This window comes from Orcinus orca, chromosome 17 (assembly GCF_937001465.1).
Source record: "Orcinus orca chromosome 17, mOrcOrc1.1, whole genome shotgun sequence".
Taxonomy (NCBI): domain Eukaryota; kingdom Metazoa; phylum Chordata; class Mammalia; order Artiodactyla; family Delphinidae; genus Orcinus; species Orcinus orca.
The window spans coordinates 28,329,199-28,401,287 of record NC_064575.1 but is presented as its reverse complement, the minus strand read 5'-3'; the positions used below and the strand labels follow the sequence as shown (position 1 = coordinate 28,401,287).

General features: G+C 38.6%; 2 protein-coding genes across 2 annotated transcripts in view; both read right to left on the bottom strand.

The window, feature by feature from the left end:
• Window positions 1-37,666: 37,666 nt before the first annotated feature.
• On the bottom strand, window positions 37,667-52,458 carry CA2 (carbonic anhydrase 2). The gene is made up of 7 exons (XM_004276152.1): window positions 52,200-52,458; window positions 50,886-51,083; window positions 44,155-44,273; window positions 43,634-43,726; window positions 42,569-42,631; window positions 39,838-39,993; window positions 37,667-38,475 (listed from the first exon to the last, which is right to left on the bottom strand). Exons 1-7 carry the CDS (start codon window positions 52,231-52,233, stop codon window positions 38,356-38,358), a joined length of 783 nt encoding a protein of 260 aa, XP_004276200.1. The 5' UTR covers window positions 52,234-52,458; the 3' UTR covers window positions 37,667-38,355.
• A 14,221-nt stretch (window positions 52,459-66,679) lies between these two features.
• Window positions 66,680-72,089, bottom strand: part of CA3 (carbonic anhydrase 3) — a 9,380-nt gene continuing 3,970 nt past the window's right edge. The window contains exons 4-7 of the mRNA XM_004276153.3: window positions 70,771-70,863; window positions 69,641-69,703; window positions 68,618-68,773; window positions 66,680-67,661 (exon numbers count right to left, since the gene is read on the bottom strand). Coding sequence (XP_004276201.1) covers window positions 67,542-67,661; window positions 68,618-68,773; window positions 69,641-69,703; window positions 70,771-70,863 — 432 coding nt within the window. The 3' untranslated portion in view covers window positions 66,680-67,541. The remainder of the gene's footprint in view (window positions 67,662-68,617; window positions 68,774-69,640; window positions 69,704-70,770; window positions 70,864-72,089) is intronic.

Genomic DNA, 72,089 nt, shown 5'->3' with positions numbered 1-72,089 from the left:
TCTAGACGATGGAGACATTTTGAGCAAAGGCTTTGGAGAAGGAAAGTCATGTGTGTGTGTGTGTGTGTGTGTGTGTGTGTGCATGTAAGTATGTGTGTGTGTAAGTATGTGTGAGTGTGGGGGTGAAAGTGAGTGTGTATATGAGTGTATGTATGTGAGTGTGTGGGGATGTGTGTGTGAGACAGTTACTGAAATCAGTTCATTGTGTTATCAGGGAGCAGAACAGAAAAGTACAGAATGGAGGAATACATTCATAGCTGCCGTTTACTTCTACTTACTGATCAGAAATCCTGAGGTGTACAAAGAGCTACCTAAAGCCTGAAAATAAAGACCAGCACTCCTCAGATGCCTTGGCAACCGTTCCCCAAAGGCTTTTTCTTTGAGCTTTAGTTTCTTAAGTTGTGAAATGAAAAGCTGTGTCTCTGGAGTGATCAAGCATGAAGGTTCTGAGATTGGCTGCCTGGGTCTGAATCCTGACTCCAATTGTGAGTTCTAAACTGAGGTCAATTACTTAACTCTCTGGTGGGATGGAGAGCTGACTGGTGGACCATTACTGATGTCATCAACCAGAGGGCACCAGGTATTTACTGGGGCAGCTCTGAAACCTCCCATCCTCTTCCTTTTCAAGACCTACATCTTGCTTCCACATGTAACAGAACATTTGATGCTGTAAACCAAAGATTATATTTCTTAAATCTGAGCATAGTACCTTGTATTCCATGATTATTCAGAAATTTGTATAGATGACATGTGTTATGGGTTGAATTTCCCCCCCCCACACACACAAAAAAAGATATGTTGAAATCTTAACCTCACAATATGGCCTTATGTGGAAATAGGATCTTTACACAGGTAATCAAGTTTAAATGAGGTCATTAGGGTGGATCCTGATCAAATATGACTGGTGTCAGAATAAAAAGGGGAAATTTGGACAGAGAAATAGATACACAGGAAGGATGATGCAAAGACACACAGGGAGAATGTCACGTGAATACAGAGGGTCTGAGTGATAGATCTACAAACCAAGGAACACTACAGATTCCTGGGAAACCTCCAGAAGCTAGGAAGAAGCAAAGAAGGATTCTTCCTTCTGGGTGTCAGAGGGAGCATGGCCGTGCTGATGCCTTGATTTCAGACTTCCAGACTCCATAACTGCGAGACAACAGATTTCTGTTGTTTTAAGCCACCCATTTTGTGGTACTTTGCTACGGCAGCCCTAGGAGACTAATACAGCATGGTACAATTTCTTTTATTTAGTGGGTTCTTAGGAATGATCAAATGCCAACACTTCATTATTTGCTCAAAATATTTTTCATCATAGGGGAAAAATGTGGAAAGGAAGAGTCAAAATATATCTATTTTTTATAGGCTATAAGAGCCCCCAAAATGCAATAGAGAGTAACATTTTTGTCTGTGCTTAATTTCCAGTAGCTATCATAGGAAGTTCTCATGTAAATTTGGCTAAGTGGCTGTTTCCCACTGGAATGTGATCACACAAAAATAATGCAGGATCTCAGGGCTGTTCCAGTTTTTCCAAGGGAGAAAGTTGATAAGTACCCCAGTGGTTAAGAGACTGTTTCAAACTTATGTGATTGTTACAGGCAAAGAAAAGATCATAGTCATGTAAGAAGTTCCAGTGTTCCAGAATCCTGCATGTGGCTGTCTGTTGGCCTGCAAGAGATAAAATAGTTTTTAAATTGAAAAGCTTGTGGCCAAAACAAAACACCCAGAACCTAAAGCTAATGGTTTTCTTCTTATGGTATTTGTGCCCTATTATGTACTCAAAAACTTTTAAAGCCTCCAAAATCAACTCAAAACTCATTAAACATTTCTATCCTCCAAAGAAACACAAAATCTGAGACCTATAGTTTGCAAATCACGATCAAGCTCTGTATCACTTAAAACACACTCAAAATATAAAGTTTCACCTTAACCCAAAGATCAATGTTTCCAATGAATGTATCAAGATTTATTGATTCATACACTCACCTCTTCATAATACCAAGGATCAACTGAGCACCAGTTTCTTCTTTAAAAGGAAAATTATCATTCAAATATTTGTTAAGATGACATTTTAATCAGACCTCCTGAAAAGTATCCCAAGGTCAGACTTTATTTATTACCTGACATTTTAAAATAGAAATTATTTTATTGTTACATGGAATAAAGCCTCCATTTTTAAATTTTCTTTAAAAAATAAAGCATTATTTGACTTTTTGAGTATCGAGAACAATGTAAGGAATAATTCTCTAAAGGGTTTAATAAAATGCTAAACAAAGCTTAGTTTGCATTTTAATCCTGATTAAAAGCAAAGTGGCAGACTGTCTATAATGGCCCCAATCCAGAGCCCCTTCTGGTTCCCCTGGGATTTGTCACTATTTGGGAAATAATAGCTTTCATTTTCTGTTCTATTCTCACCTAAAAACTCTCCTGTACTTTTTTTGGTCACTATTACCTTTGACTCCAAATCCTTTGTCCATTAACATATTTGCCTTTGCTTCACAAATCCCTCATGACATGGAAGTCACCTAAGAGTCTTAGACGTGGCTAAAAGGGATCAAAATATACTGTAAATTTTTAACAGGTAGTAACAAAGTCTTCTTGATTCAAAATTGCCCTCTTATCCCCAAAAAGCTCTGGTTAAAAGATCTTGTAAACTAACTGAGGCAACGTGCTGCTGTTTGGCCTTGTGTTTTCTTACAGCTCTACTAAATATTACAGTGATGCAGAGGAAGGGAGTGTAATTGCTTTTGCTTTCTTTTTATGAGCTAGTTTGTAGGTCCTCCTTCTGTGCTAAATACCTTTCAATGAATATTGCAAGAGCTGTGCACAGGTTTGTACCCCTAATGAAATCAGTTTGTTAATTTTCAGTTCTTTCTCAAAGGATGAAAAAATTGCTCCGAGAGACCCCTCCAATCTGAGCACCAGATTACCTGTGCCATTAAAATATAGAGAGCACTTTCAAAGTCACTGACTTGAATTTTTAAAGGCCATTGGATGGGCTTTAATTTTCATGACTTTTAAAGTCAATTAATTGCAAGTAACTCAGATGGGTTCCGTCCCGAGACTGTTTCCACTTTTGTTAAAACTGAGTCTCCCTCTGGGTCAGGTTAGTACTTGCTTTGTTCCTACTGAAACCAACATTTTGGACTCAATGGGTTTTCTTTCACCTTATTTTCAGAAACTTTGCTACAAAAGAATTGCCTGCTCTGTCCCTGGTGTGAGATTGTGTATAACTCTTGCTTACATTCATCTACTCAAGTCAGGATTAAAGCTGGAATCTGAAACTCCTATCACAGTTTAAAATGGTGGTTTTCCCCAGAAGAAGACCTTAGAGTCATGGGCTCAGAGAGATGTGCACAAGGAAGGCAGAGAACTAGGAAACAAAGGTCAAAGATCTTCTCCAGAGGTCCCAAGTTTTATTCCAACAATTGCCTGGACATGTGGGTAATGTTGACTGAAAACTGGAATAAAGAACTTTTGGCCACTTATCCTTCCTTTATAAGTGCCTCTATATTCCAGCCCTTTATAGACTGTCCATAAGGACAAAAAATATCAAACAAATGAATACTGATCTTTACACAGCCCATGTTAGAATGTAATTTAAGAGAACTGAAAATTGTTCTGCTGTATTATGACAGAAGTGAAATAAATTGATTTTTTAACTCTCCTGAGACAAAGTTTTATATAACAGCTCTATTTATAAATAATTCACGTACCATAAAATTCTCTCTTTGAAAGTGTACAATTCGGTGTTTTTTAGTATATTCAAATGATTGTGAAACCATCAACACTATCTAATTTCAGGACATTTTTATCAGCCCAAGAAGAAACCCTGTACTCATTAGCAATTACTCCCCATTCCTCCATCTCCCAAGACCCTAGCAACCACTTATGTACTTTCAGTCTCTATAGATTCGCCTCTTTTGGACATTCCATGTAAATGCAATCATACAATATGTGGTCTTTTGTGACTGGTATATTTCACCTAGCATCATGTTTTCAAGGTTCATTCACGTTGTACTTCACTCCCTCAGTATCAGTACTTCATTCCTTTTTATTGCTAAATTGCTGAACTGAGAAGATCAAGCTCAATAGCCCAAGAAAAATTATTTGTTATATGTTTATTACCTAGAGAAGCCTTTTCACATTAGCCTGATGTGATTTGCTCTATTTCTGAGTTAAGACACAAGAGCAACTTGGTAAGTATTATCTCACTTCTGCCAGAGTCTTGACTGGAAACAGTCATGGACCAATTATGTAATTTGATGAGAGTTTAATAAAGGGACTCTTCAGAAAGTATGGGTGAGATGTGGACTCTCCATGGGGTAGTGTAACACCCCAGAGCCAGTAGGAGCAAGGGACTCTTACCATGCCTGGACCTGAAGGGCAAGGAATTGAGGCAGCAATGAGATCCCAGAGAGGGAGCTGTGGGGAGAGGACCACCTGGCAGGAGCTGGATGGTAGGAGGAGAGAGAATCGAGAGGGCCGGGAAGTTAAGGTGCTGGCAGTACCGCTCTGCCTGATCAATTGTGGCACTTCCTGGGGATCCATGTGTCCAGAGAGAAAGCTCTGCAGAGGGAGCAGATTGTGAAGAGTGAGCCAGGGAGGTGAGAGTGTGTGATTCATCCCTCTCCAGTGATGCCTCTAGATCTTCAGGAAAGCTATGAGCACCACAAGATGCTTGCCAAGAGTGTCTTTTTACTTTTCCTTTTTCATGGAAACCAGAATAAGGCTGAAATGAGAGAGCAGATTTGGGTGCAGGAATACAAAGTGAAAGGAAAAAGAGAAATCAAAAATCCACAATCATGGAGAAGGGCTTATTATTTTTCCAGACCCATGCAGATCTCCAAAAGATAAGAGGGACTGAATGGTATCAAGTGCGACCTGGGTGCATTTATATCCAAGAATAGAGAACTACTTATTTCTAGATAAAAATTATTCATAATAATAAAAGTTAGCCTTACTATGATCTCAACAAAAGATGATCCTTTAATGAAAAAAAATTTTTAACATCTTTATTAGAGTATAATTGCTTTACAATGGTGTGTTAGTTTCTGCCTTACAACAAAATGAATCAGTTATATATATACATATGTTCCCATATCTCTTCCCGCTTGCATCTCCCTCCCTCTCACCCTCCCTATCCCACCCCTCCAGGCGGTCACAAAGCACCGAGCTGATCTCCTGGTGCTATGCGGCTGCTTCCCACTAGTTATCCACCTTACGTTTGGTAATGTATATATATCCATGCCTCTCTCTCGCTTTGCCACAGCTTACCCTTCCCCCTCCCCATATCCTCAAGTGCATTCTCTAGTAGGTCTGTGTCTTTATTCCTGTCTTACCCCTAGGCTCTTCATGACATTTTTTTCCTTAAATTCCATATATATGTGTTAGCATACGGTATTTGTCTCTCTCTTTCTGACTTACTTCACTCTGTATGACAGACTCTAGGTCTATCCACCTCATTACAAATAGCTCAATTTCATTTCTTTTTAAATGCATGTATCATTATTTATTATTCAATGTCATTAGTTTTTTCCTCTTAGTTATTCCTTTAGTTTAATACTGCAATAACATTGCCTTATTCTCCCATTCATTATAAATGAACAGTACCACACCTATATTAGAGATTAAGTAAATTTTTGCTTGCTAGTTTGGAAAACCAACCACCACTTTTATAAATTTTGTTAGACTGTACATTATGATTCCAAGTAACAAACATTAAAATAATCGTTCATAATATGCCTATTTTTGAACTGGGGACTATTGATCTTAACAGCTGAATTGAAGAGGCTTGCCAGAAGAAGAGGGTCAGAAGGAAGAATGTGGGGAGATGCAGTGATTAACTTTTTATAGGGAGATAAGAAATTTAGAAAGGCAGTAAATCAGTGAGGAAAGTTTGAGTAGTGATGGTCAAAAAAGAAACTTATTGTATTGAAGGAGGGCAACATACTAGATTATATATGTCTTGTCACTGAATTTTGAAGTATCTATTTTTCAGCAAGGCATTGAGACAAACTAGATAAGAGATCATAGAATATTTACATTCTTGCAACCAACCAAAGTGAGGTTGGCCAAGTTCATAGGTGAAATTAGTCCAAATGGAGAGAGGGCTCAGCTAAATTAATTGCGTCTGCACCTTTCCCATTTACTCAAGTTACTGAGCCCCTCCTATTCTTAATTATTTTATAATAAGTAAGGCTACACCTTCTCCAAGCTTCCAAGAGCCAAACCAGCTGCAGGAAAGTGTCCTTTCCCCCAGTATCTTAGGCATCTGAACTATGCCAGTTCTCTGCAAATGGCATAACATTTTATGTAGAAAATCCTAAAGTCATCAAACAAAAACCTGTTAGAACTAATAAATGAATTCAGAAACAACCATCCTTTGAGCACTTATTCCATGCCCTGTGCTAAGACATTTACCTAATTGTGTGTTTATAGCCATGTCATGTGTAGCTATTAATTATCTTCATAATTAATATGAACACACTAGTCTTCACATCAGTGTGTCTGATCCCAAAGTGAGTGCTCTTTATCATCATAGTAAAGTTCTCTTATCAGAGAACTACATGCTTAAATTGTATTGCTTTAGACCTTTATGAATTATTTGTACTTAAATATGCAAAACTGGCAATGTTGATGATGGTTGTTGCATTAATGAAGACACATCAGAAATGATTCCCAGGTCTCTTGGTCAAAAAGTTCTTCCGAATAACTGTTTTTGTTTTATCTCAAGGACACCAAATTGCATTTATTTGATCCTGTTTTCTTCTTTGATTTGGCCTCTAGGAAGCACAGAGAAAATCATTGCCAACCTTTCACAACAAAACATATGCATTTCTGTATGCCAATTTTACCATAGATTTATTATTTTCCGGTCCATATTTTTCCTTTGCCCTAATTCTCTCATTTATTTACTTTAGTTACTTTTCATTTTGTGTATTTTTTAAACCTACTCAAATCCTTGGTAAAAAAGTATATTGGGACTTCCCTGGTGTTGCAGTGGTTAAGAATCCACCTGCCAATGCAGGGCACATGGGTTCGGGCCCTGGTCCAGGAAGATCCCACATGCCATGGAGTAACTAAGCCCGTGTGCCACAACTGCTGAGCCTGCACTCTAGAGCCCGCGAGCCACAACTACTGAGCCCACATACCACAACAACTGAAACCCATGCGCTTAGAGCCTGTGCTCTGCAACAGCAGAAGCCACAGCAATGAGAAGTCCACACACCACAAAAAAAGAGTAGCCCCTACTCACTGCAACTAAAAGAAAGCCCGAGCGCAGCAACAAAGACCCAACACAGGCAAAAATTAATAAATAAATTAATAAATATATTAATTAAAAAATAAAGTATATTAAGTAAGTAAATACAGTATATTTAATGTGATTCTTTTTTTAATGTAATATTTATTTTATATTGGAGTATAATTGATTTATAGTGTTGTGGTAGTTTCAGGTGTACAGCAAAGTGGCTCAGTTATACATATACATATATCCATTCTTTTTCAAATTCTTTTCCTATAGAGGTTATTACACAATATTGAGTAGATTTCCCTGTGCTATACAGTAGGTCCTTGTTGATTATCCATCTTATATACAGTAGTGTGCATGTGTTAATCCCAAACTCCTAATTTATCCCTCTTCTCCATATTTCCCCTTTGGTAACCATAAATTTGTTTTCTATGTCTGTGAGTCTATTTCTGTTTCATAAATAAGTTCATTTGTGTCATCCTTTTAGATTCCACACATAAGTGATATCATATGATATTTGTCTTTCTGTGTCTGACTTACCTCACTTTGTATGATAATCTCTAGGTCCATCCCTGTTGCTGCAAATGGCATTATTTTGTTCTTTTTTATGGCTGAGTAGTATTCCATTGTATATACGTACCACATCTTCTTTATCCATTCCTCTGTTGATGGACATTTAGGTTGTTCCATGTTTTGGCTATTGTAAACAGTGCTCATATGAACATTGGGGTGCATGTACCTTTTGAAATTATGGTTTTCTCCAGATATATGCCCAGGAGTGGGATTGCTGGATCATATGGTAGTTCTACATAATTCTAATTAATATATTTGGCAAGAATTTATCAAGTGTTTGTTATATTACCAGAACTATTCTAGGCACTGCATATTTACTGAAACCTCCAAAATAAAAACAGTAACATAACTATATATTATTCTGATATTTGAAATATAACTTCTTATTATTCTTATTCTGCTAGCCAAGCAATGTCTAGCCAAAAATATAAAATTATCACATGAATATACTGATTCTGTTATTCTGCTTTCTTCTATCACAACACACAATGGTCTTTAAATCTATTTTTTTAACTATAATGAATATTGTCAGTTTGAACAGTTTAATGCATGAAGCACACAGATCAGTACAACCAAAACACATTCATGAGTACAGCTACAATAGCACAAAGCACCAATGGAGTTTCTTCAACATCTTTGGAGACATTAATCAATCCTCGAAACTATTTTTTCTCATCTGAGTAATATGCCAGCAACTCTAAGCCAGAGAAGGGGAATGAATTATACTTCATCTGACCCTTTTCATCAGATAAAAAAGAAATGCAATAACAGAACCCAAATGCAGTCAGAGTTGCCTGTTATGACTAATAATCCAATTCTACAGAGAAAAGAAGAAACAAACTAAGAGATCAGTCAGGATTACCTATAACAGACATATTTAATTCAGTTTCGTTATGCTTAGGATTTATCTCACTCACTGTGTGCTCTGGCTACTTTTGAGAAAGTGAATTAATTATTAAGCAATTTCTATAAAGCTACTTGTCAGCTTTTTCATTCCGCCCCAAGAGCAATGATGCAAACAAATGCAGTCACAGAGTAGAATGAAATTAAAGTTTCAATTGATTTCAATTATTGACTACATTTCAGCTAAATAGGGAATTTAAGTTTAGTTTCCTCATCTGACTTTAATTTTCTACAAAGGAGAAAGGACAGATGTTTTAAACTTTTTGATTATTTATTTATGAAACATGTATTTTAATGCTTTTTGTACCACAGCAACGATTATCCACTGTTTTTCTATGAATAGAGACCCCTTTAATTAATAGGCTTATTGATTATTCATAATTATTCCAGAGAAGATTGATACTTAATTCCATCAAGACAAATCTCCTAAATAGTTTCAAGAAAGGACAATGGAAGTTAGAAGCTAGTATTAGAATTGTTGATCTGTGAGCATATTTTCAGTCATTATTTTAAACCATATCTCTGGTTGCCTGGTATAATGATTTCAACATTAGATAAACTACATTTTTACATTAAGAAGAAACCTGAGATATACTTACAAAAGGGACCAAAGTAAAATCTTTCTGCTGTTATCAAAATCATCAAATATTAAATTACAACCCTCGTTAGGTTTTACTCAACAGTAGAGTTGAACTTTTAAACCAAAGAATTTCTTTGCATGAATCATTTGTGCTACTCTTTCTGATCAATGTTAATGACAAATGAAAATTATAAGAAGCATTATAATCACAGTTAATACATATGCCATTTAGAGTGTTTTCTGTTGTGAGTCACTGCCAACCCTTCCCAAACAGGCTTAAACAGTAACAGGCAGTTGGTTGACTCATAGAACTGGGGTCCTCAGTGCAATACCTTCAACATTTCCATTCCATTTTCCTTTTTATTTTTTTTTCAGCTGTGTCTTCCTCTAGAATTTAGTTTTTTCTTCTGATGGATCCCCCTCAAGGAGGCAAAATGGCTCATACACTCCAATTGTCACACTGGTGCACCAAAATATCTTGGGAGAGATCATTTATTTGAGTTACTCTCTCTGAAAAGCAAGCAAATTCCTCTTCAACAAAAACTCTAATCTAACTGGTTTGAATCTAGCCACTTGCAGAATCAATTCCTGTGGCCAGAGAAAGGCCCTGATTGGCTTGTGCCTGAGTTCCTTAGCCAGTCACCGTGGCCAGAGGGGCAGGACCGCCCTGACTGTCTAAGACCAATCAAGGCTCCCCACGGGACGTGGTAGAGGGGCAAATCCCACCCAGACCACAGGCTGCTACACCTGGCAGAAGAGGAATAGATGTCAGGGAGACCAGTATGTGATCACTTCAGTTCCTAAACTTTTTTGTTGTTGTTGTTGTTGTTGTTGTTGTTCAACTGTATTCACAGGAAAAGGGTGGGGGCATAATGTGAAACCCAAGCATACGCTAAGGTAGTTATAAATAGAAGAAGCCTGAAAATTATGGTGAGTCCCAAATTCCCATTTCTGAGATTTTACCAAAGACTCAAACACTGAAGTTTGCTTGAATTCTAGATCAAAGTAAATGTGGCTTTTTATAATATTTTTTCACTGTTTTTAAGAAACTTTGCTTTCAAGAATTTACTGCATCTGGCTCTTAGGCTGTCTGTCATTCCAGAAAAATCAGCAGGCATGAGGATTCCCACCTCCTTAACAGCTTCCCGTGAGGCAGCTGCTTCTAGGTGATGTCACTTTTTGAGAATCCAAGGGCAAAGAAGCAGCTAAGCGAGCTGGAGCCTTCTCTCTGGCACAATCAGGTAATACATCCCTGTCATGGGCATGGAGACAAAGAGACCTGCTAAACCAGCAACTCCTCGTCTTCCCTGGTGCTGGAAAGTAGAAATAGATATGTTGGAGAATGCATTCAAACAAATCAGTAAGTCCAGCCTCTAAGTCCATAAGGGGCAAATCATTTCTGATAGAGAAACCTCTAGCTTTATTATTGAACTGTCCTTCTTTTCATAACTGTTAGAAAAGACCATAACAGTATCTAAGCATCTAGTGAAGGAATTCCAGTACCTCTCCTGAAAGGAAAAACATGTCTTAACCTAACCAAAATAGTAAATTTAGGAACTCAGGAATAGGAGTAGTCATTACCTATTTAGTATAAGTTATTCTTTTAAAACAGTAGAATTCGTAGTGTTTTCTATTTGAACCTTTTCATTTTAAGTCTCTTAAAATTGAGTCTCTAATAAATCCTGTCAGCGTCACGGAAAAACATCATACCCAACTATCAAAGTCCTTTAAGTAGCCGAATGACATGTCTGTTAGTGCCTAGAGCAAGTCAAAGAAGTAATCTGTCTTGATTTAGGCAAAGCTGTTGACGTTGTCCTACTTGGCAAGCATTCCTTTTGCACTTACTGCACGCTGGGCATGGTGCTTGTCACTGTCCAAATTTCCAACTTCATCACCAGCAGCACTGACTGAAGCTTGCAAGAGAAGGGTGTGAAGAATGGGAGAAATTAGAGGGGGAGAGAGGGAAGGGAGGGAGAGAAGAAGAGAGGAAAGGCAGGAGAAAAGGAAAAGGGGGAAATATTTATTCATACCTGGCCAATTAATGCTGCTAGCTGGCTTCTTTCCTTGCCACGATCTTGTTTAGTGAGAATGGAGGTGAGAAAAGGGAGAGAAAGTCAGAGGGAAATTGATAAGGAGAGAAAACTCTGCCGCAGAGCTTTCCATCACCTCCACTCGGTCAGTCTCAGGGCCATTCTTAATCCTCACACCATCCACCTCCACACCTATATTCAGTGGCACCTCTCTAGAGCTACTTCCCTCATCCCAGAGTGTTGGAAGACAACTTCAATGCCTTGACACCACCAGGGATGAAACAGGAGAAGGTATGTTCCTGGTTCCCTAAGACATGACTCTGAATAAATATTCTGGCGGCAGTTATGGTCTCAATTACTACATACAGTAGTTCTGTAGTTTATTGAATTCCCTCCCTCATGCACTGAGGCTCTACTATTGTGATTAGTCTAGGTGATGGGAGGCACTGACGAGCAAGGTCTCTCTTACGGAGCTTACATATTAGCAGGGCACATATGTAATGTACAAAGAAGTTAACAAGAAGGTATAAGGTGGTAGATTTTTTTTTTGAGCTATGCAAAGGATTAAAACAGGATAACATAATAGAATAATTAGGTGGCTACTTTGCACTGTGTGTCAGAGAAGATCTAATAGTTAAGTTGAGTCTACTAGGCAGCTGTACCCAGGGCCATTTTTCTGAATGGCTGAAGGACAAGAAGGAGCCAGCCTTGCTAAAATCAGAGAGGATAGCATCGAAGTGAGAAAACAGGTAGTGCCAATGTCCTAAGATGACAACAAATCTGACTTTTTCAAGAATCTCAAGGAAGACCAGTGTGACTGGAGCACAGAGGGTGAGGGGAGAGTGGTGTGAAATGGGGTTTGAGAGGGAGCAGCACGAAAGGCATTGTGGGAAACTCCTAGGCTTTGAGGAAGTCATTGAGTTAGAGAACTCTGGCATTATCAATAGTATCAGCTGCCAACCTTATCAGTACATATTGCAAATCTATTACATTTTAAAGAAATTTGTGGACTTTTCTGGGGTCGGTCCAAATCATGATAAGAAAGATTATTTCCATGAGAAAATGCTTTCTGAATTCCAGACAAGACACTCACACAGTCTCTTCAGACTTGATTCATTTGCAACCTGGGTGGGGAATCTTCCTCTAAAATGGCTTGGATATTGTCCCAATATTGCATCACTGTTTACCTTTCTCTTGAGGTCAGATTTGGAAAATGGATAACTGCAGATTATCTGAATGTTGTAGGCTTCGAGGAGAACCTGGCTTAACATTTCTCTCTTTACCAATGTATATGGAGCCTTACCACTAGAGAGTCATCTGTCTGGGGCTGGGTCTATAATTCTTGTTTTGTTTAATTTGTTTGAAAATGTCTTCTGACAAAAAAGGAAACAATTAATTCACACCATCTTCTCCTTCTCAGTTTTAAGTAAGACAACTTTCGCTTTGAATTTTTTCATAAACCTTTTTGACCTTAAAAAGCAATAGTAATAAATCATCACCACTTTGAAAATTGCATTAGTAAACAAAACATGAAATACGATTATATATTAAATTATTTGTGAAAATTATTCTCTGAGGTTCAATGATTTTATTTTGAGAAATATATCCCATTTTCTAGGATCAGAGATCACTCTAGTATATGCATAGGCCACATCAAGTAATTTGAAACATGTTGGGACATAAATAAATGTAAAAATGTGTTCTTCAAAAAATTAATGGCTATCTGATGCACAAAAGATTTATTTTTCATTCGGTTAAGTTACTCAGATAGAAAATGATAATATTTTTATCACTATCTTTAAATGGCTGAATCCTTATTGTAAATTATCTTCTAGGGGAAGGTATTTGGGGCACTATTTTCTCAAGACATTAGAGCAATGTAATGTAAACTTACCATGAGTTCAACAGACCCACAAATTCAGAGGCTAAATAAATTGATAAAGTAATTTAATAAAATTGTTATATGATTTTCCAGTTTGGGATATTCGTCACACATAATATTGCCATAACACTTACAAAAAACTTTATATTATGGAAAACTTCAAACATACCCAAAAGTAGAGAAAATAGTATATTGAATTCTCATATACACACCACCCAGATTCAATAATTTTCAGTATTTTGTCCATTTTGTTTTATTATTCCACTCAATTTCTGATAAGAAATTTAAGAACTGAAAAAATATATGCAATAAACTCATAGTTATTTTGAAATTAACTGCAAGGTCACTATCTTTCCTAACACTATATATCTTTTTATAATTTTCTAACTTTTAATCACAAGTATTTAGATCTATGTTTCCTAAGTAAAAATGTAAGATATAGTGACTCCTTATCATATTTTTTTCACAGCATCACACCTCTCAGTAACTTGTGGGAATTCAAAAAGAGGTAAGTACTAATTGTTTTGATGTTTCCAGCTTTTCTGTTTCAGAACCATAGTTGTAAGAGGGGAGGTTGGCAAGAGAGCAAAGAAGTGAGATAATAGCTGAAAAGGACAAAATGGGAACCATCTTATTGCTTGATGATACTCGATGAGTTTAGATGGAATGATGTTAATGATAGGAGAGCAATCTCAGGATGTGGGAATCTTTGTGAAAGATCATAAACTTCTTTGTGTGCTTGTGCCTAATGAATAATCTTAGACTTGTTTCCCTGCTCGTAGAAGCCAGTCTTAAAACCTCCATCCCTATAGCCATTATATTACTAAGGTTTCTGTTACCTCTCCCATGTATTTCTGTGATGGCCTCCTCCTGACTCTTCCAACCCCAGTACATTTTCCACACTATCTACCTTCAGTCAGGACAATGTCTCTAAAACTCAATGATGAACAGGTTTGACATTCTCCAGTGGTTCCTCATTGACTTCAGGGTGAGGCTGTCTCTTTAGTGTGACTTGGGTGAAAACTTTAAACCTGACTCCAGCTTAACTCTTTGCCACCACAGTATGTTGAATTTGTTGCATGAACTGGGAAGACTGTCCAAGGTGTCCCTTCTGGGTGAAAACTAACTTCACACCATCTATTTATTCTTCAGATTATCCTCTCACTCAGCGTCCTGACGCCTCATTGCTGTGAAGTGCTCTTCCACTGCTCCCATAGCACCAATGAGGCTATGGTGTAAAGCCTGTTGACATTCTCATTCCCCAGTAAGACAAGAACTCTCTGAGGCAGGGGCCATGCTGTACTCATCACTGCATCCTCAGCCCATGTCCATTGCTCAGCACATATTAAGTGTTCAATAAAGGTTTGTTGTAGAAATGGCTGAGTGAGTGAATGAAAAATACGATTCTGCTTTTTTCAGTAAAATAATTCCCACCAAAATGGAAATAAATAAATTTTAAACATTAAAAATTTTTAAAAAGGAAAGAATCATCATTAGGAGTATCATTTACTATAATAGAAGTTATGGTAGAAAGTTCCTTCTAGTCAAGTATAAAGTTCTAGAGCTATTTTCTTAATATATACTAATATTTTTAATATTATGTCTTCTTATCTACTTTTTAAAATAGATATATTCCAGATCTATAATCTTAACATATTATTATTCATTGTATCAAGTCCATAGCAACAATATACCTCAGTGGGGTTTCACTAGCACATTATTGTTGTAAGCTGAATAGAAGTCTTCCACCTTCCCAGCCCACATGACTTAGTGTATAAGAGCAACCAGAATAGCTCTAGCTTCCCTAAGAGACTCCTAAGAGAATGGATAAGAGGAAGTCGAGTCTATTTTTTCCTCAAGAAACCAAGCACACTTTCCCCAGAAACTGGAAAGCACAGGTTATTTAGGTTTTTGATGGAATTTATTGATTTGTTAGTGTTATGTTTCAGTGTCTCTTGAAACTTTAAACCATTTGTATTCTATACACTCCCTTACATTCTTTCAGAAATAGATGGGACATAAATTTAAAATAAATAAAGGTACAGTTTAATCTATATAAACTACAGCGTTGTCAACACTTAATCACATAATATGTTGGTGTATTTGTTTCATGGTTATGAGATTCAGTTGATCAATTTTTTTCTTACAGGATGAATCCATTACTTTACTTTGTTTATATGATATTTATACTTTCTTACCCTAAGTAGAGAATGTGACTGACTGCTTCATTTAAGTAGCCCTGATCTTAAAGAAATGCATAATAGAGAAAAGATATGAAAAAATATGCCACTTCTTTAAGTTCCTGGGGGAATATACAGCCCTTTCAAATACATTTAAGAATAATTTGTCTACAATGTTATAATTCAGCCTATAATTTATTTTTATTTTCAGACCTTTGTTATCATTTTCTTTATTATATTTGCTCTTCTGCCAAAAATAAAGCTTGCATATATCTGACAATATGTATTTTTAATAAAGTTATGGAAGAGCTTTCAGCTTTGAAGCACATAGGATTTGATAAAGTTCTTCCAGTCTTATTTTAAGAATAATAGTGAAGATTCTATGATTCAGACTGAACAAACATTTATTGAAAAGCTACATGTTCCAAGTGCTTTCTCGTGATATCTCATGTGATCTTTATAACAATGTGGTGAGGAAGGTATTATTAGCATCTCTGTTTTACAGATGGGCAACTGAGACTCATGGGAACTAAGTTGCTTACTGTTACACAACAGAATGGAAAATACCTATGAAGCAGCCTGACACATGGTAGGCATTCAGTAAATACTTGCCAAGCCGGAAAATACACTGCATTTTGAGACAAATACTGTTTCTTTTCATCATTCTCAAATCCCACCACACTAAATGAGTAAACATGAGGCTTAGCAAACATTCTGACTCATTTATGTATGTAATTTTGTAAGTAATCTGTTATTTTATCTGAACAGGATATTAAACTGTCTGCCATTTTAAAAAAAACTCTTTAAGCATGTTTGAGGCCAATCTTCTCAAATTATATTGTATTTTTAGCCCAACATATCTCTTTCCTTTATTGTTTTATTGAGGTATCTAAGAGAAATTGTTTCAGCCAGAGTAGTTTGAGATTCTTTTAGTCAATCTAGAAAACCATCTCCTATGTTTAATCAATGCTTACCTGTCCTAACAGTGAAGTTTGGGATTTGCAAATGGCAAATTGCTTTAAGGTCAGTCTTCATGTTTTACTAATTTTTTCCCCCCAAGCTCCTAACACGGTGCCTAGCATATCATAGATATTCAATAAATATCAGATAAATGAAATGATGGATGAACAGTTTCCATATTGAATGTCACACACATATTGAACAAGTAATTCCTCCCTGAAATGTTTCTTTGGGTTGGATTCAATAAGGCTAGTTAGGACAATGTTCAAACTCTACTACTTGCTTACTGTGGGAATTTGATGTATTCGTATAACAGCTGTAAGCCTCAGTTTTCTCCTTTTTAAAATGGTAACAATGAATTCTATTCACTGTAGTGACAAATGTTTTGTAAATGTCTGGGAATGCTATGGGGGAAAACAGATATTGGAAGCAACTTAGAATAAATAAACTGGTTGTCAAAAAGTACAGATTTCAATCTCTTAATAAACAAGCTCTTCTATGATTTGGATTTTGCCTGCTCTTTGGCTTCAATTTCAACCTCCAACCCCCTATTCCTTCCCCACCACTCCCACTACCCACATATTACACATACACACACTCACACACACACTCACAGGCTATGCTTGAATCACACCCACTTGCATTTTCCACAGACTCCTATATTCTCCTTTATTTGATGACTTTACATATGCCATTCTCTCTGCGTGAAAGTCTCCTACTCCCCTTTATTTACCTAGTAGGCTCCCAGGTTTTCCTGGAATCTAAACTCAAGCATTATCTTCACATTTTAAAGCCTTTCCTGACCACAGTTGAAGTTAGAAGTGCCTCCTCTGCTCCCACAGAACCAGATAGTCATTACCACACTGGACTGTGATTGGCTGTGGGCTTGCTTGAGAGCAGAGACTCTGTCTTTCATCTCTCTCCCTCATGCTGAGCACAGTTCTTAGAATACAGTAGATGGACAATACATGTTTCTCAGGTCAAGTGCATAATTAATTAACATAGAGAAATGTCATATGCGAAGATATTCAGCAACCCATACACACATGGCAAAATGGCCCCGGGGCTGATTTTTGGTATCACATGCATCTGTTGCCTGGACATGTGTCACTCTGTCCTCCAGGACAATGGCTTCCACCTCCACCCTTCACATCCTCATCCACCATGAAGGTGTCACCCTCTACCAGCCAGCTTAACATCAGATGCTAAGTATGTCTCCACCCTTCTCCACTCAGTAGGAAAGTCTTTGGAATGTTGGCTTTATCTTTTGAAAAGTTGTCAAGAACAATCCTAAAGCTGTGTAGTATTTTTCACCTGCATATCTTTTATTTTAACCATGTCTTAAAATGTGTTACATGGAAGCCCTGAGTCCCTCAACAGTGATAAATCAGTCTGTTTGGAAATAAATATGTAAAAATAAAAGGAAAATTAAAGTAGTTGAAAAGTTTCGATTTTTATGAACCCATATATCTCCAATGAATAAATATAGATGAACAAGTACTACTTAAAACAGTCTTATAAGAATTAATAATCATAAATCCCAATTTTTACTCTGTCTTTGAATTGGTTGTGACTTGGTTTTAGTCTCTCATACATGTACATTTCTCCTGTTTATAAAATGGAAATGATTTAGGTGTATCTATTATAAGGCATGTTCACTTTCTGCAAAATCGCACACTAAAAATAAGAGAGTTTATGGGAAGAGTAGGATCAGGGAAGATAGTTCAAAAGCTATGGAACTTTTGCAAACAAAGCACTAATAAGGGCAGTTAACAATCCTAATAGACATATGAACACAGTTACATGTCCATTGGTACTTATGCCCTATCAATTGATCTTTGCAGCCTTAACCCCTGGTGCTTATGCTTCCCTTGTGAGGTAGAGATCCTGGAGGTAGACCATTCTGTCAGACCTTGTAATGAAAATTAAAAATCTAATTCAGAGTGTAACCTTTTACATTTTTCCATTGTTTTAATGCAAGGGAAATGTCTTTGCATCTTCTTCATCTAAACTCAGTTTCTCCAGGAAGCTTAATGTAGAAGAAAGCTTAGGAGTTCTTGAAGCCACTAAACCAACCTCTACTTGCAGTTCTGTAGATTTCCAGTTCTTCCTAAGGTCTCCACAGATAGCTCCAGCTTTCTCTTTAATTGAGAGAAAAACTGCTCCTGATGGCTTCAAAACATTAACCTGATGAGAAAAATCATATAAGAGCCATTCCATGACTGACATGTTATATAGACGTTATTTTCCTATTTACCAAGAGTTAATGGAGTAATTAGTACAAAGCAGCACACTTTGACGTAGAACAGATTGTAGTTCTAAAACCTTATTTAATTGATGAACAAAATAATCAGCGGGTGCTTCATGAGATCATGTCAGGAAACTTTGCAAATTCCATGGTACAACTGTATTATGCAGCAATATGCAGTATCTCTTTGGAGCCACACAAATAACAATCCTTGCAATCACTTCCACTTTTACATGGAAAGGAAATGTATTGTTAGTTATGGTAATTCTACCCTGGTACCTTCCCAGAAAGTTGTGTGCTAAATATATTCAGACAAAAACAATGAAGACTTGCTCAAATGTTGCCGCTGGTGTTCTCTTGGGCTTTTCAATGAATACCTTACTGACCAAGGAGGACACAGTTCTAAACTCTGCAGCTGAAAATGCTTCCATAGTGGTCTATCAATTTATTTCCCTCTGGGATGAGGACATTTAGATACCATTGGAAATGAACTTTGCTGAATCGTGCACAAATAAAAATCACCTCTCTCTAAGGCTACCAACTAGACTCAAAAACGGTTGGAAAATAAAGTGTGATACTGGGGTGCATTGGTAAAAATAAAAGAGTGTTCTGTTACAGCCAGCATATTTTTAATTTTATTTTTTTATATCTGAAACTATGTTACACTTCTGGAAACTATGTGGCAACTAAGTAGTATTCTTATGTAAGGCTCCTGTTTCAGAATAGGTATTTAGAATTCATATCCTTCCGGATTAGGTAAATATCTATTGTATTAGGTGCTATGTGCTCTTAATCCAGCCACTCACAGAGTTACAGATTTGCTGACTGTTAAAACAGATTGAACTTTAGGAATCAATTAGATCATCTGAAGGTCCTTCTCATAGGTCACAAAACTGGTAGAGGAAATAATGGTGGGACATCACAGTATTTCTTGCGGAACATAACTTATTTCATAACTTGCGAGAACAGGAAGCAATTATGATTACACTGGCAAAGTGAGAGGGTAATAATGTGTCCTTTCTAGTTTGTATATCAAAGCTGGGAACAAAACTACTAGGTATTTGAATTTACCCATAGCACAGTTAGTGAACTTCAAAGAAGATGGCTGTTCATCTTATTTCAATCCATTTAAATTGGGAGTTACGTAAGCTATGTGAGTCACCCAGAAAGACATACTGAATGAGAAGAGCAGTGGGCAAGGACAGAAACTGGAGAAGCAATAGTTTGAGAGGCAGGAAAAAAAATCTCATGCATGAGAGTAAGAGGGAATGAGAAAAGGAGGAGTATGACCAGGAGAGATGATTTTCATGACAGTTAAGAGTTTTTATAAGAAATATTTGGGCAACATTGTCAAACACTACAAAGTGGTCAGGAAAGATTACAGCTGAAGTTAACACCCATATTTTGGCGAAAGAACTGAAATATGGAGATTATGGTCAGGGTGGGTTACCGGGGTTGAAGATTTCTTATAGGAATTAGTCTGGGTTAGTGACAAAGTCCAGAGTGTGAGTCTGACTAGGTGCAACTGAGGTGGAGGGAAGGCCAGGATCTTTGGAGATAAGGAAATCAAGGGACTGACCGCACGACCAGGTTTCACGTGGGTCATTCACATGACCATGGCAGTCACTGTTATGTTGGCAGGACAGGAGGTACCTAAAAAAGTAAGTTTCAAAATCTTTTATTATTGGGAAGTGAGCAGTGTACCAGTAGGAGGACAGATACTAAAGACAGTGAAGTTTTACATAAGGAATGAAAAGCAGTTGGGTTTAAATACAACAACTGGGATTTAGGAGAATATTGACTCTTCTTTTTAATCACAAAGTTCATGAGGCCTCCAGAGTATATAGCTTTGGGATTGGCCTGAAATGGAACAGATAAATGTGGGTCATAAGTAGGAAGTATGGAGCAGTATGGGTTGAGATGAGAGAGAAATCAAATGACTCCAGGCTTACATGTTGGGAGATTGATCAAGGACTAATTAAGAGCATACCACCTCTAAGGCACTAAGGATTACTGAGGGCAAACAAAATCTCGTCCCTGCCTTCATGGAGTCTATAGTATAATGAAGACATACTTTGCGAAAGACTCAAATAAATGTAAAATTATAGCTTGATAAGAGCTAGGAAGGAGCAGTGCAAGGAGCTGGGAGAGCAGGATTTGTCTCCTCCGGGAGGACAGGTTTTCCTGAGAAAGGAAAGACTGTGCTGAGCTCAGAAGCTCTGGGGAGAGGATAGGGAAAGGGCAGTGGTGCTCAAGGGAACAGAGAGGATAGGGGATGCAAAGACCCAGTGGCATGCAGGTTGCAGTGCAGAACACAGGGCGCATGTGCCACAGAGAGACCCAACCCTGCCAGGCCTTAGAGGTCACATGGAAGAATTTGTTCTTTATTTAAGGGCATGTTTTGTTCCTGTGACAAGAAACCTCAAACTATCCTCATGAAGTGGATGGCGACGTCTAAACACACCCTTATTTTTCTGTTGACGGATCTGTTGGCAAGCGGGGAAGGAATTAATCCTCTGCTCAGTCAAGGCTATTGTGGTTTTCATAGTTGATAGTTACTTCTTCAAAAGGATTACTATAACATCCTGTGTGGTGACCTTATGTCTGTGAGCAAATCATGCAAGTTAAGTCATCATGTTAACAGTTTTTGGAGTGACCCTCCGCCCCCTCCCACACGCAAACACTGTGCATCCTCTCTCCTTCCCTCTGTGGGAAGACAGCCTTTCCTGCTCTGCATTACAGTGGAAAATGAATTAGCAGATGACAGATATAAACCACTTTTTTTTTTTTTTTTTTTTTTGCGGTACGCGGGCCTCTCCCGTTGCGGAGCACAGACTCCGGACGCGCAGGCTCAGCGGCCATGGCTCACGGGTCTAGCTGCTCCGCGGCATATGGGATCTTCCTGGACCGGGGCACGAACCCGTGTCCCGTGCATCGGCAGGCGGACTCTTAACCACTGCGCCACTAGGGAAGTCCTAAACCACTTTTTGATAGAGCAGTTTCAAGAAGATTGTGTGTGTAAAAATCAAATTGCTGTAGATCAATAAGGAAGTGGAGGTGGTTAGTCAAACAGCTATTTCTAGAAATAACAAGAGAAAAAAAAGAGAGAAGAGAATGAACCTTGAAGGGAAATGAGGTTAAAGGAGACTTTTTTGTTCATATAGCTTTTTAAAACAACTTTTTGAAGAAAAACTTCGAAACATACACAAAAGTAGAAAGAAGTAAAATGAGCCATCACAATTCAGACTAAACAATTATCAATAATTATATTGCTACATTTACTACATTTTTCCTTTCTCTTGTTCTCTTTTCTGAATTATTTTATGGCAAGTCCCAGACATCATGTTATTTAATCGCCGGATCCTTCACCATGTTTCACTAAAAATCTGTATTTTTCCTTTATAAATATAATGCCATGTTTATATCCAACAAAATTAATGGTAACTCTATTATACCTAATTCCCAGTTTATATTCAAATTTTTCCTATTGTCTCAAAAAAAGTCGTCTACAGTTAGTTTCTTGGAATCAGGGAATTTGGTTGTTGTGCCTCCTTTTAAGTTTCTTGCAGTCTAAAACAGGCCTTACCCCCACTTTTTTTTTCTTTCATGTTTAAGATTTCTAGATAAAATCAGTCAGATCCTCTACTCTCGCATTTTTATAAATGAAAATTAGGTCTAAAATCTTCATGGATTTTTTTTTTAATACTGAGGAAGGTTTGAGTAAGTCACACATGGAGAAAAAGGAGTTGGTGAATAGGAAGAGGTTGAAGATCAAAGGGAAGGCAAAATAATTATTGGTGAAAAATTATGAAGAAGTGAAATACAGAAGTTAGCTGTTGCCTGAAAGTGAAATTTTCTTCTTCTGAGACAGACAGAAGTAAGAATAAAATATTGGTAAATTTTGAAGTCGCGACAGACGCGATATTCAAAACAATGATTAACCTGTTTGACCTGGGGTATCAATGATACGGAACAGATTGATTCAAACAACCCATGTGTATATCAGGGGCATATTAGTCCTGAGCGATGGAGAGGAAAGTTGATGTTTGTGCTTAGTGACCTGACCTTTATTTTCACATTGAAGTAGAAGGTAAGGTTGTCTGATGAAAAGAAGGGATAAGTGCATGGTTGCGATTGAGAATTAAATATTCAGAATAACTATGGTAACGAATGAGAAAGAATGTCAGCCTCGGATGAGGTAAAGAGTTCCTGTCAAAAGCAAACACCTAGAAAGAGTAGTTCAATTTGGGGTCCTGAAAGTACTTGGCTGACTGGTTATAGAGACACAAAGGGAGAAGAATTATTAATACTCTTGAAAAGGTGCCTAATAATCAACAAAGAAATATGACTTGCATATTGCAAATCTTAGTGATGTAATTTTTTAAATTAATAACCGAGGAGAAAAGACAAAGCCAAAACAAGGAAAGATTAATAGTTGATAGATGATGATGAGAATATGAGTATTTATTATAATACTTTGGTACTTTTCTATATTTTTTCACTATTTAAAAAGTAATTGACAAATGAAACCTAGATTACTGGATATATAAGGTTGTGTTAAAAAAGCTGCTTTAATCAAAATTTATGAATATGTACTTCTGTTTACTTATCATATACTCATAATAAAAGTAGAAATAATTTTTAAAAGTTGGAAATTAGAGAAAAATCACTGTTTATGTATTTCTATTCCCATTTTTCAATGGATTTTTTTTCGAGGGGGAGACACTTACCATAGTACAAGTTTGTGTTTTTAATTTAAGAATATGTACTTAAATTTTCCATATTATTGTATAAATTTTATAACCATATTATAGTTAAGTATTACCCTATTGAGGTTGCTTCTGCATTCATACTATTACAAATAATGACGGATGAATGTTCTTAAAATTAAGTTTACTTTATGAAAATATAGATATAATTTTCTCATATCTTCATATATTTATGAATCAAAGAGTATGAAAATTACCAAGGTCTTTCATAACAGTTGGTGGTCTTGCTGCATAAGTCCCATAGCTCTCTAAGAGGATTCAGTTTCTACCAGCAATGTCTGAGAATGTCTGTTTCATCACACCTATTCAGCATTACTAATAGCTAATAGATAGCAAATTTTCTAGACCAAAAATTATATTTTAGGAAATTCCCTGGTGGTCTAGTGGTTAGGACTCTGTGCTTTTACTACCAAGAGCCTGGGTTCAATCCCTGGTCGGGGAACTAAGATCCCACAAGCTGTGTGGCATATATATATATATATATATATATATATATATATATAAAACTTTATAAACAGTCCTAAGATAGAAGTCTTGTTTCTGTCTCAACCTTACAGAGAAACTAAAGCATCTAGTAAGACAGCTGACAACTATTAATGGAAGAAGCCCCTGCTGTGTGCCGGCCACTGTTCTAGGTGCTGTTGATACAAAAAGTTCTTACATTCTAGAGGCCAGAGAAATACAATAAACCAAGGCATATAAATAAATAAGATCTTTTCAAATAGTGGTAGGTGCCTTGCAGAAAATAAAATAGAATGATACTCTGGAGAGTGACAGAGATAGAGAACTGGGGGAGCTATTTTAACTAGGATAGTAAGGTAAGGGCTTCATAAAATGGCATCATTTCAGCTGAAACCTCAAATGAGAGGAAAGGGCCATTTGAAAACCTCAGAGAAAAGCATTCCAAGGAGGAAGAATAGCATGTGTAAAAGCCCTGAGGCACACAAAAAAATGGAAGTATACTGGAATGCAGTGAAACAGGAAAAGAGGGCAGCAAGTTCAAAGCGGAAGACTCAAGCCAGATCGCATAGGGCCTTGAAGACAGGTTTAGATTTTCTTGTCAATTCCATGGGAAGTCATTGGAGGGTTTCACGGAGGAGAGTAATAAGATTTAATTTATGCTTTAGATCGGCAAGGCTGGTGTCTGTGTGGACAATAAACAGCAGAGTAACCAGAATAGAGGCAGAAGACATGTTGAGATGTTATTGCAGTACTTCAGGGAAGATACAGTGATGGCTTGGACAGGATTGCATGGAAAGAGTTAGGGAAAGAGAAATCAGATGTGATTTCTAAGTCTATGGCATGAGCAATTGGGTGAGAGGTGATGCCATTTGCTGAACTAGAAAAGGCCGCGAGAATAGAGAAGATTGCAGAGCTCAATTGGTCTTTTTGGTCATACTGAAGTTGAAGGTGCCTGTTAGACATCCAAGTAGCAAAGTCAAACAGACAAATGGAAAGGAAAGGCTGTGGTTCTGGGAAGAGGTCTCAAGTGGAGATTAAAGATTGGAAGTCTTCAACATGTAGGTAGCCTTTAAAGTTGAAATTCTGGATGAGATAAACTAGGTAGAAAGTGTACCTAGAGGGAAAATGGGCAAAGAATAGGTTTATGTGAGGCTAACATGGGACAGGCAGTAGTACACTGTCAGGAAAACTGTGAGTGTGGCATCACTGAAGTTAACTGAAGTGAGTGTTAAAAAAATAAGGGTGATGCACTGTATCAAATGCATCAAGATGACAAGTAAGGTGAGGAGAGAGAAGGGTGTCTTTGTAGTCTTCCCTAGTGCCACGTCAGTGGTCCACTGGAGACAAAATGCTGATTGGAGTGAACCAAGGAGAGAAGGGAAGGAGGAAGTGGAGACAGCAGGTATAGACAACTCTTAGAGATTTGCTGTGAACAAGGACATGGATTTGTAGCTGAATTGGTTGACATAACTTGCCCAGGTGTGCACAGATAGTAAGTGAGTAGTCCCTTGCTTTGAACCTCAGAGTTTCTGATCCTGAATATAGGACAAGCTTTTAATCAAATATACTATGTTTTAATTTGTATCTAAAGAGTTTTGTGTATTTGCTTAACATCGTCTCTTTAATTTTCATCTTTAACTAAATATTACTACAGTCAATCAGACAGGTTAGTCAATTAGCCTAATATTGAGACCTAACAGAGTCAAGGCTTAGATAAGAGGTCTGGGAATACTAGATGGCTGGGAGGGGTCCAAAGAAAGAAGAAGTGTGACACAGATTTAATCACTGAAAAGATCCATGTCTGTCACTAGGAAGAATTAACTGTATCTTGTGTACTTTTGGAGTCCCATTTTCAAAAGAGAATACTTCCCATTTCCCAAGCACATGCCTTGTTGTAGAAAGAGTAGTTACAAGTGATTTCACCATGCTTCCTCTGAAAGCTTATATAGGACATGGGGAGAAAACTACTTTTCTTTGGTCTGCATTTAAGGTCAGCCAGTATATATGAAATAAATGAATGTCACACGAAGTAGAGTTGACTCAGAATAATAAAATATACTGCCACTTAGGTTTGAGGATGTGGTTCTTGAGGTAAAATTTAAACGTAGACTTTTAAAGATTGCATGTGATTTTATTGATAACAAGCATTGGAAAGGATGAAGTGAAGGAGGAAAGGAAAGGCACTAACAATTATTATTCAGTCATGTGCCAAGCACTATGCTAAGTACCCTAAAATGTGTTCTTTTTTGATTCTCACCAAAGAATCAAAAAAGAACATTTTTTGATAAATACTAACCCTTTTAGGGTTATTATTTACCTACACTTTTCAAAATGGAAACGTTGAAACTCAGGAAAGTTAATTCCCTAACGTACCGTATCAGGGAGCCAATGCATGGTCTATCCAAATTCCAACTGCAACAATTAACTATAATGTCATCATCCACATTAGCAAAAACTTTGTCACATAACTATGACAAATGGCTTTATTTCTTATTTACATTTATTTTGAAGAAGAAAAATAATGACATTATGTAGGAATTCTTAGAGTTCTACTCAACACCATTTCATTCCATCTGACTGTGACCACAAGTGTTGGGCTACACCCCACAGGCCTACAAGCCTTGTAGTTGTCCAGCCTCAAGACTGAGGAAAGAGCCCCGAGACAGAGACATAATGGGTTATTGGATAGGGGATCTTACACGCCTGAAGCAAAAGAGTCCTGGAGCAACACCACACTGTGGATGGCAGAAGGAAGGCAGGACAGGACAGCAGTCTTTGCCACCAAGAGGAGGGGAAGGTTACCAGTTATAGAGGGAACTGACATCAGGCTGGCTCATCTGTTACCAGGGAAGCCAGCAGAGGAATATGCCCCTCACTGCCCCTTTGATAAACTGTCATAGTGGTGATGTTCTCATCTAAAGATTTGAACAATCACTAGCTGGGGCCGGGGATGAATATGTAGGCATTTGCTGATTCAGCCCTATGATTAAGAGGGAAGGTCAGTGGGGGAATAGGGTGTAGGTGAGGCAGGGACTTGTCTAGAAGGGGATGTACAGAGATCAAGAGAGCAGCCATCTTGAGTGGCCTGATCATGCAAATCACATGTTATTCATGTAAGTGTGACACATGAGGGAAGAAATTCCTGCACCCCTGACTCAAAATGGGTTTGTGATCCATTTACAAGATCTTTCAGGAAGAGAGAAATGAAAATTAAATATAGTTCTGCTAGTATATTAATGAAAGAGACACATTTAAGTGGTCCTTTATTTAGATTAAAAAAACAATCCATAGAGGATTTCTCTGTGCATTCCTGGAAGACTGGAAGTCTTTAGCTCAGAGCTCAGCACCTAATAGGAGGAGCTCAAAAATATTCATGGAAATAAAGTGATCTCTGATTATGTGTGTACTAGGCACTTTGGATAATACAAAGGAAAAATAGCTCAGGCTACCTTAAGAACAGGGAGGCTAGGAATTCACGTAAATAGAAACAGAGAGCTGGCAGAGACCCAGGCAGACCTGGGGACCAGCTTCTCCCTCCTGTCTTTTGGGCTTCCAGATCTTTGCCTGTGGGCTCCCTGTGCTGTTTTCTTCCCCTCTTTCTATTAGGCAATCCTCTTTGTAATCTCGACTCTGATTTGTAAAGGTCTGCCTGATAGGCTCACCTACTCACTGTTATCTCTTTGAGCAGAAATCTTTATTCCAGGCCATTTCTTGGTCCAGATTTGAGCTGGGTCCCCAGTTCAGTCCAATAGGTGGTCAACAGTGCTCAGAGAACAACCAAGCCCTGTTTTCTGAATGGAAAACAGCAGAAAGACAACTTCAGCTGGAAGGTGACTTGGCAAGGTGATCATGACCGACGCATTAGTTCCTGTGATCTTTCACCTAATGATCTGATTTAATTTGTGAGAACGGCACAGAGTTTGGCTAACTCTCCGCCCGGGTCATTTCAGTACAAGTCTAATGCTTTGCTTCCTGTCCTTGAAGAGCAAAGGAAAATTATATGAAGTATCGATTCAGAATTCTTTTTAAAAAGGAACTTACCTGAAATCCAGATGTGCCAGAATTTTAGACACCTAAGGAAGAAGTTTGAAAGTGAATTGTTTCTCCTTAAAGATTCAATGAGTTGACACAAAACCAAATTCATGCACTACTTATTTTATACAAAAAGCAGTTTTTCAACTAACAGAGCTATTAGAGCATTAATTTATAAAATGTAGAAATTTGATACACTGGTAGCAGTAGGTCGTATTCTAATGTATATAGAAATAGTTTTGCCCCAACTGTAAAAGAACGTGCCTTGTAACTGAAACTCTAGAATAACAAACATGCTGATGAAACACACAACATGAGTAAGAGACTCACTGCTTCCTGAGAAAATGAAGGTTTCTAACAAAATGCATTTGAAGATATTAGGGATGTGAGTGTAGCTTGATAAGTTTATTTTTTTCAGTTTGGCACATACACAAATACTCTGTAAAAATTTCTGCCTCTTGGGAAAGTTTACATACAGTATGAACACATGGGAACTCTAAATTGTGCTTTCCTTTTTCCCTTCTTCTTTTTAAAAATTTCTGGACTTCCCTGGCGGTCCAGTGGTTAAGACTCCCCACTTCCACTGCAGGGGGCACTGGTTTAATCCCTGGTTAGGGAACTAAGACCCTGTATGCCGGCCAAGAAATAAAAATAAAATAAAATTTAAAAATTTCTGTTGCAGTGATTAAACCTTGCCATGTATATTCCATTAAATCCTTTATAAGGAACTAATCATAATTAAGTAAAGTATATGTCCAAATAAGGAATATTTAGGAATTTCTGAAGAATACAATTTCACTTTGTCATTGAACAAAAATATTATGTAAAAGGACATTTAATTAGTGTTATGGGTTAAATTGTGTCTCTCCTCCCTCAAAAAGGAATGTTGAAGTCTTAACCCCAGTACTTCAGAATGTGACCTTTTTTGGAAATCAGGTGATTGCAGACATAATTAGTTAAGATGAGCTTGTGCTGGAGTAGGGTGGGCCCCTAAGCCAATATGACTGATGTCCTTATAAAAAGGGGAAATTTGGACACAGACACACAGGAGAACACCAAGAGTGTTAGAGTTATGCTACCATGAGTCAAGGAACTATGAGAGGGACCTGGAACAGATCCTTCCCTAGTGCCTTCAGAGACCCTGACCTTGATCTTGGACTTCCAGCCTCTAGGACTGTGAGACAGTAAAGTGTTGCTTAAGCCACTCAGTTTATGGTACTGTGTTAACAGAAACCCTAGTAAACTAACATAGATGGTCAGCTGCTGCTGGTGGGTGGCTTTAGGAATCTCCTTCATTCAAGGAATCCATAAGAACGTTGAGCTTGCAGCTGTGGAGGAGCAGAGCTGGACAATACCCCACCCGTCTATTAGGATGAGTTAATGTATGTAAGAGCTGAAAATCTGCCTTTGAAAAGACACAGGAACACTGACCTCTTTGGGATCCAAGTTTATAGAAACATGCACACTGTGTAGCACATGATTAAAATCAGAATGAACCATGGAAGAGATAATACTACTGGGGCAGATGAAATCTGGCCCCTGAGCTGCCTGCAGCATGAAGGCCAAACAGTCCTGGTGCTATGGGAGCATCCTGGAGGTAATGACGTGTGTGTGTGTGTGTGTGTGTGTGTGTGTGAGAGAGAGAGAGAGAGAGAGAGAGAGAGAGAGAGAGAATGCACAGACAGTTCTGTAGTGGGTGGGACAGCCCCAAGCAAGTTTAATGCCCTTCTTTTTCCAAGAGCATCACAACCTGTGTAGGCAGAAAGAGATCTGCACTAAGGCCGTGGGACTAACAAGGCTCAAGCTGAAAGCCCTGGCCAGGGTGACAGTACCACCAGTGATGTGGTGACTTCCCAGTCCCGACTGCAATAGCAGATCTCCCATTCCCTCACTGGGATTAGGAACGATGGAAACACAGAATCAGAAACCTTCAGGGGTGCATCACCTACGGAATTTGCCCACAAGGAATGTCTGAATTTTTCTGCTTCCTCAGCAGGCAATAATAGTATATTATGCCCAAGGGATAATTTTGGAATAATTGTAGGCACCCATCAGACCTGCACAAATATCTGGAGAGAAAGAATCTATCAGCACAGATCAAAGTTTCTGCAAGCCTATCAGATAAGACTGAAGGATCAAAACTTTAAACATTAATATAAATGTTTCCTGACTTGTATGCAAATCTGTATATAGCAATCTTACTAGTATACATTTAAAGTCAATTTATTGTCTTTAATATGTATATAAAATTAATTATTTCAAGGACAATGGCATTTTTAAAAAGCCATATATTGTAACTTCATGGCTGTAACAACTATTTTGTAGTTAGTAAATTTACCTGAGAAGCAGGTAAATGAAAACTAAGCAAAAACAGTGAAGGTTTGCTTACTGGCACAGTGGAAAACCTTAGGGTTTTCCACTGTGAAAACTTGGGGGTGGCCCGAAAGAGGTTTCTTGAACACTACAAGATCAGCTGAAAAAATAAATGGAAGAGCCTGTCAGGGCGGACAGCTCTATCTCTACACCAAAGAAGGCGTCAGATACTGTGTCTTCACACACTCATTCCATTCCACAGTTAATGAGCCATTTGTCTGCTCTATGGCCTCCACTGTTGGAGATGTCATGGTGAGTGTTCCACAGCTATACCCAGAAGACTCAGACATTGCACTGGGCTTGCAGCATGATCAGTGCGTGTTCTGAAGTGAAAAACCCCAATACAATTGTTGGAGGCAGCATATGAAAGCCACCCCTTTGGTGATGCATTTCCAGAAGTCTGAAAAAAATCCAGTGGCTTTCTGCGTGGTTGAGTCAATGAATTTTTAATAACCATAGCTAGCACTTATGGAGCACTTGCCATGAACAAAGTGTGGTGATTAAGAGTTTTACCTAGATTATCACTTTTAATCCCCAAAACAGCCCTCACAAGTAGGTACCCTTATTATCTCCATGGAACGGATGAGGAAACTGAAGCTCTGGGGGGTTAAGTACCTTACCTATCATCTCTCAGTGAGTGATAGCTGAGCCTGTGTTCAAATGTCAGCAGCCAGACCCTCACACTCTTACCCTCTGCCTAACCATACCTCAGGCAGCAGATGAAGGCTGATGTGATCCTCAATAAAGAGGATTTTGTCTGACAGGAAAATAGATCTTATTCTGAGCATGCATACAAGAGCGACTATCTCTTGAGCACTTACCATGTGCCAGACTACAATGGTGCTCTTCGTACAAACCGCATTTACTTCTGACATCAACCCTCTGATATATATTATCACCATTTTACACGTGAAAGAACAGGTTTGAGTCGCGAAGCAACTTGTTCAAGGTCACACAGTCTGAAAAACATCTCTCAGTTGGACGCTAAAGGCTATATACTTCCTGCTCTAAACTTCTTTCTTGATGTTTCTTTTTGGTTTGTTTCTGATACCGTACCTATAAAACTCTATGGATAACAATGATGCGTATAAAACACCTTTTTCCTCGAAGCTGATATTTGTATTTTCATGCCCCAGTCGGCTAAGATAAGCTAAGAAAGTGCTCTCTATAGTAGTTAATCTCCCCCTTTTACTTGTTTACATTTAAAACAAGTAAAAATGTCAATCTGAAACGGATTCATTATCTCCTTTTCTGGTTGCATAAGAGCTCTGTAGACTTTGAAGCAAAGGGGAAAAAAGCTTGTTCTTCATTCATCTAGTATGTACTTCACAGAACAATCAGGGCACACATGAATTCTTGGGCGCATTGTCCAAGAATGCAGCACAGGTGGCATCCTGATCCCTAGGAGAAAGAGAGGAAAGATGACATACGGAGTCATTCACAGCTGTTTGCAAGCAGCAGCCTGGTCTGAGTTGGACTAATACTGAAGACTTTTCATCTTTAGTCACTTTTGGGGTCTATAACTTCTTACTTGTCATAGCTGATATATATATATATTTTTTTTTTTTTTTTTTTTTTCTTTCGGTACGCAGGGCTCTCACTGTTGTGGCCTCTCCTGTTGCGGAGCACAGGCTCCGGACGTGCAGGCTCAGCGGCCATGGCCCACGGGCCCAACCGCTCCGCGGCATGTGGGATCTTCCCGGACTGGGGCACGAACTCGCGTCCCCTGCATTGGCAGGCGGACTCTCAACAACTGCGCCACCAGGGAAGCCCCTAGCTGATATTTTTTATTGTTTTCTAAGCATGATAGTATTCCTTTTACATGGATTATCTTCCAAAAACCTTATGTGACAGCTAGTATTATAATCCTCAATTTACAGATGAGGAAAAGGAGATTAAATAACTTGCCCCACTTTATGCTCTAAGAGACAAAAAGCCAGGCATTGAATCTAGACAATCCATTATGATTAACCACAACATTTGCTGCCTTTCAATCCTGCTCATGTTGGTGCCACAATCTTGTTTAAGGACTCATCCATCTTTCAAGTGAGATTGTAAATGTCTCTTCTCTTTTGAGCCTGTTTTCAACTGACAGGGGAGAAGTGAATAATGAAACAGTGGATATTGTAGAAGGAATTTATATTTGACTTTTTAAAAAACTGTGATAAAATCCACATAAAATTTATCATTTTAATCTTTGTTAAGTTGCCAGTCACTCTGTGTGTGGGTGTATGTTTAACAAAAATTGTTTTGAAATTCTATATATATGCACAGGTCTCAGAGCTGAAAGGCATCATACCTCCTGCCAGAACTTTCTGAGAATAAACTTCAGACAACAAAGCACACAGACTTGAAAACTTTTACAAAGGAGAAACTCAGGTGGAGTGAAGGGAGGGAGAGAAAGACAGACTAGTGACTGAGTGTTGGAGAGCCCTGCTTGGGAGGGTGTGCTGGCCTCTGCCACACAAGTCAGAATCATTCTTCTAAGAGGAAGTCCAGGAACAATGTCTTCTCTAAAAACACTGGGGAATCTTTCAAAAACACTGGGGACATCCGGTAGAAGACGGCAGTTCCAGTCCCCGTGGAGGAAAGTGTTCAGGGGGCGGGGACTGCACTGGGCCTACTCTCTCCACAAGCAATTGCAGGCCCCTGGGGCTGAGGGCTGAGCCTCCTTCCAAGCATAATAGACCATGTAAACTTGTAAGGCAAGTCCTCAATAGCAGAGCCACCATGCTGCTCTGCAGAATATAACTCCATCAGGTATCCTGGTGATGTGATTCTCCCCCAAATCCCACAGAAAGACCATCCGACCCTAGGGTGTCACACATATAAAGGAAGTTGTGTGATTCTCTACTTGTTAAACATAAACCTTTCAGTACCAGAGACTACAGGGTTTTCTCTTGTTTCATTCCATCAAATTCTTAGAAATATTAGAAGAAAAGTAATGATGCTACGTGTCGTTGACTTATTTAAGCACTATTTACTTCATAATGAAGGTAGGGTTTCAGGACAGAGAGAGAATGGAGAGAAAAGGGGAAGAAACACAAATTAAATATCGTCTAGATTTTTACCAATTAGGCTAAAGAGAGCTCTTGAAGTCTCCATAACAACATATTGCTAGGTATAACAACGATAGTAATTTTGAAATATTTTCTGATAGACCTTCCTCTACTGGTGAAACCAATTTTCTTTATGTGCATTTTATCTGCTGTTATGACTGTGGGGAAGGGTCCTGGTGAATATTGCTTCCAGAAGAAAACAGTATAAGGGCAGCCCCATCATATATGAAGAAGAGACAGACTACCTTTCTGACCAGTGTAAAGAGGAGAATGGGAGGGGAAGCTAGAAAAGAGGTCAGGTACCAATGTCCTCATCCTCACTGCCACCTTCTTTCAGGGTCAAATCTGGGTGATGAGGGGAAAGCAAGGCCCCCAGTACCTGGGTCAGAAGAGGGAGGCTGTCTCTGTTTGATTCTTCCTGTGTGAAAGGGGCTTCCCTTATACTCTGTTCCCTTTTGGAAACAGCATTTACCTGGACACTCTCCTAGGGCTATAATGGGAGAGTACAGGACTTTGCAATCGGGGCAGTGGTGGGGATAAATTCAGCTATAGACACCTCCAAAGACCAGATGAAACAAGTGTCAGCAGACACAGACTGAGGTCAGGGCCAGCCTAGGCAGGGCACCCCACGGCAGAGGCCATCTAGCACCTAGGGGACCTGTTACGGATCCAGGCCTGCTCCAGTCATCCAGGCATGCCATTTGTGTGGCCTGGTGAGGAATTAAGAGATAGAAAACCTTTAAAAATCTGCTTCAAACCAGAATAGATTGAGATGCTCTTTGGTGGCAGGTTTGAGTTTTCAACCACCCCACCACCACTACACAGAGCATTGTGGATGAGGGTGGGCCTGGGGAAGATGAGATGAGCCTTAGTAAATAAAGAGCTACATTTTCTTTGCACACAAAGTGCAGAGTGCACGTCTGAGAGCAGGGCACCTTCCACCACCCACCCACTTGACTCATTTCAGATCTAGGACAAAGTTCACTCCCCTCAGAAGGCTTTTCCTGATTAATTCCATCCCACACATGTTTGCCAAACACCAGCCATGTACACAGAGCTCAGCAGTGAAACAAAAGCTGCCCTCCAGGGGCTTTCAAAGCTGGAAGGGAGACAGATGTGTCACGATTGTAGTCCCAGGTGGAGAAGGTACTGGTGTTAGAAGCCATAGAATCACAAACTCTTCTGAATGAGAGATTGGGGGTTGATGTTAAGAGTTGATGTTAGAGCTTGGCATCCAAGGACGGGTAAGATTTCACAGTTAGGGATGGAGAGGAGGAACATTCTAGGCCAAGGAATGATTTCTACCAGGGCTCCAAGGCTGCACAGGTAAACTTTTGGCTATTCACAGTTTATTTTCATATGGATTTTCCATATAATTGCTGCATCTGTATTATGTTCCCATTGCTGCTATAACAAATCACCACAAATTTATGGCATAAAACAACAGATTTATTATTTCACCTTTCTAGAGGTCAGAAGTCCAAAGTGAGCCTTACAGGGCTAAAATCCAGGTGTCAGCAGGGCTGGTTCTGGAGGCTCCAGAGGAGAGTCTGTTCCTTGCCTCTTCCAGATTCCGGAGGCTGCCAGCTTCCCTTGCTTGTGGCTGCAACAACCCAGTCTCTGCTTCTGTTGCCCCATCTCCTTCCTCTGCTTCTGACCTTCTTGACTCCCTCTGATAATAACCCTAGTGATTACAATGGGCCCATGAGGATAGTTCAGGATAATCACTTCATTTCAAAATCCTTAATATAATCAATCAAATCTGTAAAGTCTCTTTTACAATGTAAGGTAGCATATTCACAATTTTGGGATGAAGGCATCTTTGGAGGGCCCCTGTATGCCTACTACAGTATCATTTATGTTACTTGCCTTCTTTTTATTCAGTGAGAATAACTGAGTTAGAATCCTATTAGTGAAATGCAAAAGAAAAATTCAAATATACTTTAAAAAATGTAAACATACCAATTACGATATCCATTAAGGCAGGGGTCCGCAAACCCCGGGCCATGGACAGGTACCAGTTGGTGGCCTGTTAGGAACCGGGCTGCACAGCAGGAGGTGAGCAGCGGGCAATCAAGCAAGTGAAGCTTCATCTGTATATACAGCCGCTCCCCATCGCTTGCATTACTGCCTGAGCTCCACCTCCTGTCAGCATCATGGTGAGTTGTATAGTTATTTCATTATATATTACAATGTAATAATAATAGAAATAAAGTGTACAATAAATGTAATGCACTTGAATCATCCCCAAACCATCCCCCCCCAGTGGTCTGTGGAAAAATTGTCTTCCGAGAAACCGGTGCCCGGTGCCAAAAAGGTTGGGGACTGCTGCATTAAGGTGTCAAGGTGAACACCATTTAAAACTAACAATTGTCCTTGGAGAAATAAATATTATATAATCAAAATCCTCAATAGTTAACATTAAATTGTTTCCTGACTCCCAACATTACTTTATTAGTACTTCTCAAACGGGGGCTACCTGGGTCCCAGCAGGTACACCTGATAACCAGAGGTGACAATAAGTTGCAGGATAAACACTGCTCCAGTGCCAATTTTATTAATTGTAATGAGCCAGTTAAAACATTTTATGTTAAAAATGAACATGGTTGGGCTTCCCTGATGGCACAGTGGTTGAGAGTCCGCCTGCCGATGCAGGGGACACGGGTTCGTGCCGCGGTCCGGGAGGGTCCTGCGTGCCGCGGAGCGGCTGGGCCTGTGAACCATGGCCACTGAGCCTGCGCGTCCGGAGCTTGTGCTCCGCAACGGGAGAGGCCACAACAGTGAGAGGCCCGTGTACCGCAAAAAAAAAGAACATGGCTATAATACAGAGTAGAATGGAAATTTTGAGTAAATTTAGTAAAACATGAGACTTTAAAGAAGCAATGATCCACTCCAAACTGTGCCTAAGGAATTTCTTCTCTGCTTTAAGGAATATCTTGATGGAACATCTGAAAAGCACTGGTATAAATTAGAATAATTTGTGAAAGTTTTTGTTTCTCAAAAAAAATTCAAGAAAATGTCTCCTGATTACATTTAATCCCAGCTGAAAGTGATATAAAATGTTTTCATTGCAGAATATAGAGATCATTTATTAGGCACCAAGAACATCATAATTCATCTATATATAGAACTCAGTTGTTGACAAGTTTCTGCTTCCATATATAACTGAAAACCAATATGTAAAAATATACACAAATTAAACTCTTCGTATTTAGAAGAGGCCCTCTGCAGCTCACCTGGAGTATTTACTTTTTTTTTTTGATTTGAAAAATAAGAGATTTTTTTAACATCTTTATTAGAGTATAATTGCTTTACAATGGTGTGTTAATTTCTGCTGTATAACAAAGTGGATCAGCTATACGTATACATACATCCCCATATCTCCTCCCTCTTGCATTAGTTCATACACGATTCTGTTTAAGGTTGGCTTTGTGGTTTCCATACTCAAAGCAATAAACAACAAATTAGAGGAGAAACCTTGTTCCAGAAAAATAAGTTGACAGACTCATACACACACACACACACACACACATACACACAGCACATTTAAATGTGTTATTTTCGACCACCTCTTATACACCAGACATTACCCCATATAACTATGAATATCCTGCGTGTTATTCTCTTTTTACACTCAGGATCAGAGAGGTTGAGAAGAGCTGGGATTCAAAACAAATCATCAAACTCCAAAGCTTGTGATCTTTCTTCTTCAGAAAACTCAGCTTAGTTCCTTAGGAAAGCAGGTGAGAGTGAGTTTAGAGAGTTTGCTACCTCTGTTAACAAAGAGTTTTTGTTCCTCGAAGTGTGGAACCTGAGTTATGTGTTAAATTTGGCTTCCCATAATAACTCATTAGCCAAACATCCCATGGTCCTGGCACGGAGCTAGATCCAAAACAGCCATAGTAGTGGGAGATTGGTATTTCATCTATCCACTCTTCTTCCTACCTGTAATAGGGTAATTTACCTTCCTAAGATTCAAATGACTCTTTTACTTCTGGATACCACTTGGTTTCCCTTTTTGAATAAAATGGATTTGTATTTATTGTATTTCCAGGGAGCACGTGTTGATTCAGGATATCCCCCCACCCCCCTTCTGCTGTTCATATCACCACTTCCTCTCTCCTTTGCAGGATCAGTCCTCATGGAGATCACATGAGTGAGTGCTCACAAGTCACTTAAAACAGTGCTTGGCAAATAATAAATGACCTTCAGGGGTTTTCCTTTTATGGAGACTCCATCAATTATGAGAAAGTCAATTATGATGGCTTATTATTAACAGTGAATGAATATGAATTATAAAAGTACACATCTGCTCCTCCACTATTACCCACTGCCCAGCATAAAATAAAATAACCCAAAATAGAATTCCAGATTTTATTAGAGAATATATCTAAAATACAATATTTATTAAGTTATGATATATTATTTGAATGGAAATATACTCTGTATCACAACTATAACAATCTTTACAGATAATACTTCATTTACAACCCTATATTTCAAAAGTCACTAAATTACAACATAATTCATATTTAACATAACATTGCTACAAATATATAAGAATTAAAAAAATTTTCTTTAATTTACCATATTGGAACCACAAACATTTATTTTATCTGATTTACATTACATAGGATCATGACTATTTTACCTGATTTATATTACACAGCTCAATTTATCTCATTATATGGCTTTGCATTCAATCATCCTACTTTCTTATGTTTTAAAAATAGCATTTTAGTGAACAATCGTGAATGCTCATTAGCCCACGTGCTACAAACAAAGTCAAGGTACTTTTCTCCTACTCCTTACATTATTCTCTGTTACAAAAAGGCTACTACCATAAGCAAAGCACCAGTCACAGCAATTCTGTCAAGCCTGACAATTGGTCTAGGTTTTCACATTTTAGTAGTAAGCACGTCAGGTCGAGAAGGGTCTAGAAAACCAAATAGATACAAAGCAGCCAGGGTCCAATTCACCAAGGTAGACTTGTGCTTAGCTAAAGGGAAACCCAAAGACTCTTCACTGGACACGGGCTCTGGGACCATTTTATTTGAAGGAAGCTTTGATTTGTCTGTTTTTCAGTGGCTGAGTCGGACGCCAGTTGTTCACCATCAGGTGTTCAGGTTCGCCCTCTGCGTTGAAGTTAAGGGTACAGAATTTCGATAACTAAAAGACAAAATCAAAGATGAAAAAATTAAAAATAAAAGTTTCACAGGAGTATTCAATTATGTGTTTGTGTTAAATCTTGAAATACATTCCCCAATATTCACAGTTCCATGTTGCAATGTTCAAAATTTAATTTGATTCCCAATAGATATATAATCACATATAGATCACATATATATGCTTTTATACAACAAATCAATTTCTATAAAATACACACAAAATCTTGCTGTCAATTGAAAGGAAATTTTTGGTGAGCTTGTTTTTTTTCCTCTTTTAATTCTATAATCAAACATCAAAAGCCTATAAAATAATTCTGAGATGTAAAGTAATAATAACAATTCTAGATCCAAATTAAGGTTTGGTTTTCTACCCCAGGGAAGATAAACGACAGCATCTGTACAATTAGATGAAGTGATCCAGGATCTGCAAATTCCGGGGCCGAATGATGGGCTGACATCTCTTCTTAAATTTATAGAAACACAGGAATGAATCTGCCCAAGCTGGGATTTCAAATCCTTATCATTGGTTAATTTTGATTCCCTATTAAATTTGTGTCAGTTCCTGGCACAGTGATGTGACATAGGCAGCCCTCAACCGGTTTCTTTCTTCTTTGAGGTTGTTTTTGCAAATTGGCACTTCCCTTTCCTTAAGCATGACTTGATCTAAATGAAGAAGGGTGGTTTGGGAAGTAATGTAGCTGCCCATGAATCAATAGCCTTGAACCTGATCTCTTTGGTCCACTAATATTCCCTCGATCACCCCCCAGGAAGTCAACTTCATGTAAGCCAACTACTGTAACAGGCACAGCCATGGTCACTGCATGCACTGATCACTCGAACAGCACAAACTACACTGTATAGGAAATGTGTATCTGGTCTAAGCTGCTAAAGCAACCTGGAATGACTTTTAATAGACATATTTTCTCTAAGGGATGACTCTTGCCTTTGTCAGGATCCAGAAATGTATTCTGACATAAATAAACTGCAGTAAGCTCTTAGGTGAGTGAGCAGTAGGCTGGGAATTATCACCCATACCTATGCACCCTTGAATATAAAATCTCTTTGTTCCCAGCCTCAGTTTCTTCATAGCTTACAAAAAAGCATTTATTAGGTGACAGACACCTTTCTCATGTAATCTTCAATTTTATCCAACTTTAGAGTAAAAAAGAAAAAACTGCCTAAGGTTATAGTTAACAACAACAAATACTTATTGAGTGTTGATTATATCTGCTAAGCACTGTTGTTGGCACTAGTTGCACAGCTAGAAGCATCAGGAGGAGGATTAAAGCCCAGGTCTGTCTGACTCCAAAGGCCAAGTCCTTCTGCCTGGACTAAATGCTCCACCTGACTTTAGCAAACAGACCTGCTCACTGCTAACAGAGATGGGTTCTTTGAGCACGAGCCAGGTCACGCTTTCCAGGAGAGGAGGGGTGGTCAGTGAACCAGGGTAGGTCCAGTAGTCCAAGCTTTCAGGAAGGAGGCCACGAGGATCAAAGTTAGTGAAGTCGGCACTCTTACCCTGGAACAAGGAAATACACGTGTTAGAAATGTCACATGATCAGAGTAGGGGGGAGGCAGGAGAATAGGAAACAGAAATATTCCCCTCTGGTACCCAGAAAACTTTCAATTTTTTTAAAGAGAAGTTCCATGTTCACCAGAAAACAGAATAAAACAAATTAACAGAAGACATTTGACATGGAAATTTAGACTGGCAGATATGAGCAAGAGAACCTGACTATTAATTTCACCTATCCATTTTCTCACCTTGTCCTCTAAAACAGAGGTACCCAACCATTTTGGCTGGTTTCGTGGAAGACAATTTTTCCACGGACCAGGGGAGGGGGTGGAATGGTTTGGGGATGATTCAAGCACATTACATTTACTGTGCACTTTGTTTCTTTATTACATTGTAATATATAGTGAAATAATTATACAACTCACCATAATGCAGAATCAGTGGGAGCCCTGAGCTTGTTTTCACTTGACACCCACTGATAGGATTTTGATATGAGTCTGAAAGCAGTTGATTTTTTATGGTCTCTGTGCAGTCAAACCTCTCTGCTAATGATAATCTGTATTTGCAGCCACTCCCCAGTGCTAGCATCATTGCCTCAGCTCTACCTCAGATCAACAGGCATTAGATTCTCATAAAGAGTGTGCAACCTAGATCCCTCACATGTGCAGTTCACAGTAGGGTTTGCACTCCTAAGAGAATCTAATGCCACCACTGATCTGTAAGGAGGCGGAGCTCAGGCGGTAATGTGAGCTATGGGGAGCGGCTGTAAATACAGATGAAGCTTTGCTTACTTGCCCACCACTCACCTCCTGCTGTGTGGCCCAGTTCTTAACAGGCCACGGACTTGTCTGTGGCCGGGAGTTGGGGACCCCTGCTCTAAAATAATCCCTTATATTTTTCTTTAAGTCATTCATTGATCATAGCCAGTATTTAAAGTGAAATTGCTGCCACTGAAATGAGGCAATTTTAGGTTGCTGTAACAGAAAATATATAGTATCCTTGATGAGGAGGTAATTGTCTTGCTGTCCTATTTGATGGCTGGGTTAGAACTGAAGAACTGTATTCAGTTCTGGACACCATGCTTTTAGAGCAACAGAAGCAACAGGAAAGAGTTACTGGAAGAGTGACAAGTTTGCTACAAAGACACAACTGTCATGTAAGACTAGTTAAAGGGAACTAAAGATAATTAGCCTGGGGGTAGGTAAAAGGCTGATAGAGAATAGGGTCAAGTGGAAGGAAGATCAGGTTTTGCTTTGTTTCCTTTTTTTTTTTTTTTGAGACATAATTGACATGTTATATCAGTTTCAGGAATACAATGTAAAGATTCAATATTTGAATATGTTGTGAAATGATCACCCACAATAAGTCAACACCTGTCAACATATATAGTCACAGAATTTTCTTTTCTTGTGTTAAGAACTTTTAAATATACTCCTCGCAACTTTCAAGTAGGCAATACAGTATTATTAACTATAGACAATATAGTACTTATTTTGACTTATTTATAAGTCATCCCCACGACTTATTTTATAACTGAAAATTTGTACCTTTTGACCCCTTTCACTCATTTTGGCCTCACCCCCACCTCTGGCAACCACCAATCTATTCTCTGTATTTTTGAGTTGGTTTTTTGTTTGTTTGCTTGTTTTGTTTTGCTTATTTATTTAGATTCCACATATGAGTTCATATGGTATTTGTCTTTCTTTCTTTGACTTATCTCACTTAGCCTAATGCCCTCAAGGTCCATCCATGTTGTCACAAATGGCATGATTTCATTCTTTTTTATGGCTGACTCCATTATATCTATCTATCTATCTATATACCACATTTTCTTTATACATTTATTTGTTACTGGATGCTTAGGCTGTTTCTATCTTGGCAATTGTAAATAATGCTCCAGTGAATGAGGGGGTGCATATATCTTTCTGAATTAGTGTTGTAGGATCAGGTTTATTCTATGTGAATCAAGGGAGTCAAGCTCAGGGTAACAGGTAAGCATTTCAGAAGACAGATGCTGCTTCGATTTGAGGATGAGTTTTATAAAGCCAGGTTGCTACTGCTGATGGTAGTATTTATAAGCAGATGCTCCATGACCTCAGCACAACTGTGCTGTGGAGCGGATTTAAACATGAATTCAAAGAGGTCATAGAATATAAATCTCCACAAAGCATGACTTGACTTGTCATGTTCACCACTGTATTTCCTAGATTAACAAAGTGACCAGAATGTAGTAAGTACTCAGCAAATATCTACTGTATGAATGAGTGAATAATTTGACCAGATGATCTTTCAGCCTCCTTGCAATCATGATTTTCTCTGACTCTTGCATATGGATGTTCAAATGATAGGAAGCAAGATTAAATAAATACAAGTCTTAAAATTATACAAGTATTAGGATCAACTTTGGGTTGACGATAAGTTAAATAAACGCATAAGCAACATTTTACCTTTATTAACTGCTCATCTAAGCACCACACGTCAAACCGAGACTACTCAATTTGAGCAAAAGAATTTTCAAAAATAAGTGGGGTATGGAAAATAGGTACCTTATTCAGGTGGCAAAAAAATTCAACTATACCTTTGCTTTAATGGAATCCAGCACATCAACAACTTTCTGGAGGCCTGGTTTAGCATCACCAATCTATAGAAAGAGACAAGGGACAAGATAGTGTATTTCAGTTGGCACTACACCAGCTTTTAATTAGGGCAGCTCTATGGTAAAATTTCTCCAAATAGCAAACCAAAACCCACCATTTGTTACACGCCACCCATCAGTCTTAGTTTGATTTCCCTTCTTTCACTGACAACCTCCTTCTGCTTCTGCCCCTGTAGTTCCCCTGAAATTACCTTCTCAAATGTCACCAGTGATCTCCAACTGCCAAAGCAAAGAGCACTGTTCACGTGCTTACTTTAAGCTTCATGCAGGATTTTGTGCTATCATCTTCCCTCCTTTTAAAAATTCTCCCCTCTTTTGGCTTTCCTCCTGCTCTCCAGCCTCCCAAATCTCCCTTGACTCCTGTATTCGTTTTTAGTCATTTAATCAGCATCTTTCCTTACAGTTTGAAGTTTCTTAGGGTTGCTTGCTGAGCAGTTTTATCCTCCCTCTTCATGCTTTCCTCGGATGATTTCATATACACTTGTACCTCCCACCTTGACACAGGATTTCCAGAATCATGAATCTGCAGCCCAGACCTTTCTCCACTGGGTTGACAACTATCCAGAGGGCAGCTCAACCTGTATGTCCTACTCTTGTTGCCTGAATTCTCCAATATGGAGTCACTGTCCTTCACTTCTCCAAAACTTGGTCTTAATTTAGCACTATCATAAAATAGTACTATCTAGCTTAAGGTTGAATGAAAAAAAAATACTAGTATTCATCCAAAATATGCCTCTTTCTCATTTCACATTTCACATGTATATACCCTTCACATTTACATCCAAATGGTACCTATGAAATATCTCTGCAATTTTGTCCCCCATCTCTACTGCTACTAGCAGATGCACGGGAAAATAAGCCTGAAAATACTTCAGAGCCAAAGGCATTTCCTAGGCTCTTTGTAGAATGTCCTATTTGTTATGAATGTTCTGTCCAGTTAATCTTTTTTGAAAACAGGGAATACAAAGAATTGGGCCATCAACTAACCTTCAGAAAAATACCCAAAACAGCCAGTCCGTCAGGCTGTTGCGCTGCTTTTCCAAACTCCCCGTACTTGGTGTTCCAATGAACCAAGTGGAGCTAAAGTAGGAGACAAAACCACAAACAACAAATGATTTACATGATAAAAGCCTACACAGCTATCTAGCGATCTTTTCTTCACAGCTAGAGGTTACTAAAGAGAGTGAAAATGTGGATAATTTTAAATCTAAACTTGTATTTTAATTCTAATTGGCATAATATCAAGTGATTCCTTCAACAACTCTAAGAAAAAGAGTTGCATACTTTTGAGGAAAGACAGAAAGTTTATTTCTAGATTTCCATTAAAACAGGATCCTCCAATTTGAATTTATTAATTTTGTGCAAATGGAGGTCTTAGGGAAAGTTTTGCAGCATTAATCGTAATATCACAAATAAAAGTTATAAAAAGCAAATGTGAAGGTCCTCTGTAAAATAGGGGGTTTGAGTTTACAAAATTAAGCTTTTGAAAGAAAAAAAGTGTATCTTACCTCTGCAGCATATTTCTTTTTATCCACAGTATGCTCAGAACCTTGCTCATCAGATGAACCCCAGTGAAAGTGAAACTGAATCAACCTGTAGGTGCCAGTGAGGGGTCCTCCTTCTAGCACTAAAATTAAAAAATATATATATATATACACACACACACACATACACACACACATTTACATACACACACACTCATACACATGCACGTGAAACACACACTACTGAATATTACAATCTTTAATCCCATTTTATAGTACTAAATTTATGCCTGAACCAACATTTTCACTCTGAAAATTCAATCTAGACTCAGGTTTAGTCTACAGAGCTGAAGAGGATCATTTCAACTGTTTTATTTTTTCCTCACTTGTGTTGACTGAAGGATGGATGCTTTTCCCATCTGTTTTCTGAGCACAGTGGCACTTCTCTTCCAGATTTTTTTGGGGCCTCCTCATAGGTTCAGGTTCAGGTTCAGAGAGAGGAAATTTTCAGGGGAACTATGAATTCCTCTGTGAATCAGTGAGGAAGTGCCCACAGCAACTCGTCAGTGCTGGTCTGCTGCACACCTGCAAGCTGAGGAATCTCTCCTCTGCCACGGCCCAGTGACTGACCTTCAGCCGGCCTTGCTAACCTCTGATACCAGTTCTTACCAGAATTTGTGAAACAATAAGCATTCCCTTGAGCTTAACAACATAAAATCAATTTTCCTTACACAGGCTTTTTCCTTACACAGGCTTACAATTTTCCTTACACAGCAGATTGTCACTGCTACTAATTAGCTTTATACCCTTAAAATGTTCTATTTGACTTTCTGATCTTAATTTGCTCATTTGTAGAATGGATACCTCCAATTATTTACTACTTCACTAAGAATTGACTGATTATCTGTGAGACGCAGTGCATAATGCTTTCTTGAAATTCTAACTTTAATAACCATCCCATGATTCTACTGTTCTGATATTAATGTAACTTTATTACACTTAAATCCATATTAGAAATCACATTCTTAGACTATAGTCTATCTGTAGATAATTAATGAGCTGTGTCTTAAGAGAGGATTAAAATAGTAAGAAATCACTGTTTCCCCCATTCCCTCCAAAAAGCCTTTTACCTAATTTATATGTATTAATGGGACTTAACTGATACAAGCTTTTAAAATTAGTTTAGTTCTACTACTTCAATTTTATTTCTCTAGAACTGGGATTAGAACACCTTTTGCTATAAGTGTATTTTATTAGCTTTGATTTATAATTCCACAGAGTAATGAGCCCAAACTAATTTTGGCTTTGTAAAACCAAGGGACAAAGTCTGTACAAAAAGTTTGTTCGCTCAACTTCACCTAAATATGCTTAGATGGCAGCAATACCCATTCATCTATTCAAAGAAAAGATAAAGCTGGCTGGAAGATACTTAAGCAGTCAGGCCTTTCTATGGCTCCTGATACAACCTCTGGCTGCCAGATCTGCCTTACAATAGGCCAGGAGAAGAAAAGAATAAAAAAAAAGAAAGAGAACAAATTATAAATGGTATTACATTACAGATCTATTAAGAAACATGAATTTGGATGTATTCTGATAATATCACATCTCTTGAAACTTAACTTTTATTGTAAAAGTGTTTTTCTAAATCTGATAAGGAAAGAATTATCCTTATATCCCCAAAATAGACTTTTTCCAAAATGAAGGAATTCCCATTTTTCATAATTATATATACCCTTAAAACAAAATACATGTTTATAAGGTAAATTGATACCAAAATTAATTCCTTTATAATAACTTTTTTAAATTACTAACTGGCTGATCATAAAAACCATTTGTAACATCATTAATTCTACCAAATGGCAAAATTAGTTAAATAAAACCATAGTAAGCATCTGAGATAACTGATAATATTTCAGAAAAGATTTAGAATTAGGCAAGAGTATATGAGCTTTTATTAAATAAGGTTTTCTAATACTAAAAAAAAAAAAAAGAAACACTCTAAGTTCAAAGATTAAACACTTTCAGGGCTAATCTATTATTCCCAGATACCTGTTTGAACTCCTGTTAAAATAAAACTATGTTGCTATGTAGAGTAGAAGCCTACTGTAATTAGGAAAGGTATTAAATTCTTGAAGTTTAATTGCTACAAAAAGCAGCATTTCTGGTCCTCTTCAACTAATTGGTCATTCCTCAGCAAATTCTTAGCATGGAGTTTAGTCAATGAAATCCCTCAAAACATTGTTATAATAATAAATTGCCATAAACTCTAATATAGGTAGCATACATCTTTTTATTTGAGAAATAGGAAAGACAAGGTTAAAGATGGAGCTTACACAATATTCTGGATCTACTTATTTTTTTACTTAATTTGATTGCTCCAAGCCATTTTCTAAACTACCCCAGTTTAAAATAAAACCTGTTTTTCTAATGCAAAAATAATTTTAAAGAATATCAGAAATTGCTGATATTCTTTTTAAAAAATTGTTTCTTTTTTCCTCTGTAAAATCTGTTAGTGGGGCTCTGAAGAGTCAATCACCTCTTGTACCACAGAAATGTTTTTTCCACAAGTGATAGAGATACATAAATGGGGTTTTCTACTCAAAGACTCAATGTCTTGTTCAAGACTTCTCCAAACTTAATTTAAATCCAAATCTCAAAACCAAGAGCCCCAGAAGAGTTTAACTTTTATGGTCTTCCATCAATTATACATACTATATATAAAACACAAAATAAGCACTAAATGTAATATTATAATCTGTCTTCTTATACATATTACTTATGTAAATTATACATTACTTGTGAAAAGTAAGAGATTCATTCCAGTAATATTGAAACAAATTAGATACTTATATAAATTAAAAATTTAATGTTAAAATTTTTTTTCCTTCTTAATCACTTTATTATTACTTAATATAAGATGCATCCAAATAACAAACTAAAGACCTTAGTGAATGTCAATAATCTCTCCTAAATCCAAAATATAAATAAACTACTCCCAATAATCCTTAGTTTAAAACTAAAATTTAAGGGATTTCCTATTAATGAAGTAAATGAATAAGTCTACTAAAAACACATTTCTAGCAGGTGAATAATTTGAAATTTATTAAATCGGTTTTGGTTTTTCGGCAGTGGTCAATAATCCTAGGGCTACCTACTAAGGTTAAAAAAACAAATGTCAGTGTAGACAAATCTGAGAAATAGACACCCACATTCCATTTCTTTTTATGTAGTGAAATGTTTAGCTGTCACTTTCACTAGTGTAAGCACAATTAAGATTCAAGAGAACAGAAATTTTCAGTTTCAGGTTTATGGTAATTGTACGAGAGTAAAAAAAAAGTAACTCTTTGACATGAACATTATTAAATACAGTGTCTAGGATGCTTTTGTCAGTTTTATAGAAGCTTAGGGTTCTGTTCACACCATTAGCAGTAGGCAGGACAAGCCCTTCCATTTTTTGTTGTTCTGTTTCCTTTTAACTTATAATTGTTTGTAAAAGGAAAATGTTAAAGCTTCAAAAGCAAGTCTCTGAAAATCAAGCAGGAATCTTGTATGACGATCCATTATATCATACAAACAATGATCTGCTTGAAATGAGCACAGGTGAACTCAGCTTCCTTCCTTCTCTTTCTTGAAATAATAAAAACAGATAAAAATATTCCAATTTCTAAAAGCAGAAATGATGTGAGAGTTGTATATGGGTTGGCCCAATAATTCGAACATTGGTTTTTCAAAGATATTTGCCTCTAACTTTGCTATAAAGCAGGAGAGTTTTAAACTCATTAATAAAAGTTAATAAGTTAGCAGGAGTTAACAATTTGACTACTATTCTTTTATCCCAGATGGAGCATGTAATAAAAGATCTCAAGCAGGAAGATTTATTTTTTAATAATTAAAAAAAAAAACCTAACAGGATTAACAATTTTTCATTAATTTAAGGTGGTTTATTTTTAAAGGAATTTAGAAGATTGATGAGAGCTTTAACCCAAGCTTCTAGTTAAAGCCTATTAACTCCGCATTTTAAAAGATTTCTCTCAAGCTTAAACATAGCAATAAATTCTACCAGTTCAGGTCCTTATACCCAAGTATTTAAGTTTGGGTATAAGATAACATTTAGGATACATCTGAAAATCTGAGTCTATGAGAAGTTCTAGAAGACTGAAATCTCACTGGGGGTGGAGGGGGGAAGTAAATGAACTGAAGCATTTAACTACAGAAAATAAAGGATATCTAAAAATGTTAACACCATGAAAATAATTCCTAACAAAAAGCTATGATAAACTGTCCATTTTAAAAAACTGAGTGACCAAAATGAAAAATTATTTTTTGACTTAAGTGAACATAAAAGTATATCAGTTTTTAAAAACATGGTACAAACACACTAAATATTAACTATGATGGTCCTTCAAAGATTCTTATTCAATTTCTATTTTTAAGTGGTTGCCATTTAGTCTCATTCCAACAAACTAGGAAGGAGATGATTAGCAAGTAACTTAAACTCTTGAGCGTTCTGTTTCTTCATGTTTATTTTAAGTGGGTTTGACTAGAGTATCTCTACCATTTGTTCTAACTTGAGAGTCTAGGATCTTAAAAAAAAAGTCTAAAGGGTGTTTCTCTGCATGGTATGATTGGTTTTGTTTCACTTTTTTTTCTTTTTTCTATCCTGTAGGTGTGTTTTCCCTTAACATCAGCATTTAATATATTCTGTATTCTAGAAAAAAAAATGCTTCCTGTTTAATCAAAACAACTGCAAATGTTGAAGAGATATGGGCAAAAGTACAAAGGAGTCTTCTGTATTTAAAGGAGAACAAGTCTTTCTAACATTCACTCCTCTTGTTTTTACTGTACCTCTTGCCTAGCTCTCTCAAGTCCCCCATGTTTCCTACTTCCTTTTGTCTGGAGTCTCCTCCAAGAAACTGAAATCCTTCAAGCCTCATCCTTCAACCATAAACTTTATTCACCCTGAAAAGTCTTTTCTGACTTGCTCAGGCCAACTCCAAACCTGCTTTCCATATTTCCTTGGGATACTGCCTTGTTGCACTTATCAAAGTGACTGTCAGCGTCTATTATTTCTATGTCTTTCTACCTGAGGTATCGCCATCATGGCCTCTGGGGATGCAGGAGAGGGACCAGGACTCCATCCTGCCCTCAAGATGCCTAGCTTGTCTTAACATATAAGTGGTATTTGTAAGAATTTTGTTTTTTTGCATAAAACTAGGTGAATAATACCTCTGTCTCTAAAGACATGGGTTTGAGCCTCTATCTGAACCACTTGATTTTCATCTGTTTCACAATCTAAACATGGCCAGTTGCTTTAGTAATGTATGTGTTATTCACCAGAAGTAGTTAGACAAAGGTGGCTAGCTCTCATCAGTTCCTGCTTATGTAGAAATCCATCAGAACTTGACATATTCATGGTAAGACATATTACTATGTAATAATGTCATATATAAAATCAGTACATAGTTTAATATAATAAATGGCATGTTTGGGACAATATAAAAGTAAGATTTTAAAATGCCATCAAGTGATGGGAAGTAATTTTAAAGCTAATTAAAAACTTAATTCAAAAAACTTATCAGAGGTGCAATAGCTACAGCAATTGCCTAATAAAGGCAGTCAAATGGTGTGTAGACCCGACAAGAGCAATGGTCATTTATTGAGGAATTGTTAGGTGACAGGCACTAGGTTTTATATGTCTGTCCCATTCAATCCTTCCTCTGTAATAGATACTGCTACTCCAATTTTACAGTTAAGAAAACAAAAACTTAGGTTAAGTTACTATCACTCCCAAGAGGGGAGGAAGGAAGAATTTTTTCAAAACTGTACTGAATACTTTGGATAGCTACTGAAAGAGAATAGTCAACTCTATTATAATGACGATAATTACATTTATATACCATGTGAGTACTATATCATTACTCCAACATTCTGACAGCATTATTGAATGTTGTCTCTATCTTCCCTCATTTTGCCCCAATGCTCCCTGCCCCCCACCCCCAGACTCCCACACCACCACACATAATGTGTTTGTAGCTCCATTCACTCAGTGCCCTTCAGAGGAAAGCACTCAGGAAAATAGGACACTGGCAACAAAATCAAGGGGATTGTTCTCCTATTTCTAAGCAAGAAGAAAAGAACAATTCAAAGGGCGCTCTGTAAACAGCCTCACTACAAATAAATTACGGTAATTGGTTTTGTCAGTAATGGACCAGGTATGTCCAACCAACTCTAAAACATTTTCCTTTGTGGAATGAATTTCTGGGTGGATACCAAGATACACGACCACCTTTATCACACTAGCCCAATGCTGAGAAAGTATTTGTAAATACAATGTTTCCAAGAATTTCAGGATTTTAAAGTATTAGGTTTCCATCACTCTTCTCACTGCTACCTTGCAGATCACCCTAGGATGTGCTTTTTCTTGGATAGGCATCAATTCTGGGAAACAAATATTTTAGAGTCTTAAAAGTTCAAGTTTTGCAAATCTCATCTTTGCTGATCTCTGTTGCCAGGGCACCTTGCCTTTTGTGACTTTTCCCAGGCATATCACAGTTATTCAATGCCCTACATAGAAACCAGGAATTTTACAGGGAGAGACAGCCCCTGCCACTTCAAAGTAATTAGCCTACTCCTCAGAGACTGCAACCTAATGAAGATTATCAGAGTGTAGTATTACAGGGGTCCTGCTGCTGCTCCTGTTAAGCTGGGAAAACAGCTACTGGCTGAACTGCACAAGTTATTTTTTAAACACTGACCTGCTTTGTCCTGGGAGTCATCAAACTCCACGTTGAAAGAGTGACCGTTGTTGATAATTCTGCGGGAAGTCGCTTGCTCATAGCGAAGAGACAGAGGCTTCAGGGTAGGGTCATGAACGGCTGCCTGGGTGTGGATGTCAACAGGGGACTGGCGCTCTCCGTTGGCGATGGGGAAGTCCTTATGCCATTGCTCGGGTCCTGGGTTTGAGAACAGACGTGTGAACTCCCCAGTGTGGGGAAGGGCACATGCAGACCCCCTAGAAAAGGGCAATGACTCTGGAGCCAAACTGCTCAGCTCCAGTTTTGGCGGCACCACCGAACAGCTGAATAACCTTTGGGAAAACATTTAATCTGTGCCTTAGTTTTCTCATTTGTATTAGGGGGTAATAATAACATCTAGCTTATAGAGGTTGGTGTGAGAATTAGAATCAATACATGTAAAGCTTTTAGAACAAGTAGTGAGCGCCATATAAATATTAGCCATTTTTATGCTCCTTTTACTGAAATTGAGCAACTGACACTGGGTTTGTGATTAGGATTTGGGATATGCAAGCTCACTTAGGACACTCCAGCAGATCGGAATTCCTTCCTCTAGTCCTCGGACTAGATGTAAGGACAGAGTCACCTGCTCAGGCCCGGGCACCCCTCCTTTAATGGTCAGGATCCCCATGACCTGGGGATCCCCAAACCCCTAAAGATGTTCAAAGATGCGCCAGACACATCTTTCCCTTGCGTTTGCTGGCCCGGGAGAACCCAGATCTGCGGCCCTGATAAAACCGGGTTCCTGGTGACCTCCTAACATAAGAAGTCGAGAGCTGAAGGGAAAACTCAGAAATCAACGCAAAGGATTCAGACCAGCCCAAGAAAATGCCCCGGAACAGTTCGTGCTGAGAGTCTTAGCCACAGGTGGTGCTGAGGATGAAGTTGCGGGTGGGTGGGTGAAGGGGGTTCCCTAATTTCTCTGCGATCAACAACTAAAATATTTCCTTACAACCCTTCCTAGTTTATTTCTGGGTCGGGATAGGATGGTCTCCGGCTCGTGACCCTGGAGTGGCTGTCCGTGGGTCCCGTGGCTGCGGCTGCGCACCCCTTTCCCCGGGCCCTGCGCGCCGCAGCGGGACTCAGGGATTCCTCGACGGTGGTCTAGGGATCTGTGCTGGGGGCATCCTGTGCCTGGGAGCGGCGGGCGGGGCGGGCGCCGGAGGCGCACCTGAGCCTCGCGTGCTCCGGACGGCAGCGGTAAACAGTAGGTGCGGGCGCTGCGGGTACCGGGGCCCCGGGCGCCGCGCCGCGCCGCCCGCCGGCCGCACTCACCGTTGTGCTTGCCGTATCCCCAGTGATGGGACATGGTCGCGCCGTAGGTCCGGGCAGAGGAGTTGGCGCGGGTCTAAACGGCGGCTGCTCTGGCGCCTGCAACGTGTGTCCGCGGGTCGCGCCGTAGCCGGCTTTTATAAGGCTCCCGCCAACTTCGTGCTTGGGGGCGGCCCGGGGGAGGGGGCCCCGGGTGGACCTGGGCGACGCGGGGAGGAGGTGACAGGCGGAGGTGATCTCCCCGCGCTCGGGGCGGGCCGGGCTGGAGAGGCTCCGGGGGCGGGGAGAACGCCCTCCCGGCGGGCGCTCGGCCAGGTTCAAGAGCTCCTCTCCCAACGCCCGGCTCCCTCGGCCCGCGGCCCGGGTCCCCGGTCCCTGGGCAGCCAAGAGGCTCCGAGCTCTCTGCGCGCGTGGCGGCGGCGGCGGCGGCGGCAGCTGCTCCTGGGCTCCTGGGTTGGACTGGGCTGCGGAGCGTCTACGTGCACCCCATCCCCCTCCGGGGCGCTGAGGCTGGCGGCAGAGCTGACAGCTCGGGACCCGGGCCCGGTGCCTTTCATCCCCTGTCCCCTTTGTGACCGCATCCTTGGCCTCGGAGCCCTTCCGCCCAGCCCCATCGGCCCCACCCGCGCCGAGGTCTCCAGCCCGGAGGGTTGCTGACCGGTATCCCCGGCCCTGGGCCGGCAAGCTCGGTTAGGAGCTATGACCTTGGGGCAAATAGGGATACGGTCCCTTGAGGCGCTGGGGAGCGAGCCGCTTAGGGCTGAGAAACACGCTCCCCCTGCTGGAAGGCCGTGGAATAAATCAAGAAAGAGGAGAGAGTCTCTTTTTCGTAAGTCCAGACTGAGGCGAGCAAGGGAGAATGCATTTCCTTGAGAGCTGTCAAGGTCTCTTATAAAGTGCTCATCACCTCCTATCTCCTTTTTTCTCTTTAAAAAATTAACTTTGCGGGAGAGACTTCCTAGTTGAGTACATATTAATTTAAAGCAATCAAAACTTCTAAAGAATCGCTTTTCTAACAGGAATTGGGTAAAAGAAAGAATTTCTTGCAAAAAGATGAGAATTTCCTCGGCTGACAAAGGAAACTTGGCATCTGGCATACCTAAAAACCAATTGAAAGAAATTTAAGACAGGATATTTTTGAGACAAGGCAGCATTATAGCTTTCCTGGGCCCTAGGCATTTTGCCTTTATGGGTCCCTTATTCATAAACATACACACATGCACAAGCTCACACACACATACAGGTATTTATGGCTGTATTGATATAAAGATTAATACCTTAATATTATATATTTAAATTTTTTCTTTGATCTAAATGTTCAATTTTTTCTTCTGATTTTAAAAGAAAATATTTTCATGGATATTGAAATGTGTTGTGAGCCTGAGTCACTGTTTTTCCTGTACCTAATGGGTAAGTCAGGACTGTTTTGAGATGGGGACAGAATTCATTTCCCTCAGGGGACTTTGCCACAAAAAGTGGAGAAGGATTTTCTTTCCTGTGGATCTCTGTGATCTTTGAGAGCATAGTATTAGAGTTAAAATTGGGGCAGCAAGACACAGTTTTACACAGTTCTATCAGCCTTAACATCATATTACTCTTATAGACAAATAAAAGGATAAATTATAATATTAGTGTAAATTTTTGTAATGTTGATCTCAAAATCATTATTTACTATTTATTTCAGTCAATTCCACGCAAACAAATATGATTCATATTTAGATTTACTTGGTTTTGTCCTAAGTCTCCAGAAAAGTGTATACCTCTTTGTGTTGGGGTCTTCTGGTTGATGTCACCGTGAATTCTTAGGCAATGAGCTATTTTTGATTTCTAGTAACATCAGAAAATGTAGTTTGTAGTTACAAAGAACCTTTTATTTATGCTTCTGTAGCTGCCTAGTCTCTTGTGGAGCCTAGTAAAATAATTTTGATTCTTTGCATAATTTTGAAATATTTACTTAATTCAAAAGGAGAGGGCCTTGCAGTTTCTACGAGACTCTTCACTAGGCCCTGGGGATGAAAAGTTGGTAAGTGCTAAGAGTTGAATACTAAGTCTATGAATGTAAAGTGGGTTCTAAAGAGTCTGTGAAGCTAGCTAGGCTTTCAGAATCCTTGGAATCCTTGTGTCTCTCTCATTTTCTGTGGAGCTGGATTGTGGCTTTACTAACATGGAAGTAATAAGAGTATATTTTGATTATTAAATATCTTTAAAACTTCAAACACCACCAAACTGCAGTTCAGAAAATAGATTCTTATTATTCAAGTGAGTTTCTCCCTTCTCTCTCACTTCTAGAAAATGAACTCATTTTCAGTGGAGCAGGCCCTCCCCACAGAGCTGTGCTTGGGGAGAATGTCACATGCTCACTGCAGGGCAGAAATTATATCTCACCTTTGGATATTCAGCAGAGATCTACATTTTTTTATTAACTTTTTTTATTACAGTGATTGTCAATACTTTTTTCTGTCCATTTTTTTTCAGTGCTGGAGATGGCTTTGTGCCTTCATGTAGATACATTCAGAATGTAACTTTATTTTACTGAGGGCATTCTTAGCAGGCAGTCATAATTCAGTTATGTTCAAAAGACTACTCTAAGATTGGATTTTTAAATATAAAAAATATTAATTTTCCTGTCCCCATGTTTCTACTAGAGGGAAAGGCTTGTTCATTTCAGAATAATTCTAAATAAAGAAACTGTACAGTATCTGAAGAAAGGCACTTTTTTCCTGCCCCAGGAGGAAGAAATGGCAGGCTATAGACTAGGGAAATATAATATAAAAATCTTGAAGTCCATGCTCTAATTGTCATAATAAAAAGGCTTCTAACATATTAATCTTGCTAAAAATATAAAATAAAATGGAAAAATATTTGCTTTTCCCCCCTCAAAGTAAAGATATTTTTAATATATTTTACAAGGTGAAATATACATAGTTTATTAAACATTTAACTACAGAACTAATAAGATAATAAAAAGTTAACTAGTCTCATGTTTGTTACAATCATAGTTTTCAAGTAAATATCTATGCAGGCTAAGAGCCAATCCCTTCTTGGGGCTCCTGTAGGTCTTTGCACACATATTCATCCATCCAAGTATTTTCGATAGCACATTCTAATCAGACACTATTATGATCATCAAGTTGTAATTCACCATCCCAAGAAGCTGCTGGCTGCTCATTTGTGAAGTAGGAATAATGACACCCACCTCAGGGTTATTATAAGGATTCAATTAGAGACTATGTATAAATCATCTGCTACATCAAGGCACTCAGTAAATGGCTATTCAGTTCACCCCAGACAGTGCTAAACCATTAGAATATAATGTAATGAATGCAAAATTAAATACCTGGGCAAGGTTCAGGGAAACAAGAAGAATGAGCTTTCCGCAGCATGCAGCTTTTTGTGGGGGGAGGGAGGAGTGTTTGGGCTATGGAGAAGTCCATTCTAGCACACTTGCATATTTGTTTTTCTTATTAAACTGAGCCACCTGAGGCTGGGAACTGTATCACATTATTCACCTCCGAATCCTAGGTATCTATGACTTTTATCTGGCATGAGCCCCCGGACGCAACTAGTAACTACCCAAGTAATGCTGTTTGAAATTATAAAGTCACTAATCCAAATGGAGGCAATAGCAGTTGCTCTGTACAGAAGCCAGTCGGTTAACAAATAACATTGTGCTGAAATTAGACTTGGTTTTGAATCTGGGTTAATTTACTAGCACGCTGACCTTGGGCAAATTGCTTGGTCTTGCAAAGATTCAATTTCCTCATTTGAAAAACTAGGATAATAAAATTACCCACCTGCTAGAGTAGGCAAGGACTAATGTACATAATTTGTATAAAAGATTTAGCACAGTGCCAATATTTAGAACTTGATAAATCCTAGTTATCATTACTACTATTATATGTTTTTTGAACTCCTGTTATGTGTTTATTATTTTTTAGGTACTATGTGGGCTGTAAAAACTGTAGTCATCTATCCATTCATTCATTCAATAAATCAGTCAAGTACTGTTATGTGCCAGGCTGCAGCACACGAGCTGCAGCCATGCACCAGATCCACAGAGTCCCTGCCTTCGTGGAGCTTACATGGGGATGGATGGGGGTAGAATACAATAAATGAATAAGCAACAAGAAAAGTGAATTTCCAGTGAGGTAATGAGTAACGGGGTGGATGTTATTGTAGGTGCAGTGGTTATGGTAGACCTACTGAAAGCAGTGACATTTCTGGAACCATTAAGGAAAGACCTGGGGAAGGACATTTCAAGCAGAGGAAAAAGTAAATGTAAAGGCCCTGAACAAGGACATTTCTAGAACAGAAAAACTTGTGATGGGAGCACTGTGATCGAGGAAAAGAAGACAAGGAGGTGAAGTCAGAGGCAGGCAGGGGCAGCTACTTGCAGAGCCTTTCAGACCCTGCTCCCCGGGAAGGATTTTATACTAATTGCGCAGGGAAGCCACCAGGAGGTTGGAAGGAAGGGAATGATACAAACTGCAATAATATAGTGTGCTTCAGCGATTATCTAGTCTGATTATTTATTTTATGGATGAGGAAATTTGTAGAGGTTCCCAGAATGCACTTGCTGTTCCCTCACTCCCTTGCCTTTGACCATCTGACGATGACTTTTCACAAAAAGATTCAAACTCCTTTTCCTGACCCATCAAGCCATTTTAATCCTGGTTCTGGCTTCCTTCTTAGCCTCTGAGTCTCTTGACATTCTTCTACTGTAGGATGGGAGGCAGTATCACATAGTGGCCAAGAGCCCAGGCTTCCTGAGTTTGGATTCAGCTTCTACGACTTACCTTCTACTCAGCCTTGGATGATTTATTTCACCTCCTCAAGCTTCAGTTTCTACATTCAAATGTAATAAGAGTACCTAGGGTTGTTGTGAGTGTTAGATGGGCTAATTCGTGTGATTTAGTCACGTAAGCTAGCATGATGCCTGATGTTGTTAGCTGCTCCGTTAGGATTCTTGTTAGTGTAGCAGAGAGGCATAGAACTGTGCAGTGGGAATGAATTTTCTGAGAAGATGGACCTGAGTCCAGATTCTGGCTCTAACACTCACGTGCTGTTTTACCATCACCTTGAGTGAGCTACACGATCCTTCTGAACTTTACTTACTTTATTTGTTAATTAGGGGGAAATTCTAGGTCTGAAGCATTATGATGAGAACTAACATCTGGAAGATAGCAGATATGGTTCTGGAACATTTTCTTTATTGAATAAATGGTATAATTATTATTATAGTACTTCCCATTGTAAAATCATGAATTGGCTTTTCTGTTTCTCTAACTTGGATGAAAAAACTCACATTTACTTAAGGAATATGTTTGGAGTTCCTACTCTTATAAAAAAATAACATTTCTGGAAATCTGATTATGCTGCAAGCATCATTCTGAAGGTTTTACACAGCCCTGAGGCATAGATGTAGGTCATTTTGCCCCAGGTTGTCCCACTCTACAGTTTGAGTACTTAGCCATCTGCTGTGTGGCCTCAAGGTGATATAGTAACAGTGCATTCGGATTATGCATACATTACTATTCTGTAAAACAAAGTTATATCGACATACTTGTCATTTTTCGGGTTTCCTACCAATCACTAAAGTGGCAGGAGCTGGCATCAAGTATACATCTAATAAACAGATGAGTTCAACTTCCCTTAGTAAACTGCTTTTCAGACATTTAAAACGTTAGTTCCTAAATGTGTCTTTTTCTTTCATGGAAGCTAGTAACATTTCAACTTTTCTGTAGTAATTAAATCTATTTAATTTTTAAGAGTAGTTGGTGAATTCAAACATTGTTTCAATCAACCAGAACTGGAATGAAAATATCAAGTGAGACAATTACACTAAAAATGCAAATTATATATTTAAAATATTTTATGTTCCATGGAAGCTACCACACGTGGCACCATGCAGTATTCAATTTAATAAAAGTCCACCTCTTCTTAGAGCATTGGTTCTCACCTGGAGGCAAATCTGACAGTGTCTGGAGACATTTTGCTTGTGATGGGGGGGTAGTGTGATACTGGCATCCAGGAATGTTGCTAAACACCCTATAATGCACAGAGCAGCCCCCTGTAACAAAGAATTACTCAGTCCAAAATGTTAATAGTACCATGATCACGAAACCCTGTCTTAAGAGTATCTGTATGGTAATGCTTTTGTAAAAGTTATGTATGTATCCAGCAACACATGAGGCCTAGGAGAGTGCTTTGCCCATAATATGCTCTCACTCATTTTTGTTGGTTGGATTGGATAGAAAAGCATAAAATCTCATGTCTGCACCTTACAATGATTGTTTATTCACTTTGCTTCAGCATGTATTCAATAATGGCTTTTCTACCAAATCATGAGAGCTGGTTATGTTAGTAGTAACTTTATCACATGATTAAACTTCTCATTTGCTTATAAATCACCACCTTGAATGGGGAATTTTTGACTTCCTTTTAGTAACAAGAACAATTTAACTTTTCCATGCAAGGGGAATTATAAGCATGACAAGCAGATTTTTCCCCCTTATCAAGGGCAGGAGTCAGGATTCACTGGTGTCATAAACTAGAGGCAAAACATAGTTTCCCACCCCAAATTTTAAATTTGAATATATACTTTTAATGAGTTGTTGTTGTTGTTTTAGTCTGTTGGTTAGGGTGCCCTCAAGTGTCTCCATGTAGTTACGTCTTTTCCCCCAGTGAGAACCTTAGCCTTTAGCCGTCATTTTACTTTACAGGAGTAAAGTAAATTACTTTATGCTTCTAGAGCGTCACTCATGCCAGAATAGCCCATGGAAGGCTTAGATCCAGATAAATTTGGTTTTCTGGAAACTGTCTTAAGAGTATACAAATGGGAAACCAGCACTTTTATAATCTTAAAATATATATGGATAGGCCACAGGAAACAGAGATGGTTACATTTTATAATTCTGTAGTTTGCTCATTTTGTACTTATCCAGGTTAATCCTAAACAGAAAGTAAGTTTATTTTATGCAAGAAAAGATATCTTGAAAACATAAGAGATATTTTGAAAGTTTTGGATGGCTAAATGAGGATTTGGGGCTAAAAGAGAAGTAGTCCATAACCTAAAAATATTGCTCCTGATGTTGAAACTCCATAGCATTTCTGTTATACTTCTTTGCTTCATATTACTTATGTGCATTTGTTTTACCACTTCACAAAAATTTTCTTTGTTTTACAAGCCGCAACATTTTCAAAGTTATTCCACACAAATTTTCTCCATATTTCTGAGTGCCTCTGTCTCTCTTTCCCTTCCTCCCCCTCCTCCTCCCCTTCTTCTTCTTCTCCTTCTTCTTCTCCTTCTCCTCCTCCTCCTCCTCCTCCTCCTCCTCCTCCTTCTTCTTCTTCTTCTTCTTCTTCTTCTTCTTCTTCTTTGTCTTCTTCTTCTTCTTCTTCTTCTTCTTCTTCTGCTTCTGTTTCTGCTTCTGCTTCTTCCTCTTTTTCTTCTTCTTCTTCTTCTTCTTCTTCTTCTTCTTCTTCTTCTTCTTTTTCTTCTTCTTCTTCCTCTTCTTCCTTCTCTTTCTCTTCCTCTAGAGCATAGTGCCTTGTACAGAATACACACTTGAATGAATAAATTTCCATATTTTAAGGGACAGAAGGAATAGTATAGTAAATATCCCTTGAGTTATCTTTGATAAGATGGGATGCCTTTTTCTTTTTCTTGTCTTTCTCTTTGGCCATCTTTGACTGAGCTAAAAGAGTTTATAACCAGTTCAAAAAACCACCTAACCCAAGGACAAAACTGGTCAGTCAAAGCTGTGTGCTAGACTTCTCACAATTCACAGCAGGGCCTGTTTGCACTATTTTTCTAACACGTATGATAGAGTTATCCTTTCTGCTTCTACACTCAGCTAATCCCCACTGGGTGAGACAGTAAATGCAACAGTGGCCCAGTGAGGTGAGGAATCATAGAACAGAGTGAAGTTGATTGGCTGGCAGGAGACTGTCTAAGCTGGTCTTGTTAGTGGATGGCTCCAAACCAGCCGCCTCCACATGCAATGCACACACTTTGGGGTGCACATGAAGGACCACTCCATGGCAGGGAAAAAAAACATGAGAATGTTTCTCTTAATAGCTATTTTTTCACTCCCTGAAAATTTCCACTTTATTTATATTTTATAACATATATAGCAGTATAATACTGTAAGTATATAATTTATTTTTAAAAATTCTATATTGGGGGTTCATGTTCTAAAACTGAGCCCTAGTGGCTATATCATCCAAAAAGAGTCTGGAGTCCACTATTGGCCTAGAGGCCTAGGTGACCCAGGGCCAGGTTTTGCAGGTCGCCTGTGCCCTTGGTTCTGCTATCTTTTCCTTTTTTCCAATGACACTGATATCACTATTTACCATGTATTTCATGCCCAGTGTGCTGGGCACCATGGCCATGCCCGATAAGGCCTTCCCCTCAGCAGTCACAGCCACATTTAGTACAATTTCTCTTGAGTAATGTTTGAAGGTGGACTCTTTCTTTTCATTTTTTTTTCTCTTCCTTGATGCTTCCAGGTAGATCCTTGACCTACTTTTATTTCTTTTATACTCGACACATAATTGTTTTTGAAAAGCATGAAATCCTTTAAAGAAAAGGGTTATTTTAGTCACGTGCAAATACTTTTAAAATTATATATCAAATATTGAATGCTTCTGCCCAGCTAAAACCACGACATTCTTAGCAAGCTGCAAACTTTCTTCTTTGCTCCTTGTACTTATTTTATAATTCCTCTGAAACTCCCCACCCCTACGAGGGCCTAATCAATGTTCCATATCAAGCTGCTAAGAACAAGAGGCTTAGTGCACCTCACAATCTTGACAACAGGCCCTTTGTTAGAGAAAACAAACTAATAGAAAGAAATTAGACCTCTGATGAAATATCATTAAAATACTTCTTTAAATTAAAAAAAATTATAGAGGCAACCAGAGATTTACACTTCTAGTTATGAATTGAGCTGCCAAGTGGCATTTCCTACCCCCCTCCCCACCTGTCAAAACAGAACTTGAGTTTGATTTCTGGTAAATTCACTGCCTGAGTAAATGTTTTTCCTCAAAGAATCATCCACTATATTGTAAAGCTCCAGGTAGTAATTACAAGTGTGTGAGGATGTATGTGGTGTATATGTCTGTGTTGTTTGTGGAGGGCAGGACATTTACCTGAATTGACCATCATTTGCTTGGGTGGGGTGGAACCTGTCAGTTGAAACTCTTTACTGAATTTTCAAAAGTATCATACTTTGCCCATAACACAAGCATTTGAGTTAAAGAATTATCTTTATTATGTATGTGGAATTGCTATGAGCACAAAGGTGAATGAAATGGAGAACTAAAATGACAAATGAGAAAATAAAGGCAAATTTATAAAAGTTCAAGCACTAGCATGAATCGTGCCAGTTAGTATCACCAGAGCCCAATGTCACAGGCTCATTGCCAACTACCTTCAGTTTGCATATTAGAAGCATGGGTGCTAAGAGATAAATACTCTGGTAGAGAATCTCCTTTTATATCTCCTAAAATATGTCTCTTCTATACTCAGTTAAATTTGCAAATGATAAAGTTTGGATACATGTAAAACTGTTTCTCTTCTGGCACCCACACTCTCTGTACAGACAAGCCTGGGTGGCTGCAATGGAAACCCCTGCTTTTCTCCAAGAACCCTTCCAGATATCTGTCACTGACCTTCCTAGGATGAGGACATAGCTCCCACCAGCTCAGGAACTTAGACTGGCATTCATTATTTTAGGACTCTCACTGCCTCTTCCATCTGTCCATCTGTTCATCCACCCGTCCATTCCTCCCTTCATTCAACAAGTACTTTTCCAGCACTGATTATGTTCCAGATAATTGTGTTAGGTACTGGGGCCTCTGTAGTATAACAAGACAGAGAAAGTCCTTACCCACCTAAAATCTCCCTGCCCCCACTACTCATCACACTTACATACACACATGTACACACCGAGTTACATTACAGATAGATTGATAAGTAATCTTGTTACTCTTAAAATTAATTAATTCCTAGTACAAGAACCTGAGCCCTAGGTCTTCACTGGACCAAAGTTTCCGTATTGCCGACTGTCGAAATGCACCTTTTCCTGCTTAGCTCTCAGTTCTTCCCTGGGCTGGGCCTCACCCTTCCATCTTCTCTGCTTGGCTTGCACAGTCTCCCTACCCATGTCAGCCCTCTTCTCTGGGGTTCTGTGTTCCATTAAACCAATCACACACACAGGAGGGAGAAGTGTGAAATCTTTGAACCCAAGTTGCACTGTATTTTCAGACACTTCCATTTGTCATATACTTTCATGGGACTCAATTGTCCTTGGGGGAATGACTTCCCTTGAACAAATGTGTTTGTAACCATCCAAATTTCAAATGAGCTGAGTGAGTAGGATAGAAATGTACGGGCATGCTGAAACAGAATATGTACATTTAATGGCCAAAATATTTTTCCTGAGCTTCCAGCTTCCTCTACCTGGGAATAATTTAAATACAAGGGAGAATCTGATTCCTCGTTTACTGCACAGAGTCGATTCTCACCTGGCTAAAATTAGTTTTTAAATCACTGGGTTTTATGCTTCTGTAGTGCACTTGGTCCCCTGTGACCGCACCATTACACTCACTCTTACTCCTGCTGATTATCTGTGATTATCCACCTGGTCAAGTTGTCAAGTGATTGCCATTAAATGCCTTCAAATCTGAAGTAGTCAATTAGTTCTCTAGTCATTCCCTGGATCCTGGATTTTAAGCCTCGACTGTTTTATTTCCTTTTGTACAATTGAAGCTGAGTTGCCCCCAAATGGATAAACTCATCCCCCAGGATGACTTGTGCATCTCATTCAGGATTCTGATTTTATGACATGCCTAGACAAGTCCCAAATTAATTTCAAGGCAAGAGACATCCTGTACTTACGGTGAGGATAGATTTTCCACTTCACACAGCACTCCGAGCTACTCTATCCTGCCAACATTCCAAAGTCAGCCAAACAGTGAACACCATAGTTCTCTCACCTCTCTATTTTGGTTTAGTTTTTGGATGTTTTGCTAATCATACATTTCCTCAGAAGGTTAGGTGCAAAGCTCTGGAGTAGAAACTTCCTCCAGAAAATTTTCTGATCCTCCCCAAATCACCCCTTCTAGCTTTGTGCTGGTTTCTAATGGAGCCACAACTTGTTTTTGCTGCTGTAAAGTATCAGACAAGAGTTATCGCCATTGTTTTTAGAAACCATTTCCCCAATGCCAAGCACAGAGGGAACTCATTAGGGTAGCCCATTATGGTAACTAACTCTTTAGTCTTATCTAAATTGATAAGACATGGATTCATGACCTTACTCATAGAAACATCAAGAAAGAAACATGACTTTAAGTATTGAATAAGCCACTGGAATTTTTCTTGGTCGAAGTAAAATTAACTTACAGAAGATAATAGTTAACTGCTGTTAAGAGTTTTATTATGTCTGGAATAAATACTCTAAGAGGTTTACATATATTAACTCATTTAATACTTAACACTCTGAGCAGGTACTTTTATCACTCAGATGAGGACAGCGAAGCACAGAGAAGTTAACCTGCCTGAGGCCACGTATTGGGGGAGTGCTGTGTACCTTACACCCAGGCCTCCAGAAGACTGAACAGGATTGTAAAATGTTCATTTCTCATTTGTCTCAGTTTTAGTGTACCAACTACTAACACACAGGCCTCACTTTTGGCTATTAAAATTCTTGGAAAGGGGCTTCTCTGGTGGCACGGTGGTTAAGAATCCGCCTGCCAATGCAGGGGACATGGGTTCAAGCCCTGGTGCAGGAAGATCGCATATGCGGTGGAGCAACTAAGCCCATGCGCCACAACTACTGAGCCTGCGCTCTAGAGCCTGCAAGCCACAACTACTGAAGCCCACGCACCTAGAGCCTGTGCTCCGCAACAAGAGAAGCCACCGCAATGTGAAGCCCGTGCACCGCAACGAAGAGTAGCCTTTGCTCTCTGCAACTAGAGAAAGCCTGCGTGCAGCAACGAAGACCAAATGCAGCCAAAAATTAATTAATTAATTAAAAAAAAAAACAGATTTACCATGTGTTTTAAAAAATTATATATCAGAAATATGTAAGACTCTCTCACCATCTTTTCTGTTGTGGATAGATATTGATGGTTAATACTGAACATTTGGGAAAAGGAAATAGGGTATTCAGGATTTAAAAATAAAAACCCTCATTGCTCTGTGAATGACATTTCATTTGTCATTTTTGTAATTATTTTGCTGTCATCTAGAGACCCAAGTGAAATTTTTTAAATGTGTTGCTGCCATCCAGTGATCTAAATGAAAATAACATGCAAACTTGATTTTGTCTTATTTGCATTTTAAGTCTTTAAGTGCTACCTTAGGGGTCATTTTAAAAAAATCATTAAATCTTCATATACTAAACTTGAAATTTTTAGAATTTCTAAAAATATGACATTTGCAGTTTTTCTTACTTCTCACTTATTCTTTGTCTGCTAAAATAGTGTATTTTGCTCATGTCCACAATTCCTTTTTAATATCAAATAAGAGGGTATTAGAGGAGAAACTAAAATCTCATTAACTTTATTTATACGTGGTATCTGATGTGGTTTTGGACCATATGTATTTATTTTACAACAATTTTATTTGTGCCAATTCTTATTTGAGTAACTGACATACTAATTTTTCACATCTATCCAAGCTTGTTTATAGTTGATCAATTTCACCCATATTTATTTAATTATGTAAATGATTATAGTTAGACACCAAAATCTTCAGTTTTACATGTTCTATGTAGAATACTTCCCATTCATCTACATAAGTATTCACTGATTGCACGTAAAGAATTTTGGATCAGTGGTTCTGAATAGTTATTTACCTCTTCATAAATATATTCTGTCTCCCCATTAAAGGAGTAGGAATTATGTACACCCTCTCAAAATGTAGTAATGCCCTATATTCAGTAAATTCTTATTGTTGATGCCCTATTCATAGACTTTTAAGGATATAATCATCTATTATAACACACATCATTCAAATTAGTTTCTGCCCTTTGCTGAAGTTTTAAAATATCTGAAATGATTATATCTGAAGAACAAAAGTTGGCAGATGTGGAAACATTTTTCACCACAGCAGCTCCTAGCCATGTCCCCTCTGTAGGCTGTGTATGCCTAAAATGTAATTGTTTGGAAGACTGTGCATGATCAGGAAAATTGTCCCCCCACTGAATAAGGACACAAGTGTGGTTTCAATATTCTAATGGACATTTATAATAATTCAGCACTTTGAGTTGCAGGGAGAAGTTGAGAGGAAGTTTTAAGTTGGGTGATAATTGTGATCATTGGCAATGACTTGGATGGGGGGGCCAGGGAATATATGTTCTACTGGAAGGCTACCACCTGAAGCTAAAGAGATCATTTTCCAAGGAGACCCAAACTGAATGAGATGAGCAAAAAACAGTATTAGTTTTAATCCTGTGTTGTTAAAGAAGATGAGTATTTGTCCTGGGTTCATCTATGTTCATGAAATCAAATGTTTATTGAGTGCTTATCCAGTGCCAGATACCATACTAGGCAAAAAGGGGGATGTTAGTGTACAAGATTAATGTCTGTGCCCTAATGGAGCTCATGGTCTAGGGAGATACCTTCTCTTGATTAGACATTTTCCCTTAAAACTGTTCCAGCCTGTGTAAGCTTGTGTAAGCACCATTGTAGCTAGAATTAAGTCATATGTTCCTCCACCACATAAGAGTGTACATTGGGTACATTTTTACAATGTTCCCAGCATTACCAAGTACCCTGAGAGAATCATTTTGTGTATTACCACTAACTGATGAAAGCTCCACACCTCCTAATTTCAAGGAGTTTAATACAACCAGTTTGCACTGACCAACCTGGTTTTACTTGACCCAAGTGGTAAACCATTAAGTAACATTAGCCTCCTAGGACTCTGTCACATGACTTGACTTCCAGCATTGCAGGACTCTCCTGACCCAAGACCATTTTCATTCCTTAGGGTAATTCAATTATTGCTGTCATTTTTGAAAGTAAGTTAACATATTAGCCAGTGATGTGATAAAAGATTTATCAAAGCCACTAACTGCAAAATTAGACTTTATGTCTAAAGATATTTTTGAAGGTCCCAATGTATGGATTTTTGCAGTGTTAGACTGGTGTTACCTTGATGCACATTTAAAAAAAAAAATGACATAAAGGCTACAGTCTGACTTGATTCCATGCCCCTAAGTTAGCAACCATGGTACTGGTATGGACCCCAGAATCCTAAACCAACTTTGAGGCCTCTGGAAACTAGTCCACACTGTCAAATGTATGGCTACACATTCATCTTCTGGACTGCAATTTCCTTGGAAGGCCCCCAGTAATTGCTTCAGCTGCTCTACAAGGAATGTACTTCCAATCCAACTCAGAATTTGAGTCACTTCAGTTATAAAAACAAACTTACAATGTTCTCCCTCCTTAAAAAATACAACACTCAACTGTTTACATTCATGTCTTTATTAGTTTTGATGATCAGTACAACTGCTTTTACTTCAAGTGCAGGCATTCACTCCTGCATGTTCTAGGAATCATTAATCCCACACTCAAATTAGAAAGATATCAGAGGCAGTTTTTATTTTAATAAGCATGCAAAGATAAAAGTAGTAAAATGAAAAATAAATGGCCCTCCTTCAGGTACAGAAAAATATTAGGATAAAGTCAACATCTTTATGAAGAAAGTGTTCAAATATTGGGTCAAATTTTTTTAAAAACTCCTAGTCCGTGTATTTTACTTTCATTGATAATCAAAACCAGGCAATCTTTACAGTAGTTTAAGTGTTAATAAGTGATGGACCTCTTATTGGTTTTATTTAAAGGTTAAAACACATCATCATCTCAATTCTTGGTATCCACAGTCATTTTAATTTCTGGCTTATGCTGAATTGCTATACGATCTTCAGACACCTCTACCCCCACGTATATAATTACTCATTATTTCTTTAAGATGGATAACTCATAACATGAAAAGAGTAAACTGAAGTTCTGTGAAATTTAAGATGACACAAAAACGGTGCCCAACAGCCATTTTTCTCTACCTTTCCTCTTCCAACTCTGTTTCTTCTTCTTTGAAACCTTACTAGAAATGTTGTTTTTACAGGAAAGGTGATTATTAAAAAGGCCAAATGCTTTCATATTAGATCTTGTCAATAGTTAATTCCGGTTTCTTGGTGATCACATCTCTCATCTTCATTGCTTGGTATGGAAAAGTGAAATATACTTGGAGTAAGAAGCACCAAAAGGAGACAAGGAACCAAACTCTGCAGTGTAGGTTTCCTTTCCTGAAGAGGGCAAGCTCCAGCAGGCTCATTTGAAGGAGGCCTTCACTACCCTGCCTTTGACAGGCTGTGGAGGGCGCCAGTTCCTCACCAGGGGCACCGGGGGCTCATTTTCCGCGCTGGAGTAGAGGCTCCGCAGCTTGGCCATCTGCAAGGGGCGAGGGAAGGCTGTCAGCGTTACATTCGGACAAAGTGGACACATTAAGCGTGTGACAAAGAGTTAGAAATCGTCAGCTTTCTAAACAAGCAAACTACAAAACTTGTCTCCAATGTGCAGTGAGAGTTATTTGGTTCTGAGTAACAAAAACCTTTTTTTTTTTTTCTTTTAAATTTGTAAAAACACTTTTCTTCCTTTTATACAGGATCACCATACCCTCTGGTCAAAACCTTTTCCTCCTGAATTCTGAAACAATTATTTTAATTCGACAGATCAGTATGAAATCTATCCCTTATGTAGGAGTGGAAGACAGTGCAAACAATAAGCTCAACTGGCCCTTCATTGCATAAGTTAATGAAGTCAATTTACATGAACACTTAGAAGGGAGGCCTGAGGAGAGAGGTCCAAGGTGTTGAAAGCAGACAGACTGGAGCTGCAATCTCAGATCCTGCCCTTGGCTGTGTGATCATGAGCGAACTGCTTAACCTATCTGAGCCTCAACCTACTTAGCTGTAAAACTGGGGAACCAGTATACACCTCACAAGGATGTTCAGTCCCTTCCACCAGCATCTTCTCCCCAGACCTGTATTTACCATTCCATCTCCTAAACAGGGCTCAGTATTTGGGAGTTCTCCAAATTAGCAAAGTCTAACTCATATGCATCTGTACCCTTCAGTGTTTCTAGAGCACAAACTTGGGCATTGTTCAGCATTACCACCACCTTTAAATGTTTTTGCATTTAGCCTGGTACCCTTTGGAAGTTGAGTTTTAGAAAGTTAAACAGGCTGATCGTAATTAGCCGGGGCAAACTATGAAGTCTCCAGTCGCAGAGCTGTTTGGTAAGCATCTACTGCTTTATATTTTCAGTTTAGCGTCTGTATCTCACAGAGCCCGCCGGCGACGGTAAGTCAGCGTGCTCTCAAAGCCGGCCCGCGGCCGCCGCTCACCTGTTCGTGGCTCACGGTGATCGGCTCCTTCAGCAGGAGCCACACGATGCACTCCTCGCAGGGCGGCGTGGTGAAGGAGCCGTGGTAGGTCCAGTAGTCTCGGCAGGCAGGGAACAGGCAGGACGGGTCGAAGTTCGGGAAGGGCGCCTCTTTGCCCTGGGAGATAGCGGGACCCAGCGCGGTGAGCGGGCGCATGCGCATCGCCTGCCGCAGCGTCTCACCGTTTGGGGAGAATGGATTTCAAATGCAATAGAGAAAACGGAGCTTGTGAACAAGTATGTGCCTTTCAGAAATAAAGGGCAGATAGGGGAGGCCGGTTTGTATGGTATGACTTTGCCAAAGACGATTTTATTCCTTATTCACTCTAGGTAGCACTATAAATCTATCATTTCTCAAGAAAAAGGACAAACTCATTCTAAACTGTAACAGAAATATTTCATACAAGTTAATGCTGTGGTTCTCGATGATACAAAACAGGCTTGCATTTTTATTGAATATCATACTCAGAATACTTACTTTCTCTGGTGGTAAAACTATAAAGCGTTTGATTAGAACAGAAAGAATTAAAGTGAGTCTGCTAAGTAGAAGAATCTACTGTTAAGATTTAAAATATACAGGTGCCACCCAGGAGAGAAAGGGAAACACTAGGACCCAAACATTTAGTACCTCTGCATGTGCGTAAGTGTGTGTGTGTGTGTGTGTGTGTGTGTGTGTGTGTGTGTGTGTGTGTTGGGAAGGGGAACACCACTCAACTTCTCTCTCAAACACTTTGTTAAAAATATAGTTATCTGACAGGTTGACTATGAAGATTAAATAAACTTATGTATGTGAAACTGCTCTAAAATCTATAAACCATAAAAATATACATACAATTATAATAGCATTTGCTTTCATATGTATGCTTAGCATATTCATCAAACTTACTAACAGATTTTAGGTGAAAGAAATACACTTGAAAATGTAAAAAGAAAAAATTGACATACCCTGCTTTTATGTTCTGGGAGGGAAAATGATTTTTTTTACCTTCGTCTTAATTTTGTCCAGCGCATCAAGTAGCAGCTGGAACTCGTGTTTCTCATGTCCTATCTGTAAAAAAAACAAAGAAAAGAAAAAGAAAACCAACAACTATATTTTTCTCTTCTCCATAATTTAAGATTGTCTTAAAAACTAATTTTAATCCATCCATCTACCACTAGTGTTTATAAATCTGTCAGAATATCTTGTACTAAGCAAAAACATAAGTTTATTTCCCCCCCCAAGATTTTAGAGTATATATTTTCTGAACTAAACTTATACTCCAGACCTCTGAAGTACAAAACCACAAATTACATGTTGACTTACATCTATGTCCTTGACCTTCTCTGTGAAGTCAGTCTACTTTCCTTTTTAATAGAATTAGAGGTAGGATGGACTCAATGTATCTAAAACTAAACTCATTGTCTTTCTGCTCAGACCCACTCCACTTCCTGTAGTACTGTGTTCAAGCACTGAAAATGACCCAATGAATTCAGAACATAAAATAAATTAGGTCATTCAAAAAGAAAGAAGCTAGATTTTCACCTCTGGCTTAAAATCTAGATTATGTTAGCACTAAATTCATGTGTTAATGACACTAAGTCCTCTCTAAACCAAGGCTGGCTCAACAACACACACATTCCATGTGCTATCTTAGCCTGGGATCATGTGAGTGGTGGCCACCCTAAGCCGAGTGGATGTCCAGCCAGGGACTCGGCATCACAGACGTTCCCAACATTGGCTTTTCTGGTTTCCCCTGCAATTGACGTGGAGTAGCAGGAAGGGGTAATGAACAATGCTGCCCTTGCCCTCACCGCCACTGAAATAAGCTCCTTCAAAGGCTCCATCTCCACTGCCCCTACACACACACCACACACATACACACACGCACACACACACACATACATCCTGCATCTTGAGAAAATTTAGAAGTGCTAGGGGTACTGAAGTATGGCAAAAGTTACTCTTCTAAGGGAGAGCAAAAAATTTTGATCTGATCTTAACAGAAATATCTTGACTAGTTGAATGAATACTGAAATTCATTCCTCTCTCCCCTTTAAATAAAAGGAGGGAGTAAAACTTCAGCATTGATAAGGAACTAAACTTTGTAAAAAATATATGGTCAATTTTTACCTTACCTTCAGAAAAATGCCAACAACAGCTACACCATCAGGTTGCTTCAGAGCACTTCCAAAACTGTTATACTTTGAATTCCAGTGAACCAAATGAAGCTGAAACCATAGAACAGAGGTTATGAGGTAAATTCCCCAAATAAGGAAATAAGTATAAAATTATTCACAATAAACCCAATAATTATACAGTCTTAAGGTTGCTGAACACTCTCACAGAAGTTGACAGAATTCTAAAAATTAACATGCAATATTTTGGTAAGACTTTTATGGTTCAAATTAAAAGTTATGATAGGTAGAATCGGTGAAAACTGAACTTTCATTAAACCAATTCAAAATATTATTTTAGTTGTGTATAACATTAGTCCTTTTTCTGACCAAATCAAACAGTGAAACACAGAGTTATAAACAGGAATCTGCTAGCATTCTAAAGTCACAATTAACTGGGAAGTAGGAGAGGAAAAATAAGGGGACAAATTCTTACGTGTCTTCATGCCTCTCTCCTTTCAGCAACAAATGGTCTAGAACCGGGTGGTAACCTTACCTTAATAATGTTAAGGTGATAACATAGACACTAGTTAAATTAGTCAAAATTTTCACATTGCATTATATAGAATGGCAAGAGAATACAATAGTTCATGACAATTTAGAAGTATTTTATTCAAGACCAAAAGTGTGAGATAATCCCACATGTAAAGACCAAACTGCAAGCCTTGCCCACATTTATAAGGAATATACTAAACTTTCCCCATTTGTGGGGGAAGATGTCTGGAAGGCATTCTCAATTAACTTATCCTGTCACTGGCTGTCTAGATGGGCTGTAGAGAAATGATCACAGGGAAGTACTTCGGGTCTCCTATAGTTTAGTTTAACTGTTTAGTCAAATTTAGTTAGGCTGCCTAATGATGCTGCCTAAATGAGTGTCCACAAGTGGCTCCAAGGTTTCTGTCTCAGCTCCTATGGTTGACCAGAGTCTGCCTCTGGAAGAGTTTGGCAGTACAAATGGAACTATCCTCACCTCCAGGGCATTTGTCACCCCTTATAGGCTTGGCTTTATACAGAGAACATGCAGGAGGCTTGTCTTATTTCCTTGTAATTTGATGCCTTCCTTTAATGGGTTAACTGGAACAGAGAGTAGTATTTGTTCATATTAAATTGTGTGTATCTGTATCTAGCTATCTCTGTATAAGTACATATGTACATATAAAAACATACACACACATATGCACACCCTTCATTAAGAGACTAGAGCATGAGCATTAGCCAGAATTACTAAGTGCTATTTTTAAAGCACCACAGTCTTGTAAAAGAGGCAGCTTAGAGCACTG

Bases quoted from the DNA above. Each gene is read 5' to 3' on its own strand.
- CA2 (XM_004276152.1), bottom strand. From the start codon at position 52,233: ATGTCCCATCACTGGGGATACGGCAAGCACAACG. The intron at 51,084-52,199 runs GTGAGTGCGGCC...TCTCAAACCCAG, and splicing joins GGGATACGGCAAGCACAACG to GACCCGAGCAATGGCATAAG. The intron at 42,632-43,633 runs GTTAGTTGATGG...CTCTTTCTATAG, and splicing joins TTTTGGGTATTTTTCTGAAG to ATTGGTGATGCTAAACCAGG.